Here is a 72089-nt window from a genome sequence, read left to right on the forward strand (position 1 = left end):
CTATGAGAAAGCATTGCTTTATATGCAGTTCCATGTCAGACACCATTTTGTGAGACTGTCCCTCTGCTGCATCCATCATGCAGCAAAAAAATGTAAGGGAATACTGGGGGAAGGTTGAGTCTCTTCTGCCATGTGACCAACATCTGTCGCTGACATTGTGGGCCAACATGAAATTTAGGAGGCATTACTTTCAGAGCAGCCCTCATAGTTGTTTTTTTTTAATATTATGCGAAGTATGCACCTTCACTGAGATCAAATGTATTATATGTGTTTAATTAACAGTGAGTTAGTATTAAAGATAAGACACATTTCAATTACATTTTCTCCTTTAAAAAGAATGAAGTACATTTGAAATGATAAACAGCCTTTCAACAGTTTTCATGCAACACAGCTTCTAAGGCATACAGTAACAGTTAATAGAGAAAGAAATAAAAGGATATATGAAGAGCTTTGTGAAAAGTATTAAAGCATAAAAGTTTTACAATTTGTATGAATACACTTTTTTAATTTATTTATTCCATCTAAAGATTTTCTTCACTGAAGTTTATTCTATTTTTTTATGCTTTTCTTACTTGTATTCAAGCATTTGTTTCCTTGAGTTTCAGTGTGCTGTGTATGCAGAATTCCTCTTTGAAGACTGCTGAAAAGTAAAGCAACTTTTAGGGGAAAAAAAAATTACTGTCAGTAAGAACAAACCCTTGTACAAATCATTGTGTATCTTTAGATAGAGCAAATATGAGCTTTGATCTAAGTCGAGGTGAGTATCTTTGAAACTGCTAAAGTGATTAGAGAAATTCCTAATCACAATGAGATGACAAAAATTGTCTTTGAAGATAGGAATATCTTGAGAAAACATAGTTAATTAGTGTGTCTAGCTGGCCTGCAGGAAGGGAGACTAGTCATATTTAACTGACCAATTTAGGGAAGCTGTACCAGGTTAGTGGTCAAGTGATGAAAATGATAAAAAATTTATTGCTCAACTTTGCAATAAATCTGTATCTCATCTGAGAAATTGGCTTTTTGCACATCAGGTAGCAAATCTGCCTTTCAGACAGCAAGATTTATAAATGACTCAATTAAAATTAAATTAAGAATGTATATAAATGAAAGAATGAATACAAGCTTCCCATTACCTGAAGAACAACAGTAACTGTGCAAGCTTCGCTGCTGAATTCTTCAGATAAAATTCTTCCCCAAAATAACCAGCAAATAAACTCTTTAAAAATATTTCTACATGCACCTTCCTGATTCCATTCTCCTCTTCTCTAAAACAAACAAACAAACAAACAAACAAATATTTTTTAAAAATTGCTCAGAACAAAATTAAAATCAGTACAGTAACATCTGCATCAAAATAGTACAGGGTATATGAAAACAAAATAATATACTTCCCAGAGATAGCAACCTGGGCATCAAATGTCCAATCAATTCATAAATAATTTGGTTAAAAAAAGTTTTCTAGCAGTAACAGTTCATAATTTTAGACAATTTATTTGCAATATAAAGAAAAGAATATAGGAGCTGAAGCTATGCTAAATTTTCACCTGTGGGATTAGAGGCAGCAAGGAAGAGAATAGAAAGGAGACTCCAGACACATAGTAGCCCCAGGGCAATGTTTAACCAACTCCAGAAAACTGACAGAAAGGCCAAGATCCTTAAGAAATGAGGCACTTTTCACCATGCTTTATAGAACCACAGAAAACATTACGTAAGGAAGAAAAAAAAACATTTCAACTTGAAAGATGGTACAACATGATCCATGATACTTATGGGATCCGCAAAGGAGCATAATGCCAGGCATGTGAGTTAAAGTTCACCTCCCAGATATGTCAGGTGGGCCAGAAGCCAGAGACGTGACATATCATTAGAGGGTGGCTGCAACACTCAAGGTACTAGAGGGCATCCTAGTGTCAGGCAACCTGGTCACGCATTCAACTCACCATCTGAACTGACATGCTAGCAGAAAGCTGTACAGTCAGAGACCCATTCCTTCTTAGCATATGGCAGAGAAACTAAACTACTGAAACACTGAGACATTTTGTTTGTAGTGCTATCATTTCCCAAACTGAATTCCATTGAATCCCCAAGAAACACCAAAGCAAATTGTATTAAGCATCATGTCCCTCATCCAAATTATAACAGTGGCACAAAGGAGTCACTACATCTGGGAAAGTCTCTGTCAAAATACATCCATTATGCAGGTTGTCATACTCAGATCTGCTACTGGCATACAAACACTTAACAGGAACCTGAAGTTCTTCATACAAAGGCCACACTGCAACATGGGCTAGCACAGTTTCTGTTTGCAAGTCTTTCATCTACAGAATCTGTGTGAAGAAAAAAACACAAGAAGAGTATCTTAGGACATCAAGAAGATGGCCAACTATTTATCACAGCTTTTATCAGTTGCTGTGTGATACAACAAAGCTAGTCATTACCAGCTGCCCTTTAAAGATGAGGCAGGTTATATGACTAAGGCCTCTCAGGCAGTAAAAAACACAGCAAGAAGGAGTACAACTAAGTATCTGCTTTATAGGCAAACCATGCTGCTCAGAGGACAAAAAAATATCTCCATAGCAAGAATGACATCAACTGGAGTGAGTCTCTATCTGCTTTCATGTTATTCTCTTTTGCAGGGAAATTGTCCCTCCTTCTTCCCTCTTCAGTGTATTTTCTACTGTGAAAGCCCAAAGGATGTCTATATGAAGACAATCAAAGAATGCCTTGAACAAACTCTCAGCTGAGTTCTCTTTGCTTGTCAGCCTTTCAGTGTAATCATCTCATGATTCTTAAGAACTAGCAAAATCCTGTGTAGCGCTGAGATTCTTAATCAGAAGCATTTAGTTTTTGTCCTTTTTTCTGAGTCTGTGTAAATGAAATAAATTTAAGCTTAAAGTCAAATAAGAACAAAAAAATATTTCCATAAGGTCCGTAAAAGTTTTCTGCTTACAGCTACCTTGATTATGCAGTTACATAGTCCTGTACTTATGAGTCTGTCTTGGGACCGGTGCTCTTTAGCTCCCATGTTTATCAATGACATCGATGATGGAATCGAGTGCACCCTAAGCAAGTTTGCTGATGACACCAAGCTGAGTGGTGTGGTTGACACAGTAGAAGGAAGGGATGCCATTCAGAGTGACCTTGACAGGCTAGAAAGGTGGGCCCAGATGAAACTGATGCGGTTCAACACAGCAAAGTGCAAGATTTTGTACTTGGGCCAGAGGAATCCTAGGCATCCGTACAGACTGGGAGGAGCAGTCCTTGAGAGCAGCCCTGCAGGACCTGGGGGTCTTGATGGATGAAAAGCTTAACATGAGCCAGCAGTGTGTTCTTGTGGCTCGGAAGGCAAATGGTATCCTGGGCTCCATCAGAAGAGGGGTGTCCAGCAGGGACAGGGAAGGGCTTGTCCCCTTCTAATCTGCTCTTGTGAGGCCCCATCTGGAATACTGCATCCAGGTCTGGAGTCCCCAGTACAAGAAAGACAGGGAGCTGTTGGAAAGGGGCCAGAGGAGGGCCAGAAAGATGATCAGGGGACTGGAGCACCTCCCCTATGAAGACAGGCTGAGGGAGTTGGTCTTGTTCAGCCTGGAGAAAAGAAGGCTGTGGGGTGACCTCATTGCAGCCTTTCAGTACCTAAAGGGAGCCTACAAACAGGAGGGGAATCAACTCTTTGAAAGGGTTGATAACTGCAGGACAAGGGGAAATGGTTTTAAGTTGAGAGAGGGAAGATTTAGTTTGGATGTCAGGAGGAAATTCTTTACAGAGAGAGTGATGAGGTTCTGCAACAGGCTGCCCAGAGAGGTTGTGGATGCCCCGTCCCTGGAGGTATTCAGGGCCAGATTGGGTGGGGCCCTGGGTAGCTTGTTCTAGTATTAAATGTGGAGGTTGATGGCCCTGCATGTGGCAGGGGGGTTGGAGATTCATGATCCTTGAAGTCCCTTCCAACCCTGGCCATTCTGTGATTCTGTGATACATCTGATTATGGAATCATGAACTGGAAACAATTACTCATGTTAATTCACTAAATAGTGACCAAACAATTAAAGGAAGCAAAAAGAGTTTTATATTCTGAAAACACTACTCTTACTACCAACATTGCTTTTATATTTTTTTATATTCTAGACTTCTACTTCTTGCCATGCACTGCTGATACTAGGTACTGAGTAGAGTATTCTATAGATGATTATTACCTTGATCCTGCAAATTTCAGTCACGTTAATGCTACCCATAACGTGAAATCTGTTAATCTTACGTATTCTGATCTGCTTCAGCCATACAATGTACTAAGACAATTATTACACTCACTGCTTCTTTTTTCCACTCAGTGATATCCATAAATAAAGTGTACAGTCAGGAAAGCTTGAAAAACTGGGATATGCTTATCTCTAAGTGGGTGTGAAGACTGCTACAATATGAAAGAAGTATGGTGCAGACTTTATTATTGTATGAATTTGTCTACCCTTTATTTCTACTCTAGAAGATGACTTAGAATTTCTTCACTTTTTCTGTTACTTCTTCCATTATTAGTTTCTGTCCTTCCTGCCTCTTCCTGCTTCCCTGCGGTATAGCAGCTTCTGCAAGCAAATGCCCAAGGATAACATGCTTGCAAATCAGCTATGTTCAAATCTGAGGAGAAGTGTTTAGCCTTTGGTCTTTTTCTTTTAAATTGAAAAGAAACTTGACAAAGAATGTTTAATGATCATATCTGAAAATTATTTCTTTTTGTATTCCTTCAACCTACACAAAGGCCAGAAAACAAAGCACCAATTCAAATTGTAAATCTCTTGTAAACTTACAAAGCTCTAAGAAGCTTAATCTTCCGTGTAGACTTCTCTGTGTGCAATGTGTTCTCAACTGAAAAAGGAGTATTGTTTAGAGAAAATGAATAGCAAAAAAAAAAACCATCACACTCAGAGGAAAAAAAAAAAAAAAGAAAAGAAAAAACACGAAAGTCACTACCAGTATGGTAATAAACTAGAAAATCAAAGAGCCAGAATATTACATATCTGTCAAATCTCTGGAGCACTGTCCATAGTGAATGATATTGGGAAAATATTATACACAAGGATGAATTTAAAAAAGCAAGAGAGCTGTTAAGAAAATCCTCCCTTGCTTTCCTTTCTGTGTTCCTCCGTTCTGCCTTTTTTCATTCCCTCTGCTCCTCTCTCTCTCGTCTCTGACTCCCTTTCTTCCCTTCTTTCCTTATTTTTTCTTCCACAGGCTACAAACCTGAATGGAAAATCACATTTGATTAGAAACTCCCATGTGAGTTAACATGTTTTTAATGAATGAGAAGCTCAGAAAAAAAAAAAGAAAAAAACTGAAAAGTGCAAAAACAGCATCATGCTCACTTGCAACAGTTGACATAGGAGGATCTCTCAAATATATTTATGTCCATGTCTTAACAAATATTGACAAACTAACATAAAGTGTTTTTGTTATATGAAATCAATTCTTTAAATTAAAAACAGCAAAAATTTTTTTTTAAGAAGGCAAAGGTCATGAATTCCTTCAGTCTTGTGGTGTCACATTAGGCAAATTAACATAGGCTGTTTGGCCTTCCTTTTAACTTTCTGCAAAATTACACCAATTTTCCTTAACACAATATTCTTGCTGTGTAGACTATTATGAGTTTTTTACTTATTCTTCATATTAAAATGGAACTTTATTGTCTTTAGGTGGTGATCTTCCTATCATATGAGACAAACACAGTATGCTCTTTATTCGCATAGCAACTCATGATATATTTTCACACTGACTCTGTTATTGCTTTATATCACTTGATCAGTCACTCAGCAAAATTGGGTTGCTAATGTCATCAGCAAAGACTTTTCAGTGCTGCTCAGTAGCTCCAATTTCTCTTACCAAGTTCCTATCAGTCTCCTTTCATCATTTATAATAAGTTTGTATAGTACTTTTGTATAGTATTTTTCCCTCCTTTTGTTTCTCTCTTTTATTTTTTAGTTTTTGCAAAACAGAAATTTGAGTCTGTTTCTCTAAGCTGGAAAGAATAATTTTTGAATAAAGTAGAGGTAAATTTCTTCAGCTTCATGAAATTCAGTAGGATATTTTTTATTTGACAGTGTGTTAGCTAAGTCCAAATCTTAATGTTTCAAGTAATAACACTTTTAAAATTATTCTATTTCTCAAAATATGTCAATAAATTTTATTTCAATTCTGGTACCTCATAGAATCATTCCTGCAATGAACTCAGAATGGGTTGTACATTTGAACTGATTTCATCCATCATCAGCGGCACACTGGTGAACTTATTTTACTTAATGTATTGCCAGTTAACATAAACCATAGAATCATAGAACCGTAGAATGTCTTGGTTTGGAAAGGATCTCAGCAATCATCAGATTCCAACCACCTTGCCACATTTAGCCAACTCCTAGATCAAACATTACATTTAGCATGCCCAGAGCCCCACCCAACCTGGTCTTGAACACCTGCAGGGACAGGACATCCGCAGACTCTCTGGGCAGCCTATGCCAGTGTCTCATCACCCTCTCAGTGAAAAATTTCCTTCTATCTGGAAATCTTCCCTCTTTTAGTTTAAAACAATTCCCCTTTCTCCTATCACTATCAGAATATGTAACATTTGATTTCTCCCCCATTTATAATCTTCCTTTTAATATTGGAAGACTTTAATGAGGTGTCCCTGCAGATTTCTCTTCTGCCAAAAAAGTAAGGCCAGCTCTTTCAGCTCATCTTCATTGGAGAGGAGTTCCAATCCCCTGGTAATCTTCATGGACCTCCTCTCAACCCACTCCAAATGCTGCATATCTTTCCTGTCCAGATCTGGATGCAGTACTCCAGCTAGGGCCTCATGAGGGCTGAGTAGAGAGGGAGAATCACCTCCCTCAACCTACTGGCCACCACTCCTCTTATGCAGGCCAGGATACTGTTGACCTTTCAGGCTCCAAGCACACACAGCTCTCAAGACACCTAAGTCTTTCTCTTCAGGGCTATTCTCAATTAGTTCTTCTCCTAGTCTGTACATTACCTGAGATTACCTGGTCCCAAGTGCAAAACTTTGTGCTTTGCCTTGTTGAACCTCATTATATTCTCATGGGCCCTCCTTTTGAGCTGATCTGGTTCACTTCAAAATCTATTCTTTCAATTGTATAAACTGCATTACTCAGTTTGGTCTCATAAACCTCCAGTCATCAACTCAGGAACTGTGAAAAGTAAATCAAGTGGATAAACATTTATATAAACACCTATTCCCTCTTCAGTTGTAAGGCTTTCCATAGTTTCACTGCAGTTTATTATGCATTTCCAGTGACAGTGATGAATGCCACAGATGATGGGACTATATGCCTGATGTCTCCTGTCACTCCACATTGGAGTCTTACATCCCTTTAATCCCTAATAGTTATCCTTGCCCCATCATGGATCCTCCATGGGCTAATATTATATACATATGTATGTATACATACATAAAATGAAGAACTAATTGGGAAAACATCAACAGCATTAGCAGCATCTCAGATCCAAGATCTCAGCAAGGAGCAAACCTTCCTAGACAGCAACATATAGGTCAAGAGATAGCTTTTCTGCCCCTACACAGAGGAATTCTCCCTCCACCATTGTCATTCACCCACTCCTCTTCAACTATGAGTGGTTTGAGTGGTTTGAGCTTGGCCAGTTTTGATGTTGCTCCACACTGAGCTTTTTCTCACTTATCTGATAGATTCAGTGCCCTGAGAGCAGAGAAGGAAAAAGATCATTCTGGTCTGTATAAGACTATACTTCTGTGTTTACCAACAAGGTTTTGGTTTTTGTGGTCTCAGATGTCTCTCAGAGGAGCAGGGACTGCTGAGGAGAGACATGGTAGCTCGAAGGGAAGAGAAGCAAGCGCACTTTTGACCAGAGGCAGGCCTGGAAGAATGAGAATGAAAACCACAATCAAGTGAAATTATAAACTTTGTAAATGAGTGGAAAGAAGGCATGTAAAGCAGTGGCAACAAGAGGAACTTCAGGAATTATGAAACAGCCTGAAAGAACATGTTTATGGAATTGTGCGTCCTGGGAAACAAGATAGAGGAGTACATCTCCAGCCACACAACTGGGATATGGTTTGAAAAACTGACAGCTAGAAAAAGTGCAGTGAACAATGGACAGGTACAATACCTGCAAGGGAAACGAAAAGAGATGCTGTCTTCAGTGTGAAGAAGCAGTTTGGATGGATGGGTCATATTTCTTAGATAGGCAAAAAATGAGGTATTACCACAAAGGAATATGTCTGAAGATCAGAGCAGTGAAACTGACATCATAGTCAGAATGTGTTCGCTCAACCAGGATGCAGAAGCAGACAAAGCTTATGTCAAACCACGAGAGAATGTCTGTCTGTCACAAACTGTGTTTCTCAGGGAGGACTCCCTGATGCCTAGGATCAGGGTAGGATAGTGGGCTGAAAGAAATCAAGAATTTTAGAAGGTGCTGGAAAGCATTTCCGTGATCCAGGGAGATATAAACTGGTTCTACTGTTCACTAAGAAAGAAAGATATGCTGTGATGAAAGAAAGATATGATGTGATGATAAGTGGCAGATTGGGCTGCAATGAGAATGATGTAGCCAAATAGTTATGAAATAGGCAGTAAACAAATTCAGTCTTCCAGAGAATCAAGTCAGTGCCAGAAAATAATAAGACAAAGGTATGTGTTAGTGTAAGACTGAAGATTTTATACTTCAAAAAAATTGCCAAGTGATTACATAATTACAATGATGCTCTCAGGTCATGGCTTTCAAAATTTCATAGGAGCCACATAAGATTTAGCACAGTGAAATACAATTCATTCAGCTTGAAAGGAAGATTTGTTTATATGTAACCATTACATGAAAAGTGCAGCGTCTACAAGATACTGAAATAACAGGTCTCATTTCTTGCTCTGCATATGTATGTGTATGTTGAGATTTCAATAATTTTCATCTTAATAGCAACGGTAAATATCTTGAGATGACATCAGAAGCATGTGATGCAGATTTTCATTTTCTTATAGTGCATTTAAAGTCTAGTCCAAATGAAATTTAGATTCATTTCTTTAGAAATGACCTGAGATAACTGTAAAGATACAAATAATCCATCTCTTTTGCAACAGAAATGACAGTAAAAGAATATTTTTGAACAGAAACATTGAAATGTAGGAAGAGGATTAGAAGAAATAAAGCAGAAACAGTGTAGATGCTGAAAAGAAAAACATACCAAGTTATGAAGTGTTAATTTATTGTCAGTAAACAAGTTATTTAGTACCCACATCAAATCATAAGCTATGATTTATTCCTCTCTCCAGTTGACAGGGTTCTTGTCCATACATAAAATATTTCCTACTCCAACTACTTAAGATGGATCAAATAATTACAGATGTTTAGAAATGATTATTAAAATTCATAAAACACAGAACTTTAAAAAGAAAGAATATGCAATTATTTTTATTTAACTACTTAATATTCTTTTTTTGTTCCTTAATTAAGAGTGTTTCTTCCATGTAAAGAAAATAATACTAGCATAATATATTCATTAGAAAGTTTTAAACATAAAGCAAATATGAAAATCTGTGGAACATAACAAGAAGCTCTGTTGGGGATATTAATGTGAAGAAATCTGTCTCAAAGATGAAGAAATATACAGACAAGTTTGAAGTAATTTGTTTATTATTCAAACTCTTTAATACCACACAATGGGAAAACGTGTTAATGTGATTCTACCCCAAAACATAAGCATTTGAGAAATTGATTAACAGATTAACTTATTTTTTAAATTTAGATCTAATTATTAAATGAAAGTTATCTTATATACTATATGTTACTTTAATAATTTTAGTTTGTTTTCAGAGTATGTAGTTAAATATTTTTAAAAATCGGAAACTTGCTGGTTTTTTTTTTCTCTACATGTAGATCAAGAAAAGAGGCAGGAAGAAGGAGAAGGAGGATATTTAAATTGCTATCTCTTATCCAAAGCAAATTCACAAAGTACATTATTCATACTTATGCATACAATTTGCACTAAAGCCTAAAAAACTGTGAAAAATACAAAGTAAGATTATTGTCATTTGTAAAGAATAAATGTTAATGCTGACAAAGAGAAAATCAGAATAAAATATCTGTAATGTTAAACACAATGCTATTCTCTGTGTTCTTTAAGTTAATACATTTGTTTTTACAAGGATTCAGGAAGAGTTTGAGTAAGAATGAGTTGTAAGTATAAACAACGAGTGTAATCTAGCATATGTTCACCAACAAAGCAAATTAAACTGTTTTGGTGAAATCTTACCTATGTAAAGGAATGAACTCAGAGTATGAAAGCATCTCAATTTTGTAAGTATTTTTAACTAGAAGAAGAAAAAAAAATCCATGTTTTTTATAGCTCCCATAAGCATAACTTTTTTTCCACTACAATCATATCATAATTCTGAATATTTATATTCAGAATTCATATAATAATTCTTAGTTTTCTTATTCTGATTTTGAAAATGCTTTCATTTGATGTTGACTTTTTCTGGTTCATAGGCATAAAGGTATTCTGGGTCCAGATAACAAAGTTATGGTGTTGCTTGCCTGTACAAGAATTTCCGATTTGCATTTGATCTTGATCTCTCCTACACCATTTGCTTCAGGCCACTATCAGACTGAGCTCCGTCTTTTTGTTTTGTAGCAGGTCCCATAAGAAATTACATGAATGTACTTTTCTGTGTGTGTGTGTGTGTGTGTGTGTGTTCTTGTCAGGAAATCTGTTTCCTGGCTTCTATGAAAGATTATGTTTTGAGGAGGATAAGCACAGTACATCATTCTATTCCCCAATTAACTCATGATCTTGAAAAATTCTCGAGAAAAAATGAAAAATCCTACATGGTAAGATTAGAAGAAGTTATGGTCAGTTTTCTTGTTTTGCCCTTTGCTAAAAATTAGACTTCTATTATTACAGTTACTGTTGTTACTTTTTTAATTATACTTATTTTTTTATTATTTTCTATATTCTTTCCTTTATAATTATTACACTGCAAACAATATATTACTTTTTTTTTTTAACCTTTTTTAAAAGTATTTTTGAGACAAGATCTTTTCATTCATACATTTGACATCTTCTAATGCTAATACAGAATTCTTGAGTACAATATAAAAATAGAATCGGCCTGCCCAGGGAGGTGGTGGATTCGCCGTCCCTGGCAGTGTTCAAGAGGAGTCTGGATGAGGAGCTGCAAGGTATGTTTTAGTAGCTTGTGGTAGCAGTGGTAAGGAGAAGACAGTTGGACTCGATGATCTTGTAGGTAGTTTCCAACCTTGTGATTCTATGATTCCGTGATTCTATGAACCCTATTTCATATGGGAATAGGATCTCAATATTTAACTAGATTTTACTGTGAACATTTTTGTAGCGTTGTTTAATTTGTGTCTCAAATATATGCAGGCCCATTGCCAATAATATACAATATTTGCATTGCAACTTTATTTAAAGGTTGCTTAAGAAAGACATGGCAAATCAAACTACTAACTAAAAAAATTATGAGCTCAATATCTCTGAAAATCAGGTCCCCAGTGCCATTTGAAGAAAAATAGTGCAGTTTATGGATTGAAATAAACTACCTCCAGATAAGAAAAAGCCTGTAATCATAGTTTAACCAAATTCAATTTTATCACTTAGAAATCAGTTTTTATTTTCCACCCCTGAGATGACCTGGGTTGATGATAGAGACCTTTTTCATGAGGAGCATGTCAGACCTTATCATAGCGCATAAAAGAAATATCTTTGCCTGAAGTGCAAAGTAAATAACAGATAAAGGAAAATAACAATAGCTTCTAAATTGCTGTGCTAAAATTATTTTTTTAATGTAAAACCCTATTTCAGATGTTTCCTGTTTAATGTTCTGCAATAAACTTCTTCCATGAGATAAACTCATGACTGGTGTCAATGCCTGCCCATATTTGTCTTAATACCTGTAAGAATGCCAATCTCCTGCTCCAGCCACCACATGATCCAAAAAAACCTCTGTTTAATTTCTACAGTGAGCACTTATATTTTCTGTCTGAGTTCAGTAGTTTAAAACATAGCGTGATATATTGACATTTGCACACGCACACAGAAGGCTAAAGATGCTGTGGAGCAATCAGCAGTTGCAATTTTAAAATTCTTCAATTTTTCATTATGGGAAATGAGGCATGGCTGAGCACCAATGTACAAAACATGTCTTTCTCCAATTCAAATATATTGTAATGGCTTTAATGTAATGTTTTAGCTTGTATTCGATTCTGTAGCTGTTTCAGCATAAATCTGAATCAATTTACACAGAAAATATACATGCTAGAAGAGGGAAAAAGTAAAAAATCTTGTCAGTGTATATGAGGGAAAAGTCTTACTTATTCGAAGTTTGTTATGCTCATGTTTTATGGAAATAGCTACCCAGATTCTTCTACCCTTATTATTTGTTACATATTATTAGAAAGCTGTTTTCAATGTTTATTAGTTCTAATGTTTTCTCTGTATAATTCCTCTTTTTCAGGTCTCAGTTTTGGACATGGGAGTGATCAAGAGCAGAAATCACATGCAGAGTGGGTAGATGGGAGAGCTGAATGCAGAGACACATGAGGTGCTGTCAGCTGTTAAACCAGTGCAAAGCCAACATGATTTTTTGCTTACATTTTGATTTGAAGGGGTAGATAAGGCTTAGTCATGTGCTTGCTTAGATAACTGAGAAAACTGCCTGGGAGTTTGCGACTAAATTGTTTGTGAAAAAGAGTCTGCATACATTAATTAATTATTCAGATTTGATTTTTTGCTACACAAGCCAAGAACAATACATTTTACAAATAAAACAGTGCAGGACATTAAACAGGTGATTAAATTAGCCTTGTTATTTTTTCTCTTCTTGCTTTTGCTAAGACAAGCAGAGAATCTCATGTATTTATCATAGTGCTTTCATATGGTACACATTATCCTATCCACATTTCACACTTCTTTTCAATAGTCTTCTAAGATTTTGCTATCCCAAGAGCAGTTCTTTCCCTCATTTAAATATATTATTAATATCAATCATGGTCCCTATTATTTACAAATATATTCAGTGTAATGTTCAATTCTCCTATTTATTCTTTCCAATCTTTCTGCTATTACTAAGTGTTTTAGGTAAAAATAATGATATATATTTCACTTCTTAAGGTGAATAGATTTAATTCCTGAAAATTATTGAGAATTAAGTGGATATTTCACAATGAAATTACATTGCTAATCATAATTTGTTAGGTCATGATTGCTTTGGTCAAGGAGATATGAATGTAATCTACTTCACAAATTAAACAAAATTAAATCACAAATTAAATAAAAAAAAATAATAATACAATTTTATAGTTGTGTTACCCTACTACACTGAGGGCTGGAGCTAGTCAGTCCTTAAGGTCACTTCCAACATATTTTATGGCTCTAAGAAAATGTGAATGTTCTACACCTTTGCTAGCCAGAGAAGAGTTTAGACATGCTGAAAAGAACAGTCTGATAAAATACTTAATAAGTCTAATAAAGGATATTACCTGTTTTCCCTAGGTATTACTTTTTTTATTATGTGTAGAATGTGATAAAAGTGATGCTTGTGTCAAAAGTGTGGGAAAAAGACTAAAGCAGTCACTTTTTTTTCTATCAACTCAAGCACTCTCAGTTTTTAATATGCTTCATGTGACTTGGTATAAAAATGAGAAATGTTCAAAGGAATGTCTTCACAGTTTGAACTATGTATATTTTCTTATTTTAAGTAAAGCAGCTCTACATTTATTGATATTTCTAATTCAATACATGAATTTGGCTTAGAAAACTGGATCTCTCCCCAGTCAAGGAAACTTGCCTGCATTAGTACCAGTCCCAGATAAGCGCTTTGTCGATTTTCTGTAGAGAGATACACACAAAATACAGTAGACTCCAGTGCACAAACTGGGCATCTGTAACACTGAGGACTCATCCAGGACACCTGATTCCTCTTTGAAATCTCTGGTACCACTTCCTCCATTAGAAATCATCTTTTATCCTCTAAAATTCAAGATAACTTTTCTGGACCTTTTAACTCACAAGATAGAATTATAGAATTATAGAATGGCCTGGGTTGAAAAGGATCATAATGATCATCTAGTTTCAACCTCCCTGCCACACCAGAGTTTCCAACCACTACACCAGGCCGCCCAGAGCCACATCCAGCCTGGTCTCGAATGCCTCCAGGGATGGGGCATCCACACTCTCCTTGGGCAGCCTGTTCCAGTGTGTCACCACCCTCTGAGTGAAAAACTTCCTCCTAATATCTAATCTAAATCTCTCCTGTCTTAGTTTAAAACCATTCCCTCTTCTTCTACCACTATCCACCCTAGTAAACAGCCATTCCCCCTCCTGTTTATAAGCTCCCTTCAAGTACTGAAAATCCACAATGAGATCTCCCTGGAGCCTTCTCTTCTCCAAGCTAAACAAGCCCACTTCCCTCAACTTTTGTTCATAGGAGAGGTTCTGATCATTCTTATTGGCCCTCCTCTGGACCTGCTCCAAGTTCTGTCATGAATTATTTCTAGTATGTACTACTTAGCAACACTTGGGAAAGTCTTGGAAATTCATATGCAATATCTGTAAAATAGCTAACTTATTTTGGAGTTCATGAGTTAATATACCAGCATATTGCCTGGCTACAGGTAGATCACTGTATTTAAAGTAAGACAGTATAAACTGCAGGGCTATACATAACACATGAACACATTAAAGAAAGTCTTTAAAGTTTAAACTGTGGGTATTATCAGTCATTATTAGAATTATAAATTATTGTCTGAAATAAAAGAATTTGTTAAAAGATTGTCATCTATTGCTTATATTCATCATTACATTTTTCAAAGAATGCATTCTCAGGACCTGCTAAATTGTATTTACTAGCAAGTCTGATGTAATCATTGATTTGTCAATGGTAATCCAAACTATTACATTATGGTTATGATACAAGTCTTAAACATTCGCCCATATTGCCTCTGAGGATTGGGAGAAAATTTCTAACTTTTACAAAAATGCTAAGAATGTGTCTAGGTTTACACCTTATACAAAACATATAGAAAATGTTGCATGGCTTTACTGAAGGTAACATGCTCATGGATCTTCTTGAATCTCTGCTTGTACTGCAGGGAAAATTATTATATCTGATAAAATATATATTTTATTAGATATAATTTATTCTATAATAATCTATTAAAATATCTTCTAATAGAAGGAAAAGAAAAACACTACCTTGCAAAAATTCAATTTTTTTAATACGTTCAAAATAATGTCAAATGTACAGTGCAAATAAATGGTGGATTTCTGGGTAAAAATGATAGTCAGTTCAAGGCTGGTCTAATTTTAGTCTACATCCAATTACCTGCATGCAGGTCTCTTTGTAAGAAGTGGGGGCGGAAATGTGTTAGAACATGGTTCATCTGTCCCATTTTATAACTTTATATTAGAACACATTGCTTCTGAATCTTTCTTTTTCTTGTGAAGTGAGGTACACAGTTCAGGTACTAGTTCAACATCTGCAACTAGATGTTATAAATCTCATCCCTGGTGCCTGTTCTACATTGGTCATTATGTTGAGCTTAGCTAATGTTTTTGTTCTCGTATGTACTCACTCTCTTTCAACCCTTAAAAGAAAGAAAGAATCTGAAGAAATAGATGCTCTTAGCAAAACAGACAAAATCAAAAAACTTCAATCCTTTCAAACAGAAAATTGCCTTTTTTTCTCATCCATAATACAGAATCTCCAAAATTCAAGCATACTAGTAGCTATCAATTGTTAGAGCCTTCTCTGCAGAAATTGCTGTTCACTGATACAAAGCTATAGTTGCCCTTTACTATCAGCTGAGCTACTTCTGAAATACAGCTATGAAAGTTCATTGCAGCTTGAAGGTATAAAGGCAATGGAGCAGAGGTGCTCTAAATGGAATCTGTATCACTTCAGCTGTTCCCAGAACATCTCAATGAGGAAGGCTTCATGAAGTGCAGGATAAAAACACCCATGCTTTTGACTTCTTTCACCTTTTCTACTTATTCCCTAGATATTCAATTCACAATTTTCAGACAGGTTTGTAATAGTTCTATTCTCTTTTGTATTGATTGAATTGTTTTAATTGTTTCTCTAAATACCCATTCTTTCAAAAAATGTTTCCTGAAAGGCAGTACAAAATATGGTTAGCAATCCCTTTTCTTTTTCCAGTATCAATAAAAAGTACATATACATATATAACATTTGTCTTCACTTTTCTGACCATGTTGCTTTATACAAGCAAATGGTCAGTGAAATATCGACTTAGCAATATCCATCTGATGATCTAGTTTTAATATCTTTGAGCTAATAACCTAAATCCATGGCTGTAATCCTTCATGTTAGTGGTCTACTATAAGGACCACTGCTGCCAAAATTATTTCATTGCTTTCAGAGCATCTACAACCAAAGAAGTCCAGTACAATTTGAATCTTTGGAAGTGTCTGAATGAGCACAACTGTCTTTGTTCCAAAACATTTTTGTCTGCTTGTCATAAGTATTAATTGCAAATGTTTTTAAAATCAGCTGTTATATACTTAATTTTAAATAAACTTATGAGTATAAATTGTTGGCATCAGGATTTATTTACAATTTATTTAACTAATCTGTCTTCCCTAATGAATACAGTTATTCTTGGATATGTGAGCTATACAGCTCTGGTATCTGGCAATGAGTGAAGATTTGTAGGACATTTCTGAATAATGCGTATTTGTCTGTATAGAAATGGAAGAGAGAACTTAAATGCATTGAACATGAATGGCTTTATATTAGAGCACAATAACAGTTTGATCTGTAGTAGACAAAAAATCAGCCTTTACTAAACAAATAGTTTTACCTTTATTGTAAATTAATTGTATCTTATTCTGGAAATATTTTTCAAAAAAGATTTGAAACCAGACTGTCTTGTACTGCACATGGGCAGAATATTTACTATTTGCTGCTTTTTCAGGGTCAGAATTAGGCAGGGTTTTTAACTCGTAAGATGAAGATTCTCATCACACTGATATTCAAGTATTACATGGGGATTGCTAAATTCATGCCAAAATATTTTCATTCTATGCATTGACCTCTCTGACATACCTAACACAACATAATTTTCTCCCTGTGGAAGAGTCTTTGCTGCACATTTCCCACCATACAGATTATATTTCATTCACCACTGCAAATGACCATGGCACCTATTTTCATCTGCCAACAGGGTCAGCCATCATCTACTTTTTCTTAAACATTTTCTGCTTTTTACCTTAGGCTATCATTCAGGCTTGGCAGAATCCTCAATACATAAACATAAAATGTATTCACTGATTCTTCTATAGACTCTCTTCAAATTCTCCTAGCTTCAATGTCTATTAAAAAGACTGGTAGCAACTATTCTGCTATTCAGCTGAACTACACCTTTCTAGCATGACAAGTGTTCTCCTGTAAAATTGTAATTTTAGTTTGTATGCCTCTATGGAGTCTTGACTTTCAATCAGTGCAATTTTGTTCTACATTTTAACAGCATTTAACACCATTAGTTCCTTGACAATACCTGTAGTTGCAATGATAATAGAAAGTAATTGATCACTTGAGTAATGAGCTCAGTACCATGACTACATTGTTTCAAGAAAAGCAATATGAAACATGCTCAATGCATTTGCAGTTTCATGGGGAGGAAAGATTAAACAGGAGAAGGGTATTTTCATCATCTGAGTGATGAAAGACATTATACCTTCAAAAAACTACAGTCCTTTTAAAAAGACCTAGGTAAAATAAAGAAACACCAATGTTAGCATGGAACTTCATTTTTCTCTTTATTCTTCTTTCTTTAGGAATAACTTTTTTGTTTACTAGGGGAGGCTTGTGTTACATTTCCTACACTAAATAACATTTTTTATACAGAGAGTGGTTGTGTTCACTTCAATCAAGTCTATTTATAGATAGAAAGGAAATATTCTTTATATCCTCTGAAAAGTTGTCAAAAACACGTTTCGGTAGATAAACTCATTCAAAATGGATTTTGAAGGTGCTAAGAAATTTGCAGAAATTTCAGAAATTGTGCTAAGAAAATTGAACAGCAAATAAATATTGGTATAAAAAAAAAAAAGGCTACAAGGAATAATCTTTTTGGGATTCCATAAAGCTGGAAGTGTGCTGATAGTAAAACGTCATGTAAATAAATAAATAAATAAATAAATAAATAAAGGAATGCTTAATAAATTATCTATTTAAAAGAAGGTAGAATAGAATTATTGGGTGTTAGTACTAGCATAATGATTTAAAAGGTATGATTTCCTATGAAAATTTACCACAAGCATGTGAAACATTCCCTTTAAAAAACCCAGATGCTTATAGAAAAATACCTATGTCTAAATTTCTTCTCATTTAGGTCTGATGCAAAATCAATGGCAACAAGATTATGATCTGCAAAGACCAGTTCTGAAAAACTGAAAAAATATCTGCAGTAATTACACTTAGGAAAATTGGGTTCAGCAAATAACTCGATTATTTGAAGGTACATATGTCTGCTTTAATTAGATAACTCTTTGCCCAACGCTTTTTGTTTAATTCTCTAGAAAATTTTTCTCATCCACTTTCTTCAGAGTAAACACTAGAACTTTCTAGGCAATAGATAATAACATAAAATTTTAAAGGAATTTGTGACCGTCCCATTAAATCTTTCTATATATTGCAGCTATCATTGCTCAAAGCATGTAGAAGTCTTCTGTGATCCTTGACTAAAATGCACGTACGGAGTTTTATTCATTCATAGCAGAATCAGATTTTGTTTTTTGCAAGTTTTGGAAAATTGAGGCCCTCTAGGAGTTAGCCTTGCTGTGTTATGTCTCATTTTTACATCTTTACTTACTGAACAGTTTCTGAGCAGCTGTTACCATTTTCACCATCAAAAATATTTTGTCATGTTGCCTTTTACAAACTCCCTACAAAATGGAAAGTGACTCAGCATTTCTTTCAGTTTTGCTCTTGGAGATTTTCTTTTCAAGTACAGCCAAAGCAGAACCTGAAAAGCAGCTAGCACACAGTAAGAGATTAAGTATGCAAAGAAGTTAGATCTGTAATCCTACCTTGTTTGATTTTAATGCATAGAGCATCTAGTAAATTACATTGTATCATATGCATAATGTTTTTATGTAAAAATTCATAGTTTTTCAGACTAGTAACAAAAGATGTTAATACACAGTAGGAGAGAGTATGAATATATTCTACAAATCATGTATGTCAAAATTGTGGATTTGATCAGAGGCCTTGATATTATTAAACATTAGTGGGATATTCAGAACTGCTCGGTTTTCAAATTCCCAAAGACTTGAGTTAGTTATGGGACTTAGTACTCCTTAAAACCAGTTTTTACATATATCGACTTCAGTCATTGCCAGAATGAAATATTGTCCTATTTAAAGATAAATGGCTAGACAAAGACACCATAAAATAATTTGCATACTGAAATGAAGGGAACTATCCTATCTGATTGAAAATACTAAGATGTATTAAATGAGTGTAATACAGTTATTCAGAATAATGTTCATCAAAAACTCTAATGCAACTGTTTCTTGTAACAAGATGTCACTAGAACTTTAATATTAATCAATAATAAATACAAATAAATAATAAATACAAATCTATATTTTAAATTGGATCTGCAGATGTCTTCTCAAGCAGAGAAAAATTAGCACTGTGCAATGGTAAATGATAGTCTTAAAGAATGGGCTGCAGCTGTTATGCCATTAGTATTATTGCTCACAGCAGCCTGTCTTGCTTTTCTTCACACATTTTGACTAAATTCTGTGATCTGATCCAAAACTAATAGGCACTTTACTTTTCTGTAGTCAGGAAGCATCTCACTCATGTCTTTTGATTTGATTTCCAATGTGGCAGCATCAGTGTTCACCTTAGTAGCTGAAAACACTTCTTAAGCTGCTGACATGACACTAGAAATATGTATAAACGTATATAGTTATATATATATAATGGATATATACATAGTAAAAAAAAAAAGCCACAAAGTTCCTTTAATACCGAAAGATCTTCAGCACATTCACTCTTACATGTTAAATTATTTTTTCCAGATCCCTTAAGCAAACTTGTAAAGCTTGGTTTCCTTAGAGCAAAGTTTTTTGCAATTGTATATTAAGAAATTCTGAAAATTATGATGGATCTGGGCTACAGTTTGATCAAATCAAAAGAAAAACTGTTATTAATTTCAATGTGCTCTGAGAAAAGCTCTGACTTTCAAGTCAGTAGTTATTTATTAGCTTGGTCTCTTCTATAAATAGATACGTGACTTTCCTTGCACTGAGCTTCAGTTTTCCACCTACTTTACAATAAATATTCTTTTGAGATATTCTACTAGTACTACTACTAATAATAAGGTAGGTAGCGCTGCCTGTGGCAGGGGGATTGAAGTTTAATGATTCTTGAAGTCCCTTCCAACCCAAGCCATTCTATGATTTTGAGATTCTATAAATTTACTTGATAAAATAATTCTCCACAAAATGAATTAATCTGTGAAACGTGTATTGATTTTTATTGCTCATCTTGGTTGTTGTTTCCTACAGATCAGAGACTACCAATGGAATTACACGCTTTTCTACAAAATGAGTCTTCACAAGTACCTGTGCATTTTCAAGGTCTGGAACAAAATTCCAAGTCAGAGCAAATATTATTCAGCAGATCTTTTACTTCACTGAAAGACTAGATTTCAAGTGAAAAATAAATAAATAAATAAATAAATAAATAAATAAATAAATAAATAAATAAAACCTTCAGAAAAGAGAAAAATACAGATTCAGTTTCTTGAAGTATAAGGGACTAGATTCTCAGTAAATTTATATCGTACAAATCATTGTGACTTCTGGGACATCTACAGATATATCCTAAACAGTAAAATTTGTTGGAAATGTGATAGCTTTGTCCAATGACCCGGCCTCTTCAATTTCACTATACTTTGTAAATGATAAAATGTGTTAAACACATACTATTTTTTTTCCCTTGAAAATGATTTGATCTGAAAGAGCAGGAAGGAGGACAAATAAATAATCTGAACCCACTAGCTTGTTGTATTTATTTTATTTTAGGTTTGTTTGCATTGTGGCTCTCTTATTGTTGCTTTTTTTAAATCAGAAAATTCCATTTTCTTCAGTATTTCAGGATCTTGCCAAGAAGGCATCTTCAAGGAAAACAAAGCATAAATAGCTCCTCAGACTGGGAGCAGAAGAGGGGGAATTTGCTGAACCCTGTTGTCAGGTTGATAGAGGAGACCATGAGGCAAGGTGAGAGGTCCACTGTATTGGTGAGGATGGATACCTGAATGGTACAATCTCTATCTGCAGACACACTTAAGGTCTCATCAACAGCCAGCCCATGTTGAGTGACCCAGAGAAAGCATGTCAGACCATTTACAATATTAAAGTTCAGAAGTTTCCATTGCCCAGCTGCCATTGCAGCATGACAATAAAAGCTGCATATTTAGCGTATGTGTTCACAACACAAAGCACCTCAGGTCTGTGCCTGGATCTATTGCAGGCCTTAGTTCCTTTATTTTACACTGCTAAAAAAAGTCTACTTTAATCAACATTCACTTTCAAGTAAAATTCATGTCTCCAGGCTTATTGTATGAATCACTCTGTAAATTCAGGAGGAAAAAACTTTTTCTACTTTCTGGAAGCTCTATCCAATCTTGCGCTTTTGTCAATCAACTGTTTCACTGAAATATTGCTCTCAAAACTAACATATATCCACAAGAAGCAGTGGTGATGTGTGTTATTTTGGAGCTATTTCAAACTCTTAGACAAGTGCCACTTATTTTCATTTTATGCCTATCTGCTACACTCTTCCAGATCTCACTCATTCCTCTGTAGGCACTCATTTGTCACCTCTATTGAATCATTTTGAAACTGCAGATCTCTCTCTAGGCACTAAGTCTGTGTTTGGTGAAAGTAATAAAAACTCCAATCACTTATATAAGTTTCCTTGCTGAAGGTGAACTCTTGAACTACAGACATAGACCAAATTTTCTGCTGTTTTCAGAAGCCACTGTAGGGCAATTTCGCCTTCAGTCAGATTTAAGTTCACTTATACCATCTGAGAGTAAGAAAAATGAGAGAATATGGAGAATATTTTCAGAAATTATTAGTTCCTGTAACGTATATTTAAGTATAGTAAACTTTCATTTTCTGAGTGGAATAGTATTTAAAACAATTTATGTAGGCATGACTTGATGACATCAAGCTGAGCCATGCAGCTGATGGAATAGAAGGCAGGGACACCATCCAGAGGGACCTGGGCATACTTGAAAAGTGGAAACATGAGAATCTAATGAGGTTTAACAAGGCCAAGTGTAAGGTGTTGCACTTGGCTTGAGGCAATCCTGTATTCAAGTACAGACTGGGAGGATTCATTGAGAGCAGCCCTGTGGAGAAGGACTTGGGAGTCTTGATATGCAAAAGCCTAGACATGAACAAGTAGTGTGTGCTTGCAGCCTTGTAGGCCAGCAGTAATCTTGGCTGCAGCAGAAGAGAGATGGCCAGTAGAGGGGGATGCTGGCTGTCCCCTTCGATTCTGCCCTTGTGAGGTCTCTCCTGGAGTATCATGTCCAAGCCTGAAGCCCCTATGCAGGAAGGACACAGAACCGTTAGAGTGGATACAGAGAAGGATCACAAAGATGATCAGAGAGCTGCAGCATATCTTCTATGAAGAAAAGGTGAGGGAGTTGGACTAGTTCAGCTTATTCCAGGGATATCTCATTGCAGCCGGAAGTACTTGAAAGCAGTGGGCCAGGAGTGTGCCCAACTTTTAGCTTGTTCTGATAGTAATAAGACGAGGAGGAGTGGCTTCAAACTGAAAGAGGGTAGATGTAGGTTAGATAGTAGGAATAAATTATTAATTCAGAGAGTGGTGAGGCACTATAAGAGGTTGCCAAGAGTAGCTGTAACTGCCCCATCTCTGCAGGCATTCAAGGCCAGGTTGGATGGAGTCCTGGACAGCCTGATCCGGTGGGTGGCAACTCTCCCCATGGCAGGGAGGCTGGAACTAGGTGATCTTTAAGGGTCTCTCCAACATAAGGAATTCTGTGATTCAGCAACTTTAATTACTCTGCTGCTAAGTGATTATGGAATCTGTGGGGATAATTACAAAAATTCAGTACTTTAAGGAAAGCAATATCAATTAAACTAAAGTATGATTAAACTTAATTTAATAAATTAAAAAAAAAATTAAGCTATGGAAAAAAATTGAAGGAGGATCTTGCTCTTAGCTTTATCTTTTTCTAGATACTAATTAGCAGTGTATTTCTTTTAAGGCAACTAATACAAATCTTCCCTCTGTGGAGATTGAATTAGCCTCACTTGCAAAACAAAGTGTTAAGTAATTTATTAAGATTCAGATTGCTGGATGAAGATAAAAAAGTTATTGCTCATGACAGATGATTGGCTAATGCTATTTTAATTATCATTAATCCAGAACTGAATCTTACCGTATACCAAAACATACTTTTAAAATAAATAATAGGATTACTCAGTATTGTGAAATATAACTTAATAAGAATGGGACTTTCAAATATCTGACAAACAAAAGGAATGCACCAAGAGAATAATGAACTCATGGTGTATATGGAAAACTCAGATAAAATTTGAACCATGCAAAAAATATTTTACTGTTATTATTTCAGAATGGTATTACCAATGATTGTCTCAGTATCTGGAGTTTGATGTCAACCACTGATTTTGTTTTAAATTCCATAAATAAAAGAGAGGAATATAGGTTATGAAGACAAAATAGCTGGAGTAATCTCTGCAGCTTGAAATAACATTTGTAGTGTTTTATTTAGTGAACTAGTGAAACATAACCCACACAAAAGTGCCTAGTCTTCACTGTAAGTGAACGTTCACTGTAATTGTGTGTTACTGAAAATAATGGAGCTATGTTGATTGATATTATCTGAGTCAGGCATATTATCTTTACCATTACAAAAATTGGATATTTAACAGACCACGAGGGTTAAAATACTTATGGTTGCATTCACCAACACTAGCTGGATGTAAGTTGTTAAAACCTAAAGCTTATATTGCTGGAAGAAATGAGATTCTTATGTGCAGCTTATGATGATGGACTTTCATATTTTGGATGACAAGTAGAAGTCCGTCTTGTATCAGCTCTATCTTATGTGCTAAACTAAATAAAAGTTCTTTATCAACCAGTTTGCGTTAGGTTTTATTTCCACAGGAAAACATAATTGCATCTGATTTACATCAATTAATACCAGTAGTGTTTTTTTCATATAATTTTATAATTTGTTTATGGATTCTTGCTGTTCTGTGTCTCAGATATTTGGCTAATAAAACACGACACCTGAAGTCTGGATAACTGTTGTAATCTCTTATTCCAATGTATAAAACTGAACAAACTGATAGCTGAAGAACTCAAAAAAAAAAAAAGAATGTTTACCTGAATAGAAAACAATTTTCCACTCTATAGTCTGTAGAAGCTCATTTCCTGGCACTGACCTTTAATGGCTTTTCAAGCTACTGTTCACAGCAATAAAAAAAAAAAAAGAAGAAAAATCATTACAATCATATGGCTTTTCATGTGTTCTAGAGTGGAGTTTATGAATGAATACTGTGTTTTCATACTCTGAACAAACAGATGTGTGTTTTCCAATTTCAAACTTTCTGACTATTTTGAATATATACCAAAGAGTTTTTATCAGTATGTCCTGTAGAAAAGATGAACACTCATCTTCACAAATATCTTTTATTCCAGATCCAGCTTCACTTCAGGGGGAGAGTATGCTTTGTTAACTGGCCGCATATTATACACTCTCACTGCTGTCCTTCAAGGAACTCTGACATGAAATTCCTACTTCTTTGGTCTCATGCGTTTACGACAAGAGAAGCTGAGCTGATGCAAGATGGAAGCATCGGAGTACAAGCAACAGTAGATTCTTCAGAATTCTATTTATGCTTTAAACTAAAATCTATTAACCTAAACAAATGGAGACGGAAGAGGATACAGGGGGTACAAATCAATTAGTACAAAGGCTTCTCTTGAGCAACAGATGACTGGGGCTTCCAAGATAGGAGAACCTGAAAGTTTATGATATCTGATAGTTATAGAAAGAATTATCACAGAATCATAGCAGTATATGAAAATTTCCTCTTCCAGGGATTGGAACATCTGTCTGCTAACCTGGCATGTTATTACAGGTGATCTGCTGACTGCCAGGTAATCAGAACTGCGATATTGGAGGGATGTTATCACGATTTTTCTGAGTCTGTGGTTCATATCCCTTGCTGGTCAACATCTTTTACCTACTAGGAAGGAAGAACTTGTAGCAGATGAGACAAACAGTGAATATAGAAACCATGAAACAGTGGAGTTCAATGTCTTAAGGGTTAAGATGAATGAGAGTACCAGAATACAGATCCTGAACTTCTGGAATTATTCCTTGTAGTATTTATGGAATTGGTGTGGTAAAATTTCCATGCTCTTTTAGTGATTTTTAGTGCTAAGAAAAAAGGCAATGGGCACAAACTGGAACAGAAGACATTCCATCCAAACATAAGGAACATTTCTTTAATGCATAAGCAATGAAGCACTGAAATAGTTTGCCTAGAGATACTGTAGAGTCTCCATTCTTGGAGATCCTCAAAAGATTCCTGGACAACATGCTCTGGGTGTCCTTGCTTGAGCTGGAAGTTGGACCAGATCATCTCAGAGGCCCTCCCTTGCAACCATAACCATTCTGCTATTCTGTAAGTCTCATGCAAAAGAATACAGAAGGATAAAATACGATTTGGCAGGTATTGAAGATAACACCTTTCAATCACAAAAACTAACCTGCTTGGTAGAAAATGACCACTGTAGCAAAATAGAAAGTTCCCAACAGAGTCAATAGAAAAGTAACATGTACTGGATGCAAAAAAATGAAGAACAGCAAAGGAAAAATTTTGACGTACTGCAGGGCATACTGGATGGCAGTGGGAAAACCAAAAGTCAGATAAGTTGAAATGTTACAAAAGAGGTAAAAAGCAACAAAAAGAGGATTTGCTCTTAGTTAATACTAAAAGAAAAATGCTAAACAAAGAAAATGTGGTCTTGTTCTTGTAAATAACTTTACCATGGTACTGAAGGCAGGACAAGAGCTAGCGGTCACAGTCTTAAGCAGGAAAGGGTCTGATTTAGCTTAAGGAAAAATAACAGGCACCATATGATAGAAGAGACCAGCAATGGAACAGCAGCACTGAGTGGCTGAGTTTTGGGATTTTTAATATCCAGTTGCATACAGACAAGCAATCTTTTTTGTATTCTATGTCAACCCTGCTTTGAACAAGAGATTGGATTAATGATATCAAGTTCTTTATGACCTGAGAAATCCTGTCATTCTAATTCTGCTTTCTTGGACTTTGGCAACTAATATCTAAATAGCCACTTCTTCTCCTGTAATTCTTCCTATTAAAAAAATAAAAAATAATAAATAAAAAAAAAATTAAAAAATCATTGGTAATATCAAAGGAAGGAAAAAAAATGTGAAATTTTATGGTCAGGAAAGATCATCTTGACCTATAATGTCTCTGGATAAACAGGTGTCAGAATTGCAAATTGGACATTAGAATAACAAGAAAAATGAAACAGAACATTGAAAGAAATAGAGATGAAAAAGAACATAAAGAACAGACAATTTGAACAGAAGAGAACAACAAGAGAAATAGAGCCAAAGATCTGAGTTTAATCATGCTTGGTACTGTGCTTTCTTAACCTTTGTTTAAAGTTGGCTGTGCTACAGAAACACTGCACTGCATGTAGATTACTAAGCACTGCATCCACATCTGATATTACTCTGGCACTGATCAGAGAGAAGTCAGAGCCTATTAAGAGTGGAGTTACCTCAGCAAGATCAGGGAGTGCCAAGGAAGAGGAGACAGAAAAGCCTAAATGCCCCACAGTCTGACAGAGGAAAAGTGTTATTCAGGACACATTCCATGATAAGAAATAAAAAGAAACCCAGAAACCATAGACAAGTGCTTTCAACAGAGAGAAAAAAAAATACAAACAAAAACCTCTAGAGATAAAAATAGAGTTGTGGAAGCAGAAAAGAAAGGATGATGCACTGGAAAGAATGAAGGAGAAAGAGAAAACCTAGAAGAATACAGGAAAAACAATACATTTAAAGTGAATAGGCTAACGTGAAGGCTGAAAAAGGAAAAAGAAGTGCTTGTGATCAAAAAAAAAAGCACCAATTATAGCACCTCTACTATACATTGACAGCTTCTTAGTGTTATGGCTGTATGTATAAAGGAAGTACTTAATTGTTGTTTTGTATGCATTTATCAGTGAACACTAACCAGTGCCATGTGTGGGAAAATTTGGCTCTGTGAACAGAGAGATTTCAATTTTTCATCTTAGTATTGAAGCTTCTGAGCCCAGACTTGACATTTGCTCATAAATGTATGCAGTTCATTTGAAAATGTCCTTTAGGGCTGTTATAGTTTTATCTCTGCTCTCAATCTCTGTGTGCAAAATCACCATTTCTTTGGAAACTCAGATGCTGGATCGCTTACATTTATATATTTTGTCATCCTTCTGCAACAGTTCTGTCATTAAACACAATATTTTTCAGGCATGTGATATGGTCAAATGCCTCCAATATTTGCAGAGTTCACTTCATATAAAAATTTGATTTCTTTAGCCAAAAAGAATAAATTAAAAAATTGATTTGTTATCCTGTTGCATGATCTTTCTGGTTTCATTACTATTATATCTGCAAGTTAGCAAAATAGCAAAGAATAAAATAAAACCAATTGAAAAAAAAGAAAAATCAGCTACCTGAGAATTCTATATTTTCTATTGTTTGTTTTAATTTATTTATTTATTTATTTTTACATACTACATTGATTTTATAATAAAAGGAGAATGTTTTAAACACCAGCAGAGGAACCCAAGGTCCAGGCTGTTGAGTTTTCATAACAGTAACATTCTGCTTTGCAAAAATCATTCTTCTCTGACTTAATACTATGTCTACTTTTTTCTGAAACCTAGAAGAATTTTTCTTTAATCCATTGTTTATTCAGCCTCCATTAAATACAAACAGATTCAGAACAACCTTATAGTTAAAACTACATCTATTCATGTGTTCATTTCTGAAATTTCATTTATCTTTTCCTAAAACTGAAATGTAAGGATTTTTTTTTCTTTTTTCACAATAATGTATTTTAAACAATCATATTTATAAGAAATCACATTAAAATTAATAATCCAAGAAACTTTAGCAGTGTCATCTCTCTGTAGAAGATACATACAAACTTGCTGTAATGCAGATAAAATAACCAGGGCATGTAATACGATGTATATCTTAAAATATGAAACTTTTCCTTCAAACATGAGCATCCAGTTGAGGATTATTAAAGCACAGACCATTAATATCTTTAACCAATTTGTGTTGCATGAGCTCATCTTCTCTGCATTTCTTTCACTTACCTAACTGTGCAATGTTACACTGTGTTACTAACATTTGATAACGCACATAAATAGGCAAGCAGGGCTTCTGAGGGATGTCACAGAATCACAGAATTGTAGGGGTTGGAAGGGACCTCCAGAGATCATCGAGTCCAACCCCCCTGCCAAAGCAGGTCCTGTAAAGCTCAAGAGTAAATATGGATCAGAGTTCCAAATTCTATCTGTATTGTTGTGTTTCAATCAGGCTTTGAACACAGAGATTGCCCTACAGAGATTGCCTTTGTGGGACACAAAGTTTGGAAGATAAAGGTGTCTGGAAGGAACAAAGGCTGGTAAGGCAGACAGGGTAATGTCTTATCCCAACAAAGAGCCAGAGCATTGCGGCAGCAAGTCACGTTGCAAGTCCATTGTAGCAAGAATGATCCAAGACCAAGTTAGGAAATCATGTCCTTGGGTCCAGATCTGGACATCAGACATCTGCATCACACACAGGAAAGACGGCAAATCAAGTTTCCATGTTCTCATCAGTGGTAGAGTTCAGTGTGTTTTCAGTCAGTTCTCATCAGTGGTTTTCATCTCAGTGTGCAACTTACCTCATTCACCACGTGAAGGGGAACATAAGCCACAGAACTGACATAATACGGGGTACTACTCACTGATTTGTCATAAACATTTCAGAGGATGGTTCCTCCATCTTTACGGGAAAAGATCATTTTTTATTTTTGCATTCTATTAAGCACAGGAGAAGATCTAGTCTTAAATTGCTAGTTGTTTTGGTTTTTTGTTTTTTGTTTTTTTGGTTTTTTTTTGGTTTTTTTTTGTTTGTTTAAGATTGATTTGTTCTGAGTGGTTTGTTGTTTTTTTATTGTAGTGTATGGTGAAGTAGTGGTTGAAATGACCTTGTTTGTTTAAATTAGAATGTGAAAGCCCCACTTAGTCAGAAAGAAAGAAAAATGCCTTTCTATGTTTTTCACTGTAAACATCACCAGTTATGACAGATCTCAAAACATACGGGCATTTTCAGGTTGACATAAAGGTCTTGGAGTACTACATGATCCATCAAAAAATCTTAATGCTGACACACCTGTCATCTCTAAAAATTCTTTTCCATGAAAAATACAAGTTTACTTTTAAAACAGTTGACAGAAATATCTTTTTTTTTTTTTTTTTCCAGTACTCTTCTACTGACATCTTAACTGGACTACCTATGAACCCTGTTTAATTTATGCATAGCAATACAGAAAGAGAGAAATATCTTTGTTAACAATAGTACTAACTTCTTTATTAAACAATCACAGAATCTCAGAATTGCAGGGGTTGGAAAGGACCTCAACAGATCTTTCAGTCCAACCCCCAGCTAAAGCAGATACCCTACAATAGGTCACACAGATAGGCATCCAGATGGGTCTTGAATACCTCCATAGAAGGAAACTCCACAGCCTCTCTGGGGAACCTGTTCCAGTGCTCCATCACCTTTTAACATAAAGAAGTTCTTCCACATATTTGAATGGAATTTCCTATGTTCAAATTTTAGGCCACTATACTTTGTCCTCTTGCTATGCACCATCAAGAAGAGCCTGGTCTCACCCATTTGCCTTCTACTTCTCCTTAATTATTTATAAACCTTAAACAGATTTCCTCTCAATTTTCTTTTTCCCAGGCTGCATAGACTCAGGTTACTCACCCTTTTCTCATATGGGAGATGTTCCAGGCCCTTTATCATCTTTGTGATCCTCTATGATGTCATGGGTTGAAAAGGATATGAAAGCCCACCCAGTTCCAACCTGATAACCTGGCTTGCCCAGGACCCCATCCAATCAGGCCTTGAACACCTCCAGAAATGGGACATCCACAACTTCTATGTGCGACCTGTTCATGTGTCTCACCATCCTCAGAGTAAAGAATATCTTCCTAATATCCAATTTTCATCTTAGAGTTTGAAGCCACTTCCCTTTATCCTATCACAGTTAGACTGCGTAAAAAGTCAGTTGCCCTCCTCACTCTAAACTCTCTCAAGTACCAGAAGGCCACAATGAGGTCTCTGCAGAGTTTTCTCATCTTCAACCTAAGCAAGCCCAGCACAGATGTGATGCTCATCTGACTGTATCTCTGAATCTTTCTTTCTCCCTCTCCAAAAAATGGTAATAATGTTTCCCTTTTTCAAGTCCCCAGGGACTTTTCCTATGTGATGAATAATGGCTTGACACCTAATAAGCTATTAAAAGGGAAAGGGAGAAAGGGAGAAAGGGAGAAAGAAAAGAAAATGATAAAAAGGAAAAAAATAGGCTGTAACAGAAAACAAAACAAAGGGTAGAAAAGCGAAAAGTATCATGTAAGGGTTATCAGAGAATCCTTCCTGCAGATGGATAGTCAGTTAAAGATTTGGAGGCATGAAGAAACATCATAAAATCTTTGGTACTACACTGAATCAAGCTACAGAGTGTTTCATTACACACCAAATGTAATGGCAAAGTTCACTGCTGTCATGCACTGCTGATGGGCATGAATAAGCAATGCTCAGAAAAAAAACTATTTCAGTGGCCTACCAGAGTTGGGTATACTCTCCTGTTTTTACTTCTGCAGAAGTAGGTGTAAGCAATCAGTTTTCTGCTGAATGCATGTTATGCTGTAACCGAAATTCATTAATTTCACTGTTAATTTATTGTCCTGGTTGCAGTTAAGATGTATCTTGGCAAAAAATTCTTGCCTCACTGAAAACCATCTTTACTGATAAATAAAAAAGGAAATAATGGCTTGAGTGAGAATAATTTTGGCCCCTGCAAATACTACAGTGGTGTTTTGTTCAGTCCAGAGTGCTTTTCTCTTATTTTTTGTTTAACTATTTTACACAGCACCTGCTCAGAATTTAACATTTCAGAATATTCCAATATAATGATTGTGTTTTTATTTGATTATCAAAATAAATAGTTAAACAGAAAACTGTAAGCTTAATGTGTTTCATTTTCTAAATAACGTCTCTTTGTCATTTATTTCAGTTTGATCTTAAAAAAAAACATTTGAAGTATTAAGAAAAAAAAAATCTGGTATATGCAGACTTCCCCAGTGCCCTTTGTATGTTTTCAAATGAACCTTTCTTTGCAAGTAATTAAAGAAAAAAAACAAAAAACCGTTCATAGTTGTTCTGTTTTGAATCAAGTACTTATCTCTGACCTTTGCTAAAACTTATAAAATCACAAGGAGATAAGCATGAAAGAAATCATGTGCTGTTCAAGTACTTAAAGTCCAGGGAAAGGCACTGAAGTAGAAAGGGAGATTAATAGGAGAGTGAGGCCAAGCCATGCTGTGTTGGTAGAACACGGATTAGCAGGCAGACTGTAACAGGAAAGAAATCAGCAGTGCTTATTTTGAGTTAGACACAGAGTTAGCCCCAGAACACAGAGAGATACAACAGGATCTCAGCAGAGAAGAGGTGCCAGAAAGACAGAAGAGGTACAACGCGTGGAGAATTGTAGCTTTATTTTCCAATGGAGCTGCCTTTAAGAACAGCAAGCAGATACAGAAGGATAACACTAGCTAGAAAGCAGAATACACTAGTTAAATGCAGGAGAGAAAAAATGTGAAATTAAAAAAAAAAAAAAAAATTGAAAAATAGGTGTTTTAGACAAGTTTAAATATTTTGTGGTAGTGATGTAAATCTGGCTGGCAGATGTGCAACATGAATGAACATTTAGGAACTGTTTAGAAGTCAATGTGTAAATATATCTCTGCAGGTTATTACTATCTTTCTCATAGATAATTAGAGAAGGAAATAACATTAGTAGAAATTGGCCATCAAAGTACATATTTCAGAAGTACTTGCTGAGGTGAGAGGAATGGACTGAAGGTTTGTGTTGCTTATTTTCATTCTTTATCTGTTTTTCTCTTGGTGTAGAGGGAGCTGGGTGTCCTGTCACTGGAGAGGAGACGAAAGTGAGTACGGATCAAAGTTCTCAGAAGGAGCCAGCCCTGCTGAACCTGTTGCCATGCAGCTCCCCATGCTGCTGTTCCTTTCCCTGCCACTATTTCTTAACATATTTGAACCAGCTGGAGCTCAGTTCCCTCGCCAGTGCACTACCATCGAGTCTCTGAGAAGTGGGATGTGTTGCCCAGACTATTTCCCTGTGTTTGGGCCTGGTACCGATCGGTGCGGAGTGTCTACAGGGAGAGGCCGGTGTGTGCAGGTGACAGTTGACTCGCGACCCCATGGCCCACAGTACATCCACGATGGGAGGGATGACCGCGAGCAATGGCCCATACGCTTCTTCAACCAAACCTGCAGGTGCAATGGTAATTTCTCTGGTTACAACTGTGGGTCATGTCGCCCTGGATGGACTGGACCTACGTGTAGCCAGCAAATCAATATAGGTAAGAACATCAGAAATACGAAAACTTCCTGTTGGCATCTTGATTTTGAATGCATCTAGATTATCTTTTTTTTCTTTAAAACATAAAATGTCCCTTATATTTATATAAAAATATACTTTAGGTGTTATTAAGGCAGATGTTAAGTGAGCTGTCTAACTTGTGTACAAAGTACCTACACTGACTACACAAAAGGAGGAAATAAAACCTATAGTCAGAGCAAGATTAAGACCAATCCTACTATAGAACATATTCATCTTTAAAATTTTGTATTCTTTGGAATTATTTAGTAGTAAAATCATATGTATAAACATCTATGTGTGTTTGTGAGAATATCTAGGAATACATATCTATATATCCTGAACAATATCTTGTAAATATTTGAAGTGTGATAGCAGCACTTCTGATTCACCGTCTCATAATATATTTCCAGTCTACACACTTCAGCTAAATTTTTACTTACCTAGTTGCTACCAATATCTTTAAAAGCCTTAACACAAGACTGTAGGATATTCAGATGAGAGAGCATAGTGCCTGATGGACCTTCCTGAGCACTGCACAGTTTCAGTTTAGTGCTGACTATCAGTAAACAGATGTTTCAAAAAAAGAAAAGAAAGAATAGATGATACTATGTCTTTTTTCATAACTGAAAAGCATTATGAATGAACAAGATTTTATTGTTTATTAGTGAAAGTCTATAGATGATACTAAAATGCTGTAAAATTCATAACCCCTCAGATGAATGATGGATTCCACTGACATGAGAAACAACAGGTTCCTGACATAAAAGTGCAATGCCTCTTCCAGAGTCAAAACTCAGCACTGCCATTATTATCACCAAATAGGAAATACTCCATGAATGCGAGCACATGCTCCAGCAAGAGTTAACGAAGTTCAAATATTAATAATCATATTTCCAAAAAACATTTTATAGAGGGCTTAATGACTCATGCATTGAAGTGGCTAAGTCAAGTGGCACCCTCTGATTCTCTTAGGCCATTCCTATTAACAATGACAATAACTCTGAAAAGTAACAACAGCAATAACAAAATGTTAGCACATGGAAACTTAGAACAGTAAATCTGCTAAACTAAAAGCAATTATAGCTGAGGTAAGAATGTTTTTTACTTTATTTTTCTTTAAAATATTAAGCAAATCACATCACGCATAACAATATAAATTTTAATATGAAAAATCAACTTATTATTATGTTTTATGCTTCTGTATGGAGACCATATCTTCTGTCCATCCATAAACCTGGTCTCTGTTGCTTAGACATTAAAAATATTGGATTATTTTGACATATCTATATAAAATAGCTTTAAAATGCATTTTGGTGCCTTCATATCTTCTAAATCCATGCCTAAATTTAGGAATAGTCCAAAAATGTTATTGTGGAGGATCATACATGTATTTTGGAAAATAATATGTTGAGACCCTGCTTGAAATCAATAACAAAAAATACCAGTTAGGGTATCCAAGTAGAAAAACGTGTTTCAGAATTCACAGTCCTTGGAGGAAATTCATGCTTCAGAACAGCATTTCTATAAACCTCAGCGAGGCTAAAGTACCCTTCACTGAAACAACTTCCTTTTACACAGTGAATTACATTTATTTCTCAGCTTTTTTATTCATGCTGGAGACATACTGTTTCTTTTATCAATACAAACTCATTTGGCTATTATGGATTGCACAGTACATTTAATGCTGAAAATGAGTGCACTGTGAAGAACAGCTTTGTGGTTTTTTTATCTCACTTTCAGTCTAAACATAGCATGAAATCTTCTCAGACTTGTGAGACTGCTTTGAAGGTGACTGTTCCTTTTCTGATACTCTGATATTTCAAAAAGTCAGCTGCTCTCCTTGTTTGTAATTTTCTCAGTTTCTATGTGGATAAAAAACATTTAAAATACATAGGTTGCTCCACAGGTAATGCTTCCTATTTATTTCTGTGGAAACTACAGAGGCCACAAGGAGCACAATAACACTATTGGGTGGAGCAGTAAAAGTAGGAGGTATTTCTTCCAGAAGAGCCCCCATTATTTTGGGGATATAACCACTAACATATCTACTTTTAACAGTAGTAGATAATGACATTCAAATGGGATGAATAAGATTTCAGACTTTATTTTCACTCAAATTCACCTTTCTGAAAATATTTCCTATTTAATACACTGATTTGCCCCAGCAAAATCTCAAGGAATGCTTGAAGAGAACGAGACTTACTCAGATTTATTAAGAACAAAATAAATTAGTCTTGTGAAATCAGACTTCAGTTTCCAAGTCTATGTTAACATTTTTTTCTATATTCTCATAGTCAGAAGGAATCTTCTGGATCTTAGCACAGAAGAGAGAAGGCGATTTGTGAATGCTCTACACCAAGCCAAGGTGACAATCCACCCTGATATTGTCATTGCCACAAAGAGACGTGATGAAATATTTGGACCAGATGGCAACACACCACAGTTTGAAAATATCTCCATTTATAACTACTTTGTGTGGTCCCATTATTATTCTGTCAGGAAGACTTTCCTTGGTGCAGGGCAGCAGAGCTTTGAAAGAGTTGATTTCTCTCATGAAGGACCAGCTTTCGTCACATGGCATAGGTATCATCTGCTGCAGCTTGAGAGAGACATGCAGGTAAGGATGACAAAAACGTTGAGTCATGTGCTCCTACTGTGCATTGTAGGGATGAATTTTTCATTCTCATACTGTCTCATAATAGACAAAAATTATAGCAGCTTTTACCATACGTTGAAATTTTGCTTCAGTATCAGTATTAAAAAAGTTATACTAAACTTACTGGAATGTATTTAAGTTTTAGATAGACATTATAAAAATGCTAGTAGTAATAATATTTCAATTCAAGTAATAACAAAAACACATTATCTAAAACTCAATATAAAAGTGGATACATATTCCAGACTAGCCCATAGAAAGCATTTAATTGGACCAAATAAGGTAATTGCTAGTTTTGTACCAAAATCATGATTCTTGACTAACTTAAACTAATCAAAGCAGCAGAAATTCTAAAGAAAATTATTGCAGAGATTCAGAATCACATTATTTCTATAATTTATGCAACAGGTTAGACACATTAATGTTTTGTGAAACTCTGTTTCATAAATAAGTGGTTCTCTTGCTTTCCTTTCTTTGTGTAAAATTACTCATAAAAATAATATTTGATTGACCGTCATTCTTTTTAAGGAAGAGAAAATTGAGTTTTCAAGGTTGTTGCCAATTCTGCAATTGGCTTATTTTTTCAGTGTTCTACAAACATCACTGCCATTGTCAGGCCTTTAAAATATATGGAAAAAAAATGGGGTATGAATATTAAATGTTTCTTACTATTAGCAATACGGTTTCATGGAAGTGAGGGATTTTGTGAGAGGGATTTGGGACTCAGTTCAATGGTCTAAAAATTTGTTTTGGTGAACAGGCAAAGGTATCAAAGTCAAAAGCTACTGAAAGCTTTTCCATAAATTTCCTTGCATTTTCTCCTTTCCATGAAGCAGGACTCTGGTTCTTTTTAAGATATATTTAATGGATTTTGAATACTCCTCTAGTGATCTGTATCATGGATGCCTGTAGCAGAGATTTACTAGTGCCACACTTATATGTTTTAGAATATGCTACAGGATCCCACTTTTGGCCTTCCGTACTGGAACTTTGCAACAGGACAAAACACCTGTGATATCTGCTCAGATGACTTGATGGGGGCTAGAAGCAATTTTGATGTATCTCTGATCAGTCAGAATTCAATCTTCTCTCAGTGGCGTGTCCTGTGTGAAAGCATAGAAGACTATGATAGCTTGGGAACCATTTGTAACAGTAAGTATGACTAGTGAAAGGTGTTTCAGATGTTTATTATTCCTTTAATAATAAGATTTTACATGGCAATGGATCTTTCCAGCTACAAATTTTAAAGAAAGACTTTAGTCTTTTTTGTCCTTCTTCAAAAGACTCTTCTTTTGAAGAGTCTTTTGGATATTTTTGATTCAAGATTTATGCATCAGTCTTCTGACATAGTAGTTATCACCTATCTTTCACTGAGGCACTGAATAGCTTGTAACAGAGAAAGAATCGAATTCTTTGACTCCACTTCTTACGACATTACAGGACCATAGAATCATTTGAGTTGGAAAAGACCATTAAAGGTCGTCTTTTCCAAATCCCCTGTGATGAATAGGGGTATTTACAGCTAGAGCAGGTTGCTCAGAGCTCTGTACAGCCTGACTTTGAATGTCTCCAGGAGCGGAGCATCCACCAACTCTCTGGGCAACTAACATTTTCCAGTGCTTCTCTATCCTTATCGTAAGAAACTTTTTCCTTATATCCAGTCTAAATCTTTCCCATTTTAGACTGAAAGCTTTTCCTCTTGTCCTGTCACAAGAAGCCCTGCTGATGATTCTGTCCCCTTCTTTCTTATAGCCTTCCCTTCAGATACTGAAAGACTGCTATCCAGCCACCTTGGAGCCTTCTCTTCTATAGGCTAAACAGCCCCAGCTCTCTCAGGCTGTACTTGTAGGAGAAGTGTTCCTTCTTAAGCAGTGCCTCCTTAAATCTTGTGCCATGTATAATTTGAATTGGCAGCATCAAGTTTTAGCTGAAGCTTAAGCTTTCTTCTTACTTCTCCACTTACAACCTTCAAGGTTTATATTTCTAACGAGAAAAAATATGTAAATACATATGTTAGCTATGTGGAGTGTATTTTGTATAGGAGGAGTACAGAATCCTATTACACATCTCAGCTACAAGAGCTAAAAATTCTGTATCTGCATGGAAATAGGGTATTATATAGTACATAATTATTATTACTAATTAGTAATACTAAATTCAATGCCTACCTAGTTATCTATATTTCTTTCCCCAGCTACTTTACCAAGATGTCCTCAAAATATTGTTCTAGATCTCATCAAGGGATCACATGAAAAATTATGGGAATTTTTCCCCAAACACTTGTAGAACCACAAATTTCAGTAGGAGGCATCTAGATGCTTTCTGAAACCAGTTGTGCAAAGGATTAACACACAGTTAGCACATAGAACTTTATGAGGATTCAGGTTATTTTTCTGAGTGAAGGATCTGACTTTTTGTATAGTTTAAAAGTCATTTGTGTGATCTTTTTTTTTTTTCTTTTCTTTTTTTTTCCCCCCACAATTCAGTCATTAGGAGGATGCATTCTCTGGTCTAGTGTTCTACGTCATTTTTGTTTTCTCACTTCTCTCCACCCCCAGGCACTGAAGGTGGTCCCATCCGCAGAAATCCTGCTGGAAATGTTGCACGGCCCATGGTACAACGTCTCCCAGAGCCTGAGGATGTTGCTCTGTGTTTGGAAGTTGGTATATTTGACACTCCTCCTTTTTACTCCAACTCAACAGACAGTTTCCGTAACACAGTAGAAGGTGAGCAGTGCAAACAAAAAGACTTGGTACAGCTCCAAATACATCAAGGTAGCAGACTCAGCATTTTTCCTGTTGAAAGTGAGCTTGGAGACAGTTTACAGGGTACTAAGAATACACTGTTCTTAGAAATAAGTATTAGCTTATTAACAGAAATAACTCTGGATTAATTACTGGATAATTACTCTAAGTAAATTGATAGTGTATGTCAGTTCTTCAAGTGTATAAAATCCCTGAAACTGTTTCACAGATATACTAAGTAGAATCTAGCAAAGATCCATCCTGAGTACAATTCTCCTAGTAAAAAGTTTCTGTAAAGGAAAACAGACAGTCTTTGACCACAAAAAGATGCAGAAGCTTTATCATCCTTACGCAACTTAAATGTGCTCATGGAAGCTATTCTTGTAAATTAACTATAACAAAGGAAAGAAAAAGCCCTGGTAGTATATGTTGGAATTATATTGAAGTAGTAACAGTTGAGGACTCTGTGATTAACTGATGGACATGCTGCAATTTGCGTGTCCTTCTCTCTCAGCCACATAGTTTTGTCCTTCTTTCTCAAACTCTGCACTTTAAATTTTCAGTCACTGGGGTATGAATACACATATCACCCTCAGCAAGTTTGCTGATGACACCAAGCTGAGTGGTGCAGTTGACATGGTGGAAGGAAGGGATGCCATTCAGAGGGATCTCAACAGACTTGAAAGGTGGACCCAGGTGAATCTAGTCAGGTTCAACACAGCAAAGTGCAAGGTTGTGCACTTGGGCCAGAGGAATCACAGGCAATCACAGGCATATATACAGACTGGAAGGAGTGGTCCTTGAGAGCAGCCCTGCAGAGAAGGACCTGGGGGTCCTGATGGATGAAAAACCTAACATGAGCCAGCAGTGTGCTCTTGCAGCTTGGAAAGAAAATGGTATCCTGGGCTGTATCAGAAGAGGGGTGGTCAGCATGGACAGGGAGGTGCTTGTCCCCCATCTGGAGTACTGCTTCCAGGTCTGGAGCCCCAATACAAGAAAGACAGAGCTGCTGGAGAGGGTCCAGAGGAGGGCCACGAAGATGATCAGGGAACTGGAGCACCTCCCCTATGACGACAGGCTGAGGGAGCTGGGCTTGTTCAACCTGGAGAAGAGGCTGCGGAGTGATCTAATTGCAGCCTTTCGGTACCTAAAGGGAGCCTACAAACAGGAGGGGAATCAACTCTTTGAAACTGTAGTTAATAGCAGGACAAGGGGAATGGTTTTAAGTTGAGGGAGGGCAGATTTAGGTTGGATGTCAGGAGGAAATTCTTTACTATGAGAGTGGTGAGGTGCTGGAACAGGCTGCCCAGGCAGGCTGTGGATGCCCCGTCCCTGGAGGTTCAAAGGCAGATTGGATGGGGTCCTGGGCAGCCTGTTCTAGTATTAAATGTGGAGGTTGGTGGCCCTTGCTGTGGTGGGGGGATTGGAGATTCATGATACTTGAGGTTCCTTCCAACCCAGGCCATCCTGTGACTCCATTCTGTGATATCCCAGCATAGAAACCAGTCTAAAGATCTGAGACACATTATTCAACCAGCATCTTGGTGTTTTCTTCTGCACTTTAATAATCCAGAGTTTTTAAATGGAAAGACTTATGCAAGGAATTTTGAAATTTATGAGAAGAGTTATGAAATGACAGTTCAGATCACTGTCTAATACAAACATACTAATATTCTGACACTCCTGAAGAACATCATTCATACGACAGAGTAGGATCTGCTCCATTTTCTTGCTCTTGGAGAACAAAAACAAGTATCCGTATCAAACTTTTAAGTATATATAAAAGATTGGGATACTTATCACATCTGGAAAATGTGCTATCATGGCTTCAGCCAATTTATTGATCTGCCTCCGAATTTACTGAACTTCTTGAATACTGGAAAGTTTTTCAGAATGCTTCAGATCTTGACCTATGGCATTGGAGTTATCAGGTGGTTGATACCAACAGTGTTTTGTAGGGCACTTCTTTGAAAAAAAAATACAGCATGTGGAACTCTCTGAGATGTGCTAGCATAATACAAGGAAATGATTGGTAAAAGCATGACAACTGGAAAATTTCAATAGAAGTTAACATCTTAAAAATTAATCCTGCAATTGAAAGTTATTTCACTTACACTAAGAGATGTTTAGATTCAAAATATAAAACTTAATTTTCATGTTATTATGTGCTTTATTTTTGCTGTTTTTACTTTAGATCCTATCAGCCTTGCACTCCACATTCTCAGCATTCTTTCTTGAAGCATATTTGAAAGTTGCACATGGGAATTACGCTTGGGAATTATGCATCCTAGGGACATTTCTCAAATGCCAGTAGTTAGAGAATAAGCTACTCATTTATGTCAAACAAGGCAGCACAACAAATGAAAGCCTTTCAGAAAAAAAATAATATCCAGCTGGGACTGCATCTTCCAAACAAAATGTTCACTGGAATTTTTTGTGTTGTTCTTTGTTTGCATGTTCAGGGTACAGCGATCCTTCAGGAAAATATGACCCAGCAGTTCGAAGCCTTCACAACCTGGCTCACCTATTTTTGAACGGAACAGGAGGGCAAACACATTTATCACCAAATGATCCCATTTTTGTCCTCCTGCACACCTTTACAGATGCTGTTTTTGATGAGTGGCTCAGAAGATATTCAGCTGGTAAGATGCGCTATGGATGGAGATGGGAGGAATGTCTGTCTTTGTAGTCATGAGATGTGAGGAGCTTCCAGTAGGACAGCAAAATGTCTCCAAGCTCAGGAAAGAAGATTAGAATTCTAGCAGTTAATAAATTTAATGAAGACAGAGTAATAGCAAGTAAGCTCGCTTCCTCACCCCTCTGACATCCATTTTCAAATCACTGTCTGTGAAAGGACTTGAACACAGATGCCAGGCATAATTCAAGAAAATAAAGTGTGCAAAAGCATGATCTCTGACAGTGTAACTATCTAAGTTCAATGCACTGTGGATCTTCCCTTACTGTTAGGGGTAAATATTTATGTTTCCTCCTGACGAAAAAAAATCAGTTGCCTTGTACATCCTTGCCACTGATTCTGACCACATTTTTTATTCATTACTAGAACTCCAGAACCATAATAATATCTATAGCTATTTCTCTTTAGATATTTCATATCTAAATTATGATAACTGCTGTAACTGTTGCTGCCTATTCTCCTGCGACTCTGAAATACAAAAAGAAAGGGAATAAAGGAGAAAGTGAATGAAAGTGAGGAAGGAAAAAGGAAGAAGGAAGTGCAAGGAAGGATGGAAGGAAAGAAGGAAGCAAAAATGAAAAGAAGGAAAGAAAGAGGTTGGCATCAGTGAACTGGGGAGAGAATTCTATGTTACTCAAACATCTGTGCTCTGGTCTGTACAAAGAAGCAACTGTATTACTCTTAAACAATCCAGCCCCCTCTGCCTTCTACAGAAGATGGTTGCTGTTGAACAACTGAGGCTTCTTTGTGCAGCGTCCACAACCTACAGCATGGGCTTTTCCATGCCAACTCTCAGAGAAAAAACTGTATGTCTTTGTGGTACTTACATGACATCACAAGCTTTTTCATTGTATTACTGAATGGAAGTTTGGCTTGTGGGTTTGTTTTGTTTTGTTTTGTTTTCAGCTGACCTTTTCCTGACTTACCATAAAATTCCAGAAAACTTCCACTGGAAATCATATCAGCTGCCCATCTGAAATGCTCGAGATCTTTGACACAGTTGCAGTGTTAGATCACAGCAAAAAGGGTTTCCTTGTCCTCATGTTTGTGCTCCTCCTTGCTCAAGCAGAAAGAAATGAGATGTCTACCACAGGCTTAATTCTCAGCAATTACTGGGGGGGACAGGAGAGAAGGAAGAAGGTTCTCAAGTGCCCTGAGTCACTATTAAAAAAACCTGAAATCTTTCAAATGACATAACGATTTCAATTTTATTTACAGAAGTGTGATTTAAATTTCTAATTTAGATATCTCTATATATCCCCTGGAGAATGCCCCTATTGGACATAACCGGGAGTACAACATGGTGCCTTTCTGGCCTCCAGTTACGAATAATGAAATGTTTGTTACTGCACCAGAAAATCTGGGATACAGCTATGACATTGAGTGGCCAGGTAAACTATCCAATCTAGGTGTTAACTCTTTTTCTCCCACCACGTTTTTCTCCTTTAAAGCTTACATATCATACAAAAAATCTGAACAAAATTTGTTCAAATTATATAATATTTGATGATTTTGTAAAGGCCTATTTCTCTTTGCTCTTCTGGTCTTCCAAATCAGTTGCATTTGAGATTTAGTACGAATTCATAGCTAGCCATTGCAAACAGCTCTCCCTACCCAACAGAGTTCTTGAGGAAGTTATTTGTATGTATTATTTGCACTTTGTCGTTATTCCTGTATCATGTGTCTTCCTTAAGACATATGATGTTTCACTCTGAAAATGCTTCCTTAAGACTCTGATGTTTCACTTGAGAAAGTGCAAGCCAGACAGCAGAAGAGACGTCCAGGCCCATTTGTAACATTTTGGAACAAATAACCAAACAAAATTTCAGCTACTTCTAATTCAAAATTCAGTAAATCATGACAGATATTGAGCTTTGGCCTGTCCCTTTAATAGCATTTACTTTTAATAAATTTTTCTTATGCTTTCCTTCCTCTAGGTCGGGCTCTTCGTGTAACAGAAATGATAACTATTGCAATAGTGACTGCACTCATTCTTGTTGCAATTATCTTTGCTGCTGCTGCATGCATTGTACGTGCCAAGAGGAATAGGAATGAGTTGCATCAGCCTCTTCTCACTGATCAGTATCAACACTATTCAGATGATTATGATGGCATATCAACACCGGGCCAGTCTGTCGTATGAAGAGATGACTGTGACTAAAACTGATTATTTTGTCATATTTTTAAATGTTTGTCATCCAACTGCTTTAAAATAAAGAGCATAAACTGTCAGCTGTCCTGATATATTTGTTTCAAGCTTTACCTCCACCCTCATCACACTCAGATGTCAATAAATCATCCTTTGAAATGCTAATTTGATGTTGACTTTAGTAGAATTTCTCTCATTCTTCAGGGCTCACATACAGGCTCTCTTCATGTACATTTCTGAAAAATATCTGGTAAAATTTAATAACATGCTGAAACTCAATGTAATTTGATTTTATTTAGCCTCTATATCTGGAATCTTTTGCAGGGTATTTTTGTGAAAGCATAAGGCAAAGTCAAGAATGGGACTGAGCAAGTGCAGAACTCAGTAGCAAAGGCAACTTGATTCAAAAGCACAATCCAAAATACAAGTCAGAACTTTCAGCTAAGTTAGCAGAAATATGCTTCTGTTGTGCTAGGCATGGAGCTACAAGGGAATACCGAGAGGAAGGTTATGCCTGGAATCCATCATTCCTCTTGGAATACTCAGTGTTTCTGAGTGTCTTTGTGAAAAGAGATCACCACTGATAACCCACTCCAGTCTTTGGACACTTCAGCCCTGAATTCAAACACAACTGCTTGAAGAAAGCATCCCTTTGAAAGGACAGTTGTTAGCAGCCTTTTTTCTATCATGAATATTATTAACAATTACTATTATTGTTATTATTCACTCAACTACTCTCTTTCTCTCTCCTATTATCTCCTTTACAGATTATACTATCCACAGCAATGAGAGAAATTAATTCAGTTCCCTCCTTCTGAGAGAATTTAAAGCTATACATCTTGTGTGTTAACAGAAGTCCCTTGGTATAATGCTGAAAATTGATTTGGAAAAATTGTCATATTTAAATGTTGTTGAACGTATTGTGCTAAAATCTCAGGATTCGTGAGCCAGCAGGAGAACAACAATCTGAAGCCTGCTTTTGCATCCTGAAGAAGTACATGAGGAACTTTGGGCTTACATCTCACCTCCTCTCTCTCACTGTACTTGATAAAATTTACCTTCTCATGCTGGCTTAGAGAACCTATTTGTATACACTTTTTTTTTTTTTTACATTTAGAGACATTCCTTGGGTCAGATTAATGAATCCCACACCATGTACACAGTCCTCTCATCATCAAACTATAAAGCTGAGCTCTCTCTTGGATTGAACTCCTACAGTAAGCAACAGCTATCCTAGTCGGTAAGTTATGAGGCAAAACAAAGAGCCACGCAGCTCTTTCCAGCTCTTTTCTATCTGCAGTGCTGAATTCTATGGTTGCAGTGGGTTTTGAGGTGTGCTTGAAGCACACATAGGATGCAAAGGGATACATATTTTACACCCTGACAAATAGTACAAATAGTAAAGAAAGCACTCAAAACTTAGTTTACAAACCATAAGACAGGGACAACATCAAAATTTTATGTAAGCAGCTTATATTTAGGCAGAAAATTTTCATCTGTGACCCTCAAGTCACAAAAGTAAACTGGACAACAGACTTTTTGCATTGCAGTTTTCGATTTACTTACAGTTCAGCCAATTACTATAGCAGTTATATATGCAGCAGTTCAGATTTCATCTTAAATGCCTACTTCTGCCATTTTTGCCTACACTGAGTAGCAACCTAAAAAATCACCCACTTCAATGATTTCAGAGGATTAAAGTAGGGTGATCCAATGTACTTTGGATCAAGGTCAAGAGATCTGGATTTTTTTCTTAGCTCTGTTACTGACCTGTTGAATGTTCTTAGGTAATGTATTTTTACCACTGTGACTCATTTTACTCAGTTATGAAATGGGGATAATAAAATTTTCCTTATAAATTTCTTTTACTTCTGTGGATGAAACAAAATGCACAGAAGCTTGATTACAGAAGGAAAATGGCATGGCAAAATCAGATCTTTTGAAGAGGACTTTGGACATTAAAGTCATTCAATACTTAAAATGGAAACATACATTTTGAGCAGGCCATAAGTCTTGTAGTTGAATGACTAAGAAGACCTGCCTACTAGTTGCATTGCCACACAAAAATGAGGGAGGCAAGGCAAGGACTTCTAAAGAAAAGAAACAGCACCACGGGAATTAAAGAAAAAAGGAATGTAGAGAACTGTGTCAGTTATAAGTTAGTTCTTTGGTGACTTTTTACAGTACTCTGAATTACACCTGGGTTTAGTGAAAAACATTCCTACTTTCCATTGAAGTTGTTTGGTGTTTGCTCCTGAACTAATATGACAGGAAATCTAGTTTAGGCTTGAAATTTCAAACTGCCAGCAGAATTAAGAGAGCCAAAAATGCACCAGAAATTAGATAACTTTTAGTCTTTCGCTGGCTTTGTGAAGGCAAGAGCAGGTAGCAAAAAATCACAAAGAGAAGAAGATTTTGAAAATTCAGTAACTAAGTTCTAAGCACAGTAATTGTGAAGGGCAGTAATTGTGAAGGGATATCCATGGGAAGGTTTCTTAGTATAGGGTTGTGACACAGTTAGCTGAAGTGATGAAACAATAGAACAAAGTCAATGTTGAACAGATGACAATGCAAAAAGCAGCTGTGACGTAGGAAACAAGAAATTGGCTCTATTAGGAACAAACTGAAAGGAAGCTCAGAATTGGATGCAAGCAAAGATCTCTGAAGTATTGTTTGACAAAAGCTTACGCATAAATAAGAAATATATAATTTATGTATCACGCAGAAATTGGCAAAAAAGTTGGTATGATGCAAAGTGAATTGAAACCCTTGAGTGCAAATAGTGATAGTGGGTTTTTTTTTTTTTTTTTTTTTTTCCCACAAAAAGTTATTAGCTTAATAAACTGCCATATTGTCACTGTTTTCACTTAGCTAACAGTGACTATTTCATGAAAAAAATATATATGTTTAGGCCTCTTGAGAGTCCTCTTAAATGAGGATGTTAACATTTCCCTTCTTAGTTCTCTAAGTTTTGTCTTTTGAAATTTATTTTTCTTATTAAAAAAAAAAGTAATTAGTGAATTAAAATAAAGAAAAAGCAACTCAGATTCTCTCCAGACCTTTAAGCAGGTAAAAGTTTTGAGAATCTGCAAGAAGAGAGACTATATAGATGATAATACAGTAATGAAGAGCCAAGATAGAATAATACAGGTATATTTTTCTAAGTCAGTAATAATCAACCTCCATTTTCTGTAACATGAACTTACTAACCTTGGAAATAAATAGGCAATGTGGAGTGAAGGTAGAGAAACTGTCTTACAATGAAGAAATCATTAGTAGTATTTCTGCATCTAGACTGCAAGTGATTTCTGTTCAAGAACACTTAAAATTGTACAAAAAAAAAAAAAAAAACTTAAGCTCATCTATAAGGCGTTTGAAGCATTTTATCAAATCAGCTAATGATTATGTATTTGAGAACAGGCCATTATTTTATGGGGAATGTAAGGTAGAAATGTTCAGTGTAACTACAAGCTTATTAATTTAGAATCAGTATCATGACACACTACATAATAATAATAATAATAATAATAATAATAATAATAATTCCACTTGTATATAAAGTCTTATGTCTTCCTGAAATCAATATTTCTGTTCAGTAGAACAGGGAACTATGGTACTTTGAGTGGACAAGGAAGACGAATACGTAAGGCAGAAGTAGTAATGCAAATTACTCATGATTGATTTGTGGACTGTGCCTATCAAGATTTTAAGATGTCCAGACAAACTTCCTGCTTATACTGGTGTTAAGTTTTATTTTGCTTCAGTTCAGAAAGGCTAAGAGTAAACTACTGATATTGATAAAAAGCTTACTCCTGAAGATTTTTTTTTTTTTCCCACTTGAAAAATCTCGAGGGAGAAGAGGAGAGAGGAAGAAACTGTTTGTTGAGGAGCTGAAAGTTGTGTTCTAACTGAAATGGTCTCAGGCTTAACTTGAGCTTGAAGTTTGCAGGAAAAACAATATTCCTCTCTAGACTACCACAAAATAATATACCTGAAAAAAAAAAAAAAAAAAAAAAAAAAGGTAGCTCTGAACAATATCAAGGCACCTTGGGCCTCCAAGAACAATTTTTCCTATCTGTAATACTTTCTACAAATCAATAAATAGGAATGATTCTCTGTATGAGCAGCATAGCTAAAGGCAAAAAATAAAATAAAAGGAAATAGAACTGCACAATTTAAAGATTATTCCATGCAAGAATCAAAGGAGCAAATGCTGATTTAGGCTGGACTTACAAGACAGGGATCATCAGTATTTCTTTTCAATTTACACAGCAGAAAATGTCACCCATTCTAACAGCTACCAAGGAATTGCATTAAAAAAGAGCATAAAAAAAAGCAATTGTTTTTGAAGTAGGTTGAAATTTCCACTTCATATATCCTTATGAACAATATTCTTACACCACGCCTTCAAGACTGCCTGTGGCAAGATTTCTTCATGCACCCAAGAAGGAAGAGCACAGCAGAGGGCTGGGGAAGGGGAAAAGGAAGAGGGAAGAGGGAAGGGGAAGGGGAAGGGGAAGGGGAAGGGGACGGGGAAGGGGAAGGAAACCTCTCTGAACTAGAGACAAATGGCAATAAATGTTAATTATGGTTCTTGTCCATTAGATGTTAAACAAGTGACAGGAATGATAGACCATGTCCTCTTAACTATGGAAGATGAGATGAGGTAAAATAAGGATAATCACCCAACAGTGGCTCTCTGGCCTGAATAGTCCATGGCTGAGTATCTCAGGGTCATGTTCTGTATCATCCCCAGGAGCTGCTTATTGAACCCTTGGATCAGGGATCTCAGTTTTGACCTTTGCTTAAGTCATGCAAGTGTACAGCAGCTCCCTACCCTGACTAATCATTGTAGTTTACGCTGCTTTGCTGTAAAAAAAATATGTTAAAACCTCCTGTTCTGCCTCCTGTCTCAACCCTTGCTCAGACACAGCCCACTAATGCTAAGGCAAGTGTGTCAGCCTACAGGTAAGAGAAGAGTTTGCCTTTCAAATATTTTCAAATAGTCTGCAATAGTGGAAAACACCTGATCTGGTAGTGATGATGTCAGTGTTGGAGGGCTGGACATCTCAGGAGACCTCCATTAATAGGGTCAGACAGAGAAAGTAATTACTGATGGCTCATTAAGGAAACTGAATTTCATTTATAACACCCATTCACTAGCTGTGTTCTTGAAGGACTGTGGTGACTGGCATCACACCTTGCTGAAAGCAGGCCCTCTGCACATGGCTGAACTCACATACATGAGGGAAGAAATTGCCTTCTGGAAGAACTGTTGCATACAAAGTTTTGACCTGAAAAGTTCTTTCCAAAAGAGCTGACAAATGAAAATAAATAAATAAATAGATAGATAGATAGATAGATAGATGGATAAATAAGAAGAACAACCGAGGAATGGGAGGCAATAAGGAGAAATGAGAGCTAAAATTCAAATGAATTCTTTTAAACAGCAACTTGGTTTAGTGAGGGATGCTGCTGCCTATAGCAGGGCATTGGAACTAGATAATCTTAAAGGTCCCTTCCAACCATTCTGTTTCTACAATTCTATGCTCTATACAGCCATACTCCAAGCAGGTCTTTAGCTCTTTCTCCTACACCTCTCAAACAGTTTTGTTTTTAGAATAACAAATAAACTTGTTTATTGATTGGCATGTACGTGCTTTCTGTGGAGGATGGAGGAGGAAAAACTTTCTAAAATCCAAGCAGAAGCTGCCTCTCCTAATCCTAATCATCATTTTCTGCAGGCAACGGCCTCTCAGAAGTCTCAGAAGAAAATCAGCCTTGTGTTTTCGCATGTCTTCCCGACCATCCAAGCCTCTCCTTTCCCCTGCAGCCTGCCGGATCGGAGTGAAGGAGGGAGGCAGAGAAGCGATGCCCTGCCCCCGGTTCGCCACCAGGTGGCGCTGCCTCAGTTCCCCTTGGCACGCTAGGGAGCAGAGTTGCGTTTGGTGCAGGTGGTCAGCTCTGACTGCTCCAGCCACAGCGCTTACCGCACGGCAGCTCGCCAGCCCTTTCCGTCGCAAAACACCTGGTTTCTCAATTCTCAATTGGCTTACGCTGTGTTTCCAACCCCGACAAGCAAATGGAGTCCAGTAGCTGTTAAGTAAAATTGTATTGCTGTCTCACACGTGCTGTTTGGGAGAGAAAAGGGAATTTCTGTTATCCACCGTCAGACGCTGATGTTGAATTTTCACTTAAACCTGTCTAGGGGTTACACTGATAGTCCCCAAGAGATGGATACATTTTTGATGGCACGTGCAGAGATGAGTCTTTGATGCATGGAGATTGAAACCAAGAAGCCAGGAAAAAGGTGAGATCATGGCTGCATTTTTTTCTACACCCTTGCTCTATCCATAGGTATGAGAGTCTGAAAGGATATCTGTAACACCATAAAACTAGTCAATGAGGTATTCCATTTCATTCTGAACTTCAGTGAAAACTATCTGTAGATCAGAGAGTGTTTTAATATCTAGAACAACTTCAGAATAATGCTTTGTGGCTTTGTAAGTCAAATGCTTGGATATCTGTTAATTTGACAAGATTATATGTATTTTAAGTGACTCCCCAATAGATCAGGGTTTAGAATTAATCATTTACTAAGGAAAATGCCTTTACTATCTGGATTAAAAAATCTTCCAAATGTCTAATCAACAGAGAGTCAATCTGTAGATCTTCCTTCCGCTTCCCCATATCTCTGGCTGATAAGCTTACTTATCAGCATAGACCTTACTTCTGGAGGCCTCTTTGTGTAGCAGAGGAGATAAATTCCATTCAACACAGATAAAGAATTTAAATTCCTAATTCTATTCTAGCGTTAGAATTTAGTTGGTACTTTCCTTAGCTGTACCTAGATATGGGTGCTTTCTGACATTATCCTGCTAGATTTAACCTAAGAGAGAACAGATTCGTTTGTGGAAAGGTTGGGCCAGGAAATAGGAGATTCTGAACAACTGCAGTTATAGTTCACAAAGATAGGAAAAGTTACTTCAGGAATTGCTTTGGCAGATGTCTGAAATCTCTGACTATATTTAGGGCTTGACAGACACGCACAGAGTCATCTGGTAAAGTTAAGATCAGCAATGGTAACAATCAAGTGGCTGTAATTAACCTCAGTCTAAAATCAAACCTGAACTTGAGATTTAGTCACCTGGCCAGACTGAAATCTGACTCTCATCCTGAGGCAGGCAGACTAATTAGAACCAGGAAATTCCAGGAGACATGACTAGGGCTACAGTTTGTGCTAGGCAACTGGTACTATTATGGGCTATTAAAACGTGCCAGAGTATGTGCCTGAGTCAGATTTTGAATTAAACAATCAAAGCCAGAAGTAGAGAATCAATTGGAGTTAAATTTAGGCTTTGCAGGGACTGCCCAGACAAATTTAATGCTTACAGTCATTTAGGTTAACAACATAATTGCATGTCTAGTGCACGTAGGCACCAGCAGCTAAGGATAAGCCATGGAGATAATATCATGGGTCATGTATATGTAATTACAGAGTATTGTTGATAGGTTAGATCTACTATGATCAAGAACCTGTGCAGGGTTGCAGGTTGCCACTGATAGGTGACAAGAAATGAGGGCACCTTGCCTGACATTTAAACTGGCTCAATGGCACCATGTCTGGATGAAGATTACTGACAACTGGCATCCTTCAAGTGTCAGTACTGGGAGCAATGCTCTTTAATATTTTCATCAGTTACATTGACAGTGGGATCAAGTGCACCTTCAGCAAGTTTGCAGATGACACCAAACTGTGGGGTGCAGACAACACACCTGAGGTACAGGATGTGATCCAGAGGGACCTAGACAGGCTTGAAAAATGGGGCCAGGGGTCATCATGATGTTCATAAAAGCCAAGTGCAAAGTCTTGCACCTGGGTCACAATAACCCTTATTATCTGTAGAAGCTGTAGGATGAAAGGACTGGGCTCTCAGCCAAGTAGAAAAGAACTTGAGGGCATTGGTGGATGGCAAACTGGATATGAGCCAGCAATGTGCTCTCGCAGCCCAGAAAGCCAAATATATCCTGATCTGCATCAAAAGAAGCTTGGTCAGCAGATCAAGGGTGGTGACCCACTCCTATTCTCTGTGCTGGTGAGGCCACACCTGGAGTACTGCATACAGATGTGGAGTCATATAGGCAGGAGAGACATGGACCTGTCAGTGAGCATCCAGAGGAGGGCCACAAAAAATGATCCAAGGGATGGAACACCTCTCCTATGAGAACTGTATGAGAGAGCTGAAGCTCTTCAAAGGTTATAAGAGGTTTTGAGAAAGAAGTGGAGAAACTTTTTAGCAGGGTCTGTTGTGACAGGACGCTAAAACATGGGATATTTAGACTGCATATAAGGAAAACTTTCTTTACAGTAAGGGTGGTACTGGAGCCCTGTAGGCACTGGAACAGGCTGCCCAGAGATGTAGTGGATGCTCCAATCTGACAGACATTCAAGGTCAGACTGAACCAGGCTCTGAGCACTTGATCTGTCTGTAGATGTCCCTATTAATTGCAGGAGAGTTGGGCTGTAGCATGACACCTGTGAAGTAAGATTGAGGGAGTAATGCTTGTGTAGCTTGGAGAAAAGAAAACTTTGGGAGACCTCATTTAGGCCTTCCTGTAATCTATGATTCTATGATTCTATGACTAGATGACCTTTAAAGCTCCCTTCCACTCAAATGATTTCATGAGTTTACTCTGACTTGAGTAAAGGCATAAGGTAAGTTTCTAGGCAGTTGATTAACTAAAACGATAGTATGGAGGTTAACATTAATGTTGGCAGGGCAGAAAAGTGTAAGAATTATTTTTTTAAAGAGTTTTCAGATCTAGTTCTGTGCCTGGTGAAAGTGCCTGTGAAGATTAGGTGGCTAAGGTTGTTATGTGACAAAGTGAGTGCTTTTAAGGGGGAGGCAAGTACTATGCTAATGTCTGAATTGGGGTTGTCTGGTGAAAGAGATGAACTTAGATTAGATCAATATTAAAGAAAATAAATCTGGTGATAAAGTCCGTTGGAACTATTGATAGTTACTAGTTTATCATGATATTAGGACTTAGCCCAATAAGAAATCATCTGCTGATCTGACAGATGGAATTTGAGCAAGCGGAATTTGATTTAGGAGATGGAAAACAAAACAACAACAACAAGAAAAAAAAACAAGTAAAATCTACATCATGAGTGTAGAGAGCACGTGAAACATGAAACAGAGCAAATGAAATCGATAGACTTCAAAATGTCAAGTGAGTCGCTAAAGATCATTTATGACTAACTACTATGGATAAGATTCAGTCAGGGAATGAAGTTGAGATCAGGAGGCAGAATTAGGTTGACAAGGCCATTGGGTTGGATCTATAGACAATCCTGGTTGATCTTGCTGATAGGATAATGAAATAGAGCCACAGTGCTGAAGCTGAATTGAGGCTGGAGGTCTGCTTCAAATTTACTACAATCAGAACAGACCTACATTTCACATCAAAACAGTATTCTTTTGACAGATAAGGATATTTTGTCTGAGCTGAGTAGACACTGGTGCATGGTAGTGCTTGCGTGTTTCTACATCACAAGTGTATAATTTGAAAAACATGAGCTGAAAATTGCATGTAATCAAATCAGGAATGTGTTACATTCTGGATATGGTTTACCTATTTGGCGGGAGATAATTCAGCCTAGGAATTATTTTCGCCTTCATCCCTGCTCATACATGTTAATGAAGTTCCTGTTAAAAGCTGGCGGCAGGAAAACTATTGATCCCAATGTGTTTGTTCCATGTTTAATATTTTCCCAGCAGGAACAGGAAGGTTGGAAATATACTTAAGCTACTTGAAATAATGAGCTACTTCCTCTCTTTCCAGCACTTAAAATAATAGTTTGGGGGAGGATGAAGAGTCATTCCTGCCAATAATTGAATAGATCTACTTTATTTCATTCCTCCCAAAGATATCCAAGTTGTCTGTAATAAAGGAATTTTCTATACCTGGCAGCTGTGAGAACATTGCTTGTTTCCAACAACAAATAGAATCAGCCTTCAGCACCACATTCACTGACATCTATCTTGTGTTCTCTATCACTGTAAATCTAAGCAGAGTCCGTGGTGTTTTCTTGTAAAGTCTGGAGACTGTTTGCATACCCACTCCTTCAGTGAATAAACATCTATGTAGTTTATCTAATAAGTAAAGACTAGCTGACATCAAGTGGTGTACAAAGGAGAAAAGGGAAGAGGACGCACCAGCCATCTTAAATAAATAATGTCAAAAGTGAATCTTTCAGCAGCAAGATAAAGTAGAACAGCATTCATGACCCTCTTTACATGCACTTCCTGACCTTTCATGCTTTTCCACTGCTTGGCTGGGAGAAGCATTGTACTTTGAACATTGAATATTATATCTTTCCTAGGAGAGCCCACAAGATTTGTGCCAGGTCTGGGTTTGGATTGCTACCCTCTCCTCAGGAGACTTCACTTATTTACAAAACACAGAACTGGTAGCAAAACGAGGAATGTGCTCTCAACAAAAGTACTCCTTTCTTAGCTCAAGAGACAGCACTTCTGTTATGACCTTGAAATTTCTGAGGAATTAAGATTTGTCTTAGCAGCAAACTTAGAAGTTTAATGTACATTATGAAATTCCTGAAAATCCAAGGGCGTATTGAACTTACTGACCAAAATGAATATATTTAATTACTGAAATACTAGTATTATATCAGAATACAGAAGATTTAATACAAAATAAATCAATAAATATATCCAATACAGTTTCTTGAAACAGCTTTATTGACTTACACGTAAAGTAAGGGGGGGAATCTGTCATACTTGAATTTATATATTTGGAGATAGACTGTAAAATGTACTCCTTTACAAACTGTACAGATTGTGGTACTATAAAGAGCACTATGTACCCTTGAGTCTTCCTTCCTGCACCCACCCTCTCAGACCTCCCAGAAATAGGTAGACACTGATTTTTGTGAAAATTTGACCTGCATAGAGGTTTCTTGCTGATAGCCAAGAATGTACTAATACTCTTTTTTAGTAAAACTAAATATGGATCGTAACACACTAAATCTTTTCAGATATCACCTAGGAGCTATTGCCCTCCAAGACCTGTCCAAGGCTCTGAGTACATAAAATAGCAAAGGAAGTAATTTTGCAAATGATCAGTAGTTTCGTGAGACAGAAAAAGAAAAAAAGAATCGAGGAGACAGTTGCTCAGTGATAGCATCCAGCAGGCTTTGCATGGATGGTGCGTGATAGAAAACAATTCTAGGCGCATTTAGACAGTCTCAGTGGGTCTCAAATATCTCTTACAAATTCTGAGCATTGGGACTTCTTAGAAATCAATAATGTATTTACAATAAAAGGAACTGATGGGTACCCTATCTTGAGACTGGGTTGATAGAATTTCACAACAGTATGTTTTAGCTACACTTGAGAATGTATACATTCTGATGATGAAGTTTTGTCTATTGTAATTACTGTTCCTTTTTTTATTTTTTTTTTCTTTTTTTCTTTTTCAGTCATTTTTCTCCTTGAATATCTGCCCAACTCCTGCTGTTAGAAATTACGTTTTATTTTGAAAACTAGAAATGAGCATAATGATGGTGATAAATACATAATTATGGAGCAAGAACAACCCTATCCTCAACTTCTTAACATAACTAACATGTGGAATACTTTTCACATATACTACTGGAACAATAAAAATAGGAATTTGCTCACTGTGCTTTCCCTGAAACCAAAAATATATGCCCTCAAATGACTCATTTTCACGTCATACAAAAGTTTCAGGATGCTAAACGTCTTAATCATGCCGGAAAGTAGTAAAACATTGTAATTGGGTAATAAAGCCACAAAGTTTCTCTGCCCAGCCAAGATGAAACAAAACAAATTTGAATGGCTCTGCAAGTCAGGTGTTCCTTATGAATCAGTCTAATAATTATAGTCTTGTATTATTCTCTGTTTATTGGTTGGATTGGCACAGATGTATTATTAATATAATAATACACAGATGTATGTATTATTTTTGTTGCTTTTCTTTGTATTAATCATTTTGCATCCCCTGCTTTCTCTTTTCATCTCTCAGTTCAGACATGATTTAACTGTTTTGCTACCACTTTCCAAATAGATTTCACTTCAATGTAATATGATAAGATGCTTCCATTCAGGAAGAAAAGATATTGTAGATTCTATTCTGTACCCAGTATATCGGACCTAGCTGACCTCTGCTTGAATCTAGCTGTAGTTGGCTCCTTTGGTACTTCTCTGGAGTACAAGAATGGCTGTCCTCTCAGGAATAGTTTAGTGAGCATATGAGCTCCATTTAGCAATTCTGGAAGCTCTCACTAGGTTCACATTGTCTCCAGTTAAGTTCATAGAATCATAGAATCACAAGGTTGGAAACAATCTACAAGATCATCTAGTCCAGCTGTGCTCCCATCACCATTCCTACCACAAGCTACTAAACCATACCTCGCAACTCCTCATCCAGACACCTCTTGAACACTGCCAGGGACGGCGACTCCACCACCTCCCTTGCAGGCCATTCCAGTGCCTGACCACTCTCTGAGAGAAAAAGTTTTTCCTCATGTCTGAAGTTCTGTGCCTGTCAATAATGATAGCCTTCTCTTAAAACACAACCTTTCTTCTGTAACTCCACTGAACTACAGGCAAATGCCTGTAGATTAGTAGGAAAATAGATGCATAAAATTGGCAAAAAAATTGTTTTTGAGAAAATTTGTTGTGTCAACTCCTTAGTATTCCACTGTATCATAGAGCAATACCTTAGGTTATTTTGTTGTAGTACTTTGCAGGGTCAAACCATGACTCCTAAATCCATGAATCTATAGCAATGGCTTCTGGTGGAGAATCTGTGCTGTTGTAATACAATGAAGGGGCAAGGTGTCAAGTGTGTGCAAGTTGTTTATCCTTGTCAGTGTTGTGGTTATTTTGATGCTGGTGTGGAGAATTTATTTTATTTTATTTTATTTTATTTTATTTTATTTTATTTTATTTTATTATTTTATTTTATTTTATTTTATTTTATCAATGATATTTGTGAAGATTGTGTGATGAATGTATAGAAGCATGATTTTTCTTTCTGTAAATTCATTATGAACTCTATTTCACAGTACTAAACCAGCCTGTTCACCAGACATTTGACAATATTGGCATCCTTAAAAGAGGAAGTAAGCTGAAGGGAATCATACAGTGGGCTTGCCAGGGAGCATTGGTCACGGCACTGATGTGTCCTCATGGCCTTCTGAGCATTCTCCACCTGCAACATCCTCAGGCAATTTTGTTGTAGCTTGACATCTAGTAAAAGGGTAGATTTTCCTGGCAACTAATGAAATGATAAGTGAAGTCTATTTTTTTTTTTTTTTTCCTTCTTGTTTGACAAGATAGAGATAGAAATGAAAACTCAATCAAGAGTTATAAAACACAATCTAACACTTCTCACCTGCGGAAGAAAATAAGGGAAAGAGTGGGGATGAACTGGGGAGGGACAAGCACATTTTTTCTGTTTAGACAGACAGTTGCATTAATTTTTCCCTTTGGGAACTATGGCTTTTCTTCTAGCAAATTTCCATTAATACCTCTTTGCCTTTCAGTTAAAATATGTATAATAAACTGCCATATCTTGTAAACCTAACTGCTGCTGAGAATAATAACTCACCTGTGCACTCTGGCTTTCTCCACTTTGAACTCATAAAGCCACCAGTTTTACACTTCCTCATATGCTCCCTCACGTAAAGTACTCCCTCAGAGAGTAGGGCAAGAGATGCCTAATCTGTCCCCTTGCCCTGCATATGCGCATTGAGAAGGCATATGCAAAATTACATTGGTCACTGACTGTTGGTACAGATCTGAATGCTTGCTTTTAGCGAGTATAATGAGGAGTCAGGTGCAAGATCTGAAAGCAGAAAACTACCCTCTCTTTCATTTTTATGAAGCCTATCATGGTAAGCTTCAGGAAGTGAGAGAATTAAAAAAGTATTATATGCTGCAAAAGGAATAACAACAACAATTATATAATAATACATAATGACCATAATCATAAATCAGATGTGGATTAAGGAGTGAGAAAACTGAGTGTAAGGGAAGAAGTCAACTGAAAGACAAGGGAAACAAGAGCTCTCAGATAAAAAGTGAAGGAGATTCAGAGCACAGCAAACGCTGGAAACCGATGTGGAAAAGAACTGAGATTAAGCAAAGAGAAAAGGCAAGATGTAAAACAAAGGGCTTTGACCTTATATAATGGTTCTTAATGCTTGGGATGTAAAATGGGGAATATAACAGCTGTCTCATCTCTTACTGGAAAAGGAGAAAGAAGGAGAAATGGGATATTGTTAGATTTGTACTGAAACTTAATTGGCAGAAGGGAAATCAGCAGTGAGATCAGTTCCAACAAAGCAAAAATGCAAAACTGAAATAAGTAAGCTGAATATAGGAGTTAAAAGACATTGGTGAGAGAAGTAAGGTTAAATCAAGAAGTAATTGAATGGGAAGAGGTCAGATGTGGGTGAAAATAAAGCTTGTAATCACAAAATTAAAGAAAGTACAGAGCAAGACAATTTGATTTGACGTGCACAGATTTATATATATTCTTGCAACAATTTCCATACTTCCAAGTACTTGATTTCTGGAACTGCTATTGAAGTGGATACATCCTCTGGAGAAAAAAGTTATTTCTTACCAAATAGTAGGGTAGGAGGGCAAAATCGTAAGTAGAAATGCAAGTCAAGTGAGGCCCCTCACTTGTAGTTGTCATAGCAGAAAATGTTTATTTTTTCCCAATACTTGAAGTAAGATGTTAAGTCACTAAGTTCAGTAATATACAAGGGCAGATCTGAAAGTATTGCTTCCTATTTTATTATGTTAGCCTGTGGTATTGGCACAGGTGCATGGAATGGCAGAAGAAGCTGAGCCTTCCCACCAGTATTCTGCTCCGCTTTGTTGCTGTGATGGCAGCAGACGGGCAGCCTGACAAAATGACATCTGACATGGAAGAGTGTTTGAAGGAAAGAGTTGAACTGAAAAAATGACGCCCATTCACATTCATTGGTGCTTGCCGGATGTTTATGGGGACAAAACAGTAAATGTCAGCATAGTGATGAAATGGTTGATGACTTTCAGCAGTGACAGCAGCAGTGTGAAAGAAATGCTACACTCTGGATGGCCATGCAGGTTTTAATGAACATGCAGGCTCTTGTTTATCACTGGCAAAAATGCATAGGTAATGGTGGTGACTATGTTGAAAAGCTGTTTTGTAGCAGAGAATTTGCTCTATCAAATAATGTTATTGCATTCTTTTTAGCTGTTGTAATTACCATGGAAATAAATAGGAGGGATTACTTGTGGAGTAACAAACGTAGTACAGATGGTTTGAATGTTTTCATTCAAAGGAGTGAGAACGTCATGCACTAGATGGGTCTACTTTTTGGTCATGTGTGCCAGTCTTGGAGATGGTGAGCAAAAGAACCATTTACATGAGCATGTTTGTTCTGTAGTATACTTTCCCAATCTTTCTTCAGTGAAATGTTTCCTACACTTATAGTAGACCAGAAGCAGTTGCAATAGATGTGGTAATGTGGAGAGCTGGTAATACAGAAATGGAGATTGAAGCAAAGCAGCTGTTTTTCAGATACGTAAAAGAATGGGACTGCACGTGACCAAAACTCAATTGTATAAGGCAGAAAACAGAATGCAAGGTTGCTGACACTTCTCCAACAAGAAGAAAAATATGAAGAGTGGTGGAAGGGAAACATGCGCAGGGCAGGTTCTTCCAAACATTTTCTGTTTTATTTGCTTTGATTTTTAGAGTAAGGAACATGCAGAAGAGTACAGTTTCTGAAACTACCCTACTAAACTGTCAGTCAGCTGAACAGTTCCTCTGCATGCTGCTACAAAAAGTTCTGAGAAACATATTGGATTTTATTGCTTCAGTATAACTTGCTAGAAGGACTGCAAGTTGGTCTTCTCTCATAAAAGTTAAACAAAAGCTGTTGCCATTTGCAAGGGTATTTTTTGGCTCTTGTGTGAAATACATGGAATGCTTTCATTGGAATCTGTCAGAATTATGTGAGTAAAGACCCTGGATTTCTAGGCTACACAGGGGTGGGTGAGTTTTCAGTATCACTGGAAATCCTTAACTTTGTAGAAAAATATTAAATTTATTTATTTATTTATTTATTTGCTTGTTTGCTTGTTTTGGAAGCAAAGAACCTGAAACCAAATGATAATATCTTACAATAACAACACTCTTAATTATTCTGCATCTGGACAAGCAAGAACTACCCTAACTAGAATCAGCTTCCTAAATGAGGACACCCATCCCCCACTTAATTCATTTTACAGACAGAGACGTGATGCAAACAGATCTCAAGTAATTTTCCCAGTGTTCAGAAGGTCTCTTGAATCCCAGTATTTTTAGGCTATTTGTGCCACGCTGATGAACCTAGCTTGCTCTTTTGATTGTTCTTTCTTCTCCAGGACCAAAGACATCAAGTAATATTTTTTACTTCAATATGGCAGAAACTAAAAATTATCTTCTCAGGTTTTCTCTAGTGTGCTAGATATGTTTCACTGTAGACGCCAGGTGCTTTTTCTCAACTCACTACACAGGCCAGAATTTTATCAGAATAAAGCATGTCGCTCTTGTCTGCATGTAACTTATTCAGCAGCAAAAGCGAAAATGGCTCCAAAATTCCAAAGTGGCCCTGTTTGGAAATTGCACTGGAATAAAACAGTAACACTCTATTTCACAGCAAAGGCTGTCCTCAAACTCATCGCATTACGATTAATTTGTGACATTTGAAAAGAAATGAGACAGTTGAGGAATCTAGAAATTCCCCTTGGCAGTTCTCACATTTCTTCCTGTGACATGTCAAAACAGCAAGGGATGAGCATGATTCACAGGATGCTGCTATTCTACTGCTTCCTCATGTGTCTGATCCCACTGCTCTCTGCTGTAGATATAATGTAATCCAACACTTGAGTCTGATATGAGGATTTGAGCACAGCTCTAGGGGAAACAGAATATTTTTTATTTTCCAGGAAATAAAGCCTTCAATCTGGACTGCAGCATTGCTTAGAGTTCTCCTGTTCATTTTCTTTATAAAACTCATCCAAAGTATAAATTTCACAGCACCTAAAGGAGTTCTGTATATGCACTGAAAATATAGTTCACAGGAGTAGATTTTCAGTCAGTGGCTTTGTTGGGCTTGTTTTGCAAGAAGCATTGTCATTAGATTTAAAGCTATTGTACCACGGTCTACAATTTGGCAGGAAAACATTATGATTTTTGTAATATGGGTAAAAGTAAAAAAAATTAAATCACTGAACTTAGAGGTTGTGATGATGATTGAGTGTTCCTGGGGGTTGCCCACTATTCTACTGTCTTTAGGATTGTTTGAAGCCTTATACAATTGAGGGTAGTAACATCTGAGATATATGCCTACCATAATCCCTAGGGCATTTATATTAAGTGCAATCAAAGATGAAGTTCACTTTCAGTATATATATTTTCAAGTAAAGATTGAAATGTATGAGGGCTGCTCTGAACGCAATGCCTCTTATTTTATTATGTTAGCCCACAACATCAAAGGCAGATGTTGGTGATATGGCAGCAGAGGATGAACCTTACCACCAACATTTCATTACATGATATTACCATGTGACAGATGGCAGCAAAGGGGCAGTCAGACAGATAGCATTTGGTAAAAATAGTGCATATGAAGTTAAGGTATGTAACAATTCCTCCATGAGGAAACAATGACATCCTCTGACATTCATCAGCACTTGCTGGATGTTTCTGGGAGCCAAGCAGTGGATGTGAGCACAATGAGTCTGTGATGGTGTGTTTCAGCAGTGGTGACTGCGACAGTGGGTCACCTCCTCTGCTGCAAATTTTTGCGAGGCATACAAGCTCTTGTTCTTGGTGAAAATGTATAGCTAATGGTGGTTCCCACATTAAAAAAAAATAGTGTTTTGTAGTGGATAATTTTCTCTATCAAATAGTATTGTTTTGCTCTTTGTATCTGTTCTCGTTTCTATAGAAATAAATAAGCAGCATTACTTTCAGAACAACCTACATGTAACTGCTATCTACAATCTCTACTCAGTGGCTGTAATAGTTAATGAAATAATATATGTATATGTACAAGTATCAGAGAAAGAAGAACAAGGCATTAGATATTCTTGTATGTCCTCTACATGCAGTAATTAATGTCTCTGAAGTCAGCAAGATGTACAAATACAAACTGCTGTGAACAAATTTAAAAACTGGACCTTCTCTGCCTTCAGTTCTGATTCATTTGGCTTCTTTTAAAAGCAAGTGAAACAGCAAGTGCAGCAGTCTCACCTTTTCTCTTGAAACAAAGCCAACAAAATATGAAACTGTGTTCTTGAGTGCTTATTTTTGCTCTCTTTTTCTAGCCTATGGCAAGGAGCTCAACAAAAAGGAAATAATCACTTTTAGAAGGCATCACTGAGACAGTGTGTGAAAACTGACCGAGACGGAACGCCCTGCTCCTTTCTCCACACCTGCACCAATGTTCCTCTGTTCAGAGGACTTTGACCAGAGAGCAATGCATTGCAGCAGCACTCCAGCTGCTGCTGCTGAGATAGCATTTTTACATGCAGGATGCCCACGATAGCCGTTGAGGTCTTTCACCGTTCTTTTTATTAAAAGTGGTTATAGTCTTAAATTTAGGGAAAGCCTGCTTTGGGGTGTACTATCCAAGTACTTCCTCTTGCATTTTCCCAGATGAAAGTACTAACATCGGTATGACCTGTTCCTGCTCTGTATGCAAGAACCAGGCTTAGTTGGTGGATTTAAATAATGCAGGCACCTTAGTGGTTATTGTTAGGCTCATGCTGTTAGGTCATCCAGCCTTACTCATCTGCAGTGTTTCTTCAGTTCTCAAGTACCTTCATTTCTCCTAATGGACCTATTTGAGAAACTCAGCATTATCCAGCCTCAGTAGGACTCTTACAACGTTGCACCAAATCATGACCAATGAGCATCCAGCTAAAATCACCTCACCCTCCTTTGGGTGTTGGTTTGAATAAACAAATGATGATTGCTTCCTAGAAGCTTTTGACAAAGAATATCATCATTAGTGAGGTAACTGCTTAAAAGCAGGTAAGGCAGGACTCCATTCTACCACACCCTGTGTTCTCATGTACCTGGAACTCTTTTAAATCTCCTGCAACCTTTGAAGAGAAGACAAAGGCCCCACTTCAGTAGCTCTGAACCTTCCAGGGAAGGTCCACTAACAAAAATTACTGATGGAAAGCTTATATACTTCAGAGAGAATGTAGGACTTGTTCAGAACCTAGATTAAAAACACATCTGTTATTGTTTATTCATCAGGATTCCCAGCTCTTTGGCATGAGCAATGCAAAAAACCATTTTCTCCTCATTATACACAGTGCTGTCTTATTCTAACACTTACAAGAAGCATCCTTTATTACTAAGAATCATTTAACCATTTAATAACTTAGAAAAAAAAAAAAAAAAAAAAAAAAAAACGTTTTTTTTCATCATGGAAAATAACCATTATAAAACTGACTGTCCTCAAGATTTTTTTTTCCGGTCCTCACTCATCCATGGATGTGATATGATGTAACCTCAAGTTAAATATCAACCAAACATTTTGCTGTACTACAGGAACACGTTTGATATAATCAGCAGAATAAGGAAGCAGAAAACCCAGTTGGACCCCAGACACTTGCTGATCGCTTTTCAAGATATTCTCCCTAAATAACTTTCATAAAATTGTAAACCTACGCTGACAGCATCTGAGCACTGGCTCAGTATGGCTAAGCATTTTATGTGGTCCAAGGTCCAGATCCATCTGACTGTCCATCCAGCTAAGTGGAAACCATTGAGCAGTCTTTGGATTGAGCTAATATTTACAGCATTATTAAGTCAAATTCATCTTGGATAGCACTCTAGCTGAGGGAGGGCTTGACTATACATGCCCCTTTTGCATACGTCTTCAACAAAATTCAAAACACTGCAGGATTATATTCCAACTACTTTTCAGCCCTAAGACATCTTAAATACTTTGTTTACTACAAATTAAAAAGAAATTTATTATAAATATATGTATTATTAAAATTGATGATATAAATAACCTGATAACTGCTCATCCCTTATGCATAACATGCCTGTAAATGAATTTGCATTTGTTTTGCAGCTCCTTTTACACTTTGTATTCTAGTATTCCTTGATAAGCATTATCTTTTATAGAAAGGAAAAGAAAGCATAAACTGAAAAACTCTCCTCACAATGCCCTTTTCTGTCTTGTTCAATGACCTTTGACCATATAGCTCCTATGTGATCAGACTCAGCAATCATTTAAGAGCTAAATCCTGCAAAGGATGGTCACAGAAATAAGAATTTTACATTAGAGGCTGAAAAGCAGTAACCTGGCTATCCATGAACCTAAGATTCACAAAATCAGGTTGATAATGTAATATTTGGAAAATGCAGGTATGACATGTGATGGCACTAAGGTTTACATACAATACTTTCATCCATCTGGACAAACACAGTATCATGTTCCAGATCTCATAGATTTAAGATGTCAATAAAAGTACAGAGAAGAATCATTTCAGTACCTCTGGTTTATTTTCAAAGTATTTAATACAACACCCACCCTCCAACTTCTTCTTTTAGGAAATGTAAAACCATGATTTGACTTAAGGGAAGTCTGAAGCAGTGCTCAGTACAGAAATATGAATTAACTTTTATTCCTTGGCTTTTATATCCAGTAAGAGAGGCAGAGGAAATGTTTTAACAGTTGAGTGCCTATACATCAAGAGACTGGATAGATTCATTTCCTGTATACGCAAAAATTCACTCTTTGAAAGAGTGAAATATCAAGACTTCTGGATACAGAAATGAAGAAGTGATAGGAGGAGCTAGGGAAGGTAAAAACACTGAAAACACTAGAAAATATTGCTCTACATGGCCTTACTCAAAGAGCAAAGGATTCAAAACAATGCCATATCTCACTTGAAGGGTGGAAAGGACAGTGCAGAAGAGAACAATAATACTAAAATGAAGATAGTGAATCTATTCCACAGGATGAAAATGCAATTTACACAATGTTTTGTTTACTTAAAGAAAAATCTATGTATTTCCTTGAAAAATAGATTAGTCTACCAATGTATCTGATAACCCTGAGGATCTGAGAGGGTGGATTTAATATATGAATAATTTTTTATCTTTGTAATTTAAGACTAAAGCCATTGATTTGCATACTGCTATACTAATGCAAAGGGGTGAGAATCACAGCACAAGACAGTAAAGCATAAATTCACAAATGTGTAAGTTACTTTAGTAAGACACTTTACTATCTGAATGTTGCTATCTGGATATAACAACACTTACTAAAAATTAACATGAAAATTAGGATAGTTTCTGCTCATATCTTCACTTTCATTTTGAAATAAAAGATCAAATATATTTGAACCATACTTTTTTTTTATAATGAGTTTCTCATATAACAAAGCCTCCTTTCATAGTTCAGTACTGTGGAGACAGTAACATAAACTTTCATTTAATGAGATGTTCATAGTTCACATAGGAAGAGCTTCAGCGCAGTCCTTGTTAATTTACAAAACAGTACAAACAATTTTGATTAGAGTATACATAGAAACAGTTCTCCGAGTAGACAGAAATTAAAACAGATCTTTAGAACACTTACTGTGGGAAGGGGGAAGGAGTAAGGACAATTCTGATTCTATGTGTGTGGTTGCTTTGGGTTTTCGTTTCTGATAGGAATATGTAAACTTTTTCTGTCATCTGAACTTAACAGTCCTAGAAGACACAAGGGACAATAAATGCCTTTGCTTACATCTCAATTAAAGGATTTCTAGATGGTGTTGTTACATTGACTAAAAGGGTCCAGGCCTTAAATCAGTGCACTTGAGAAGTTCTCATTCATGCCAACAGGATTTTTGCTTGACTGTACCAAACCCTTCCAAAGTTCTTTGATCAGTAACTCTTACAGTATTGATTAAATTAGCGAACAAGTAATATCTAGATTGTTGTAACTACATTTTGTTTTCCCACACCACTTCTTGTGGTTGGCCTCACACTCAACACCTCTAATATGTAAGAAGTAGCCCTACAGATGGGTCTGGTCACACAGCATGATTCTTGTGTAATGTTTTTTAGTGCTATAACTGTGTTACAGTGCAACACATCATGCCAAGAAATGACACAGTGCTTCTAGCTCTGCTATCAGCACGGCTAGTACATAAATTGTTATCAGAGTTACAGTCACCTGTGCAGTTAACACACTTTGCTTTTTAAAGAGAAGAAGGTACAAAAATAATAATAGTGTGGTGGAATAAGGAGAAATCAGCCTTCCTGCAGTGCAACCTGCTGAAGTGGGAATAACATTCAGTCTGTACATACACTCCTAGCCCTGTAAGAAAGTGATCTAAGGTCACAGAGCTCTACAAGCTGCCTTTGTTTATTTTTGTTTCTTTTATATTTTTAAATCCTTTTTGTTTTCAGTCTTTTTTTTTTTCTTCTCCTTTTTCTTTACTTTGCTTTTACCTGGAAGTTTCTTTTTCCTTTTCTTTTTCCTTTTTCTTTTATTTTCTTCTGCTATTTTCTTTTTTTTTTTTTTCCTCTTTATTTTTCTCTTTTTTTCTTTATTGTTCCTCTTCTTCTCTTTTCTTTTTTTCATTTCACTTTTCCTTTCCGTACCTGAGAAAGCTCCCTTCCCCCTCCCCCCTCCTCCCTTCCCCCCTCCCCCCATCTCCCCCGACCCCCCGAGCAGCACGCAGTCCCCCCAGCCCCCTCAGCGCCGCCGTGAGCCGCCGGCCGGGTTGCCCCGTTGGCCATGCGGGGGCGCCGCGTCGCAGCCGCGCCTCTTCTCTAAGCATTACGGTAGGAGGGCCGGGGCGCGCCTCTTCCACCTGCCAGCGGGCTTTAAAGTTGCAGCCGGCCGGGACGCGCGATGATTCGGATCCCGCAGCCCAGGGCGGGCGGGCAGCCGCCAGGGCGTACCGCGGTTCCGCTGCGGGGACGGGGCGCGTCCCACCCCGTAACTTCGGGGGAGGTTTTTCCCCTCGCTCCCCCTCGCTAGATTTTTTGGTGGCAAAAGAGGGCCGGGGGCAGGAGGGGGGGGCGTTGCGCCGAGGGGAGCCTCATGTCTGCGGCAGGTCACCCGCGCGGCTCGGGCGCCGGCCCCGGCGCTGCCGCGGATTACCGCGCCTCCGCGCCCGTGGAGCGGCCGGGCGGCCGCGGGTAACGCTAACGCCGTCTGGCGCCGCAGCCCCTCCGAGGCGAGCCATGGAGCCCGGCGCGGCCCCCGACCTCCGCGACGTCGAGCAGAAGCTGGGGCGCAAAGTGCCCGAGAGCCTGGCGCGGCCGCTGCGCGGGGAGGAGCACCCGGGTCGCGCAGCCGCCGCCGCCGAGCCTACTCGCGGCCCCGCTGCGGCCCCCAGCCGGCGCCGCGCCGCCGCCCTCGCGCGTCTGGAGACCAAACTTCGCCTCCTGAGGCAGGAGATGGTGAGTAGCCGGGCGCCGAGGGAGCTCCGAAGAGGCGCTCGCAGCGCTACGCAAGGCGGCGCCCCCAGGCCCCGCTCTCCTGGGCCGGCCCGCTCGGCGCGGGGAGCGCCCCCGTACTGCGGGCGGGAGCGCCAGGAGCGGCTGCGCGGCGCCCCGGGCCCTGACCTCGCCGTGGCCCGGTGCGGCCGGGGGACAGCGGGGAGACCGCCTGCGTGTGAGGCGGCTGAGCTGGCCGGCCCCAGGGCGAGAGGTTCTGCAGGCTTCTTGCAGAGTGACAGCTGGATGGGTCGCTGCCACCTGCCCTTCTTCTGACGTCTAGTTAAAAGCCCTGAGTGTTGGTGTATCAATAAACAAAATAACACCTTCATCTCTCTGTTCTAAATGTATTCTCTACATCGCAGCTGTTTCCTGGTGACTTCTCGTAACTGAAGAGACTCTGGAGGTCATGGAATTGGAAGCTCAGATATTCCAGTTCTGGGCAGTGTTTTTCAGAGGTTTATTTAGTTCCAGACAGTAATCCTTCATCAAATGCCTATTTGTAACATGACTGGGAAATTTATTTGTGGCTACTTATTTCAGAACTTCTCTCGTACTTACTGTCTTAAAACAGAAGCTTACCTGCCTCTTTAAGAAAATTTTCAGCGGTGCCACAAAACTGCCTCGTTAAGGCAAAACAAAAGGAACCACTGCACTCTTTGCAAGCAAAAAAGCAAGTCAGCAAATACTGAGTTGTTAGCGGGTACTATTCTGACAGTAGGGAGTTCTACACACTCAAGCCCATTCTGCTTCGTTTTGGGTTTTTTATTTTTTATTTTTCAGATAACAATCATTATTTGAGATCTCCAACAACTTTTTTAGCTAGTGGTTCTTCTCATGGTTCTTACCGCATTGCTTACTTGATCAAAATCTATACAATTTCCTTGTTGGGATGAAGATTTTGCTGGCAACTTACTGAGGTGACTTGATGCAAGCACTAAATGTGTAAGCACAATGCTGGTGAAGGAAGGAGAGTTTTTAAAGAATAACTGGCAAAGAGGAAAGAGAAATCAAGAGTGGATATCCCAGGTGTTAATAGCCAAGATTGTGACCTCAATCTTGAGTCACTTATATCCCACTTAGTGTCTTGTGGCTTCATAGGTTTTAAGAAATGCTTGCAGAGCTATCATTGCGTTTTAGTGCAACAATCACTGTAAATTTGTTGTTAACACAGTTCAAACACTGTCAGCATCCTTCTTGTCAATTATCAAAATTTTTAACTTGCATCAGGGTTTAGAGTGTGTATAGGTTATAGTATAAAACTCTTAGGGGAATTGAGCTGCAAAGGAAGCAAATAAGGCAGTCAGTTTTCAGCGTGACTGCTGAGACCTGTAATGACAGGCCTATTAAGGGATAAAAATCAAGTGACTTGAGTTCATTGTGTTTTCCTTATAAGTTGATCTCTTCTTCTACATTACATGTGAAGTTTCATGTCACAATGTTCAATTTGCTGATTTTCTATTTTTCACCTTTTTCTCTCAGCTCTCAGAGTGAAGTGAACATGTTTTAGACTCAGCATCCTTGACCTCTCCTGTTCTCTCTCATTTTAATGTCTGACTTACTGTTTTTTGCATGTAAACAGGAAAGTGTTCAGGTAGATTTTTACTATCTCCAGAGGAGACTCCCCGACCTCTCTGGGCAAGTTAATGCAGTGCTCTGTCATCCTCAAAGTATAGAATTTTTTCTCCTGCTTGTATGGAACGTCTGTGTTCCAGTTTGTTTCCATTGCCCCTTATTCTGTTGCTGCACACTGCAGAAATGAGCATAGTCCCATCCACTTGACTTCTGCCTTTTAGATATTCATAAGCATTGATAAGATCTCCCCATTTCTTCATAAAGAAGATGCTCCAGGCCCCTAGTAATCTCAATAGCACTGTGCTGGAAACTCCCTAAGAGTTCCCAGAACTGAGCAGAATACTCCAAGCCTCACCAATACTCCAACGCTCGTCTGACCTCACCAGGACAGAGAGGAGGGGAAGGACCATGTTCCTCGACCAGCTAGCCACGCTCATTTTTATGCATTATAGAATACCATTGGCCTTCTTGACCACAAGGGCAGACTGCTGGCTCAGGGCCAACCTGTTGTCCACCAGAACACCTATGTCCCTTGCCACAGAGCTCTGTTCCAGCAGGTCATCCCTAACCAGTACTGACACATGTGGTTATTCCTCCACAGGTGCACGGCTCTGCACTTACCCGTGTTGAATCTTATAAGGTTCCTCTCTGCCCAACTTTCCAGTCTATCCAGACTTCACTGAAAGGCAGCACATCCTTCTGGTGCCTCAGACACTTCTCCCAGCTTTGTATTATCTGCAAACTTGCTGAGCGTGCGCTCTTTCCGTTCATCCAGGCCACTGATGATGTTTCAGTACTGACTCCTGGGGAATTGCTAGCTACAGCCTTCAACTAGACTATGCCCGCTAATCACAACCCTCCAAGCTCTTCAGTCAGTGAGTTCTCAATCCACTGTTCTCAATCCAGAATCCACAATCACTGTTCACTTGTCTATCCTACACTTCTTAAACTTTCCTATGAGGAAGTTACGGGTGAAGTGTCATAGGCCTTGCTAAAGCAAGGTAGCCAACATCCACTGCTCTTTCCTCATCTATCCAGCTTGTCATGGCATCATAGTAGGCTACCAGGTTGATCAACAATGATTTCCCTTTGGTGAATCCATGTTGGCTACTCCCGATAACCTTCTTCTCTTCCATTTGCTTGATGATGACATCCAAAATAAGCTGTTACATCATCTTCCCAGAGGTGGAGGTGAAGCTGATAGGGCTGTACTTTCCTGTCCTCTCCTTCTTGCTCTTTTTCAGGACTGTAGTGACATTGGCTTCCCTTCAGGTCTCAGACACTTCTCCCACTCTGCATGACCTTTCAAAGATGATAATGAGTGGTCACTTCAGCACTTGTGTGCATCTCATTGAGGCCCATGGATTTGTGCAGCAAGTTTACCTAGATGGTCTCTGACAGATCCTCCTCAACTGGTGGGAAGTCTTCTTTTCTCATCAAGGAATATGGTCCTCCCCCTCCTCTTTGTCCTGGTGAGGTCAGATGAGCGTTGGAGTATTGGTGAGGCTTGGAGTATCCTGCTCAGTTCTGGGAACTTCTAGGGAGTTTCCAGCACAGTGCTACTGAGATTACTAGGGGCCTGGAGCATCTTCTTTATGAAGAAATGGGGAGATCTTATCAAGTCTTCTTTTATTCTTCTCTCTCTTACCTGCAGGATCTAGAATTGCTGAGGGGCAGCGTTAGCACTGAAGACTGAATCAAAGAAGGCATTCAGTAATTCTGACTTCCCAGTGTCCTCCACTACCAGGGCACTCACCTCATTCAGCAGTGGGCGTACATTTTCCCTAGCCTTCCTTTTGCTACTGACATACTTAAAGAAGTCTTTCTTGTTTTCCTCAACGTCCCTCATCAGATTTAATTCCAAGTGGGAAGGCCTTAGCCTTCCTTGTGTCACTGTGTATTCCTGCATGCTCTGATAGTGTTCATATATTCCTCTCATGTAGCCAGACCCTTTTATCACATTCAGTAGACTTTCTTCTTCCATTTGAGTTTTCCCATGAGCTTCTTTACTCATTGATGCAGGTCTTTTGCCACCTTCACTTGATTCACTTAGGGATGCACCAGTTTTGAATTTGGAGGAAGTGGTGCTTGGATGTCAACCAAATCTCTTGAGTCCCCTTCCAATGCTCTAACCCATGAGATACTTCCAAGTGGGACCTTGAAGAAGTCAGAGTTGGCTCTCCTGAAGTCCAAGGTTTCAATCTTACTTATTGCCTTATTTCTTAAATCAAAAGAATTCTGTTACACATCTCTCCATTTGAATTTTATTCTGTGTATGCCCATTAAGCTTTATAATGACTATTCTTTCTATAAGGTAAGGTATAGATACTCTAAATATTTTTTGTGTCATCATCTGTTTTCTGTAATCCAGAATTTGGAATTGAACTATTTTCTTGTGGCTATCCTCTAGTTTCTTTAGTAACGTAGTCTCCTCTATCTGTAGGATTTCTTCAGGTTCATAACCTGAACCTGGGTACCTTCTGAGTTTTTCTTGTGACTTTGTAAAGGCATGATCAATTTAAAAGCAATATATGGTAAAAATAACTGTTTCTGTATCTGTTTCTTTTTTTCTGAACATCATTTCTGAAACAACTAGAAGTACTATCTATCTTCTCAGTATTTCTTGTCAAAACCTACCATATTATTCTTTGGCTCTCATGAGTACCTGAGAGGCCTTGAATGGGTAGAAAACTAGGTAGTATCTGCTGCAGTAGTAAGCATGCAAAAAACTGAAAAAATTAGAAGCTGAGAAAATCAAGAGACATCTATCATGCTACCTTTTCATAGTTGCTCTGCAGTATCCGCTTCTGCAGCACAGATTTTCAGATATATACATGCACGGTTTATTCTGCTTACTTGACTCAGGCTTTAGACATTTTTTTTTAATAGGCATTTGCTAACCAGTGTTTTTCAGATTTGTTCATATTCTTACTCATGTTTAAGATTATTTGTATAGTCAGATATGGAAAACTTGAGACTAACTGGTGTGCTGACATCTTCATCTTTAAAGTTGGCCAATCTATGTTGACAAATTTCAACGACATCTGAGAAACAAAGCAATTTTATAATCAGCACATGAGTAAAATTTGATCTTTTATTGCATTTAAATGCATGATGATTCCAAAGCTTTTCATTGTGCTAAGAATGTATTTTATTGTTAACTATTTTTTATCATCTCATTTCTACCCAGAGCATCCACAAAGTACCTGTAGAAAGCACACACACCTGTGTTTTCTACAGGTACCTATTGTTTGTCCCCTGACAGTAAAGAACAAGGAAAACACACCTGAACCTGGCTGTGATGCTTAGGAGTGGACTTTAAGGCTAATCTCAGGATGTATGTATCTTTTCAGTGGCCAGTGTAAATTCATCTGTACAGACATGGAAATAGGTGTGACTTCTCCTCATTTTAAAATGAGAAATCTCATCTCATCCATCTCATGCACATTTTCCTTTTGTCACCAATGAAATCAATTTTTCTGTTCTTTCAACTACTTTCTACATTCATCATCTTCAGATAAACATTCTAAATCTGCTGGGTTGGATTCTTCTAAGAAGAGATAGGTGGTGGAAATTTTGAGATGCCTGCCATCAAGTTGCCATGTACTTGGGCCTGGAAGAGCATGAATTACATGGTGGATGTGATTGATGTGATTACCTCTCACGTGTTATCTGCTGCAGGAGAACATTAAGTGATGTAATCATATCCCTATTTAACTTAGATGTAGAATGTTTGTCTGTGACAGATTGATAGGTGCATAGGGGTAAAACTGTACATCTGCTGACTGAGGCTTGCATTTTGATTGCTTGATCCTTTTGCTATATTGAGTATTGTTTTTCCC

General features: G+C 37.5%; 2 protein-coding genes across 2 annotated transcripts in view; both read left to right on the top strand.

Annotated features, from left to right (window-relative positions):
- The first annotated feature begins 31769 nt into the window (after window positions 1-31769).
- TYRP1 (tyrosinase related protein 1) lies at window positions 31770-43189 on the top strand. The gene is made up of 8 exons (XM_042877463.1): window positions 31770-31934; window positions 32377-32849; window positions 35164-35486; window positions 36473-36677; window positions 38084-38251; window positions 40732-40911; window positions 42209-42355; window positions 42902-43189. The coding sequence occupies exons 2-8, from the start codon at window positions 32468-32470 to the stop codon at window positions 43105-43107; spliced, it is 1611 nt and encodes a 536-aa protein (XP_042733397.1). The 5' UTR covers window positions 31770-31934; window positions 32377-32467; the 3' UTR covers window positions 43108-43189.
- Window positions 43190-66417: 23228 nt separating this feature from the next.
- The window catches only part of LURAP1L (leucine rich adaptor protein 1 like), a 24167-nt gene continuing 18495 nt past the window's right edge, over window positions 66418-72089 (top strand). Inside the window, exon 1 of the mRNA XM_042877560.1 lies at window positions 66418-66636. Coding sequence (XP_042733494.1) covers window positions 66418-66636 — 219 coding nt within the window. The remainder of the gene's footprint in view (window positions 66637-72089) is intronic.

Source organism: Lagopus leucura, unplaced genomic scaffold (genome assembly GCF_019238085.1).
Source record: "Lagopus leucura isolate 7727_CA_CO unplaced genomic scaffold, USGS_WTPT01 Super-Scaffold_100018, whole genome shotgun sequence".
NCBI lineage: Eukaryota > Metazoa > Chordata > Aves > Galliformes > Phasianidae > Lagopus > Lagopus leucura.

Excerpts from the sequence above, each read along its gene's own strand:
- TYRP1 (XM_042877463.1), top strand. The coding sequence starts at position 32,468 with ATGCAGCTCCCCATGCTGCTGTTCCTTTCCCTGCCACTATTTCTTAAC. Across the intron at positions 38,252-40,731 it reads TTTCCGTAACACAGTAGAAG|GGTACAGCGATCCTTCAGGA; the intron begins GTGAGCAGTGCA and ends TTGCATGTTCAG. Across the intron at positions 40,912-42,208 it reads GCTCAGAAGATATTCAGCTG|ATATCTCTATATATCCCCTG; the intron begins GTAAGATGCGCT and ends TTTCTAATTTAG.